General features: G+C 33.6%; 3 protein-coding genes across 4 annotated transcripts; 1 reads left to right on the forward strand and 2 right to left on the reverse strand.

The window, feature by feature from the left end:
• The first annotated feature begins 1,086 nt into the window (after positions 1–1,086).
• On the forward strand, positions 1,087–16,957 carry RECA1 (recA DNA recombination family protein). Of its 2 annotated transcripts, XM_020346696.3 has the most exons (13): positions 1,088–1,468; positions 3,402–3,493; positions 3,626–3,701; positions 10,755–10,817; positions 10,926–11,055; positions 11,164–11,249; positions 11,341–11,466; positions 11,636–11,740; positions 11,936–11,992; positions 12,899–12,961; positions 13,045–13,121; positions 13,439–13,511; positions 16,543–16,957. In XM_020346696.3, exons 1-13 carry the CDS (start codon positions 1,277–1,279, stop codon positions 16,648–16,650), a joined length of 1,248 nt encoding a protein of 415 aa, XP_020202285.2. In that variant the 5' UTR covers positions 1,088–1,276; the 3' UTR covers positions 16,651–16,957. The 2 variants fall into 2 exon arrangements, with proteins under 2 accessions (XP_029131001.2, XP_020202285.2); XM_029275168.2 differs by lacking the exon at positions 3,402–3,493 and having other exon boundaries at positions 1,087–1,468.
• A 39,479-nt stretch (positions 16,958–56,436) lies between these two features.
• On the reverse strand, positions 56,437–57,849 carry LOC145950622 (uncharacterized). Its single transcript, XM_083061854.1, has 3 exons — positions 57,323–57,849; positions 57,187–57,229; positions 56,437–56,817 (listed from the first exon to the last, which is right to left on the reverse strand). Exon 1 carries the CDS (start codon positions 57,741–57,743, stop codon positions 57,324–57,326), a length of 420 nt encoding a protein of 139 aa, XP_082917980.1. The 5' UTR covers positions 57,744–57,849; the 3' UTR covers positions 56,437–56,817; positions 57,187–57,229; position 57,323.
• A 489-nt stretch (positions 57,850–58,338) lies between these two features.
• Positions 58,339–59,616, reverse strand: LOC145950817 (uncharacterized). Its single transcript, XM_083062609.1, has 4 exons — positions 59,428–59,616; positions 59,115–59,340; positions 58,995–59,039; positions 58,339–58,667 (listed from the first exon to the last, which is right to left on the reverse strand). Exons 1-4 carry the CDS (start codon positions 59,614–59,616, stop codon positions 58,546–58,548), a joined length of 582 nt encoding a protein of 193 aa, XP_082918735.1. The 3' UTR covers positions 58,339–58,545.
• Between the last annotated feature and the right edge of the window lie 12,473 nt (positions 59,617–72,089).

Below are 72,089 nucleotides of genomic sequence, written 5' to 3' on the forward strand. Positions count from 1 at the left end.
TTGGCTTAATATCAAAGTTTGAGTTGATACACCTTGTTGTATTTAGATTCAAATTAGTCTTTTGTTTTTAACTAAGTTCAATTTAGTCTTTCATATCCTCAATAAGGTTTAATTTAACCATTTGTCATATTAAAAGGCATGCTAATATCAAATTTTGCTAGCATTAACTAAAAAGACTATTTTGAGTTATTTTATAATATACAGTAGAACATTTTAAAAAATAAGAGTAAACTAAAATTTAGAAAATAAACTACTTAAAAAAAATATAATTTAAACCAAATGAATCAATGTTTAAAAACCTTGATAGAACCGGCCGGTCAGACCGGTTGGATCGGGAACCGGTGGTCCAGCTAGTCTGAATCTTAAGTTGGATCAGTTATGCAGTCGACCCATTTCAAACCGGATTGAACCGGTCAATTTTCCGGTTTAACTGGTGAACCGGTGGGCCAAACCGGTGGGTCAAACCGGTTCAACCACTTTTTTATTATTATTTTTTTTAAATTTTTTTTAAAAACCACAAAAATAATAATGAAAAATAAATCTCTTAATGGAAGAACAAAGATTCTTATTAAATATAACGATGACCACTTGTTCTAATGTATTTGTTTATAATATATACAACTTAAATAACTTTTATAATATATTATTAATTTTAAATTATATATTTAATAATATAATATCTATGTAAATATTATATATATTATTTTGTGATATCAATTGCAAGCATATTATATATGTACATATTATTTATATTTTTAATTTGTATTAATATACTGTTTAACATGTAATTTTTTATATATTTTTTTGCAAAATAAAAATAAAAATAATTTTAAATAAAATAGAAAAATTGAAATTTAAAATAAAATATGAATTTATTAAAATTTATAAATATAAAATATATTTAATATGAATATTTTTTAATAAAAATAAATAAAAATTGTGTCATGCAGTTCAATTAATAATCTACTGGTTCAACCTTTGACTCACTGATTAGTACCTTAACCAGTTCGATGACTGGTCCGATTTTTTAAATATAAATGAATTGTTTTTCACAAACAAAGGAATCTTTTAAGGTTTTCGAAAGAATATTTTTGGTCCGAACATGAAATCTATTTTCAAAAAACCTGGTTATCTCCTGTGAACAACCAGACCCATAGACCATAGTTTGGATTTTTGTCTCAGCGGGTTTTTGTTTTCCCCTGTTATCTCTCTGTCACGCTTTGAAAAGACGTGTTTTTGTATCTTCATTAACATTTACATTTTGGTTCCTGCAATAATGGATTTGATGTTCCCTCTGAAACCCCCCAGTGTTATTCTCAAGGCACCACCCTCTTCATCTCTCTTGTTCCCTCTTCCTCTCAGGTTTCGCACCGTTTCTGCTTTCAAGCATGCCAATATTCAATGCGAGCTTGACTCCAGACACAACGGTGCTCTCTCTGGTGACTTCGACTCTCGCTTCCTTGATAGGGTATACCTTTGGTTTTTTTTTTTTTTTTTGGTTTTTGGGTTTTGTTCTTACTTCATTGACAAAGGCTTCATTTTTTCTTCTTCTTTTGAGGTGTATTGTTGCATTTGTACTCTTGTTGCTACTGTTATGTCTTTTCTAATGTTATAAGTAGTTTCCCTTTGGAGAATGGTAACTTTTTTATGACTATTTTTTGTGTGGTTTTTATTGTCTGTTCATAGTTGCCCTGAAAAAGTGGTTTTTATTTATTTATTGGACTCTTTTGTGTTGCATTGGTGAACTTCCAGTGCTTGCTTCCGTGGCTGTTGGATGTATGTGTTTGATGTTATGCTGGCACTGTGTGTGTGTTGCTTCAATTTAGGATTTTGAGGCATTGAACTAACAAAAGTCTAGGTTTTGAAGGACATTGCATAAGATATTGCCTAAGGGCGTTGTTGAGTTTGATGGGGGTGTTGATTGATTTGTGTATAGTTCTGAAAATTGCTGACGTGGCACAGATGTGTAGGTGGGTACTGAGGTAAGGGTGACAAATCAATTTATTTATCTATCATCCATCCACAAATAAATTCATCCAATCCATCTATTATGATAAAAATAAATAATGGATCGGATTCTATTCATCTATTTAATTTTATGTATGGTTAGTAATTCATCTACTACTTTTTCAAAATCTAATAGATTACAATATATATGTTTATTGGATTGAAATTTTAAAAGACTATTTGGACATAAAAAAAAAGTCTTGTAAATTTTAAAAGATTATATAAGAATATAATGACTTATAAAGAAAAAAAGAGAAATAAAATATTTTAAAAATAAAAATTATTTAATCTTTAAAACATTACATTTATGGATAGATTGGATATCCATCTATGAAAAAATTGTTAATAGATGAATTGGATGAATTGAATTTTTATGTGAATTTATAATGCATCTAAATGGATTAATGAATTTGATTTATTTGATCCATTATCATCCACTTAAAAAATTATTCAATCCATCCTTTTGCCACTCCTTGATTGGGGACAACAATCGTGAAAGTGTCGAGACAAACTGACAAAGTTTTGTTTGCATTGTGACTTTGTCTATTGAGCTAACTGAACTCCTTTTAGGAATTTGGTGGTGGAGTTAGCATTGTCGGCTTAAGAAGGCATGGTTAAAATAATGCTTGACTAGTGGAAGTCATGTCCTGCGAGTGCAAATTAGTTCTTGGTTGTCAGCTTTGAAACACTATGTGAGGTTAGGAAGGCATGACCGTATAGACTTAAGAGACCTAATAGATATGTTCACAACTGTATAACAGTATCTTTTATGACTCTCTTTGCACACCTAAGCCACTTGATAGCCATGACAACTCTAGGTAGCCAACCAATCATCATTAACCAATGTCATATCATCATGTTCTGTTAGTGAGGTTTATGAAATAATGATAGAAGGAAATTCAATTATGAATGTGTGTGCTTATCATGCTTATCAAGAATTGTTGGTTAAGAAAAGAGATACGTTACTCTAAAAAGAATGATGTATGGATTATTCTATCTGTGACTGTATGATTTTTGTGTGATTTTTATTGTTTTTACGTGTATGTGATCATATATGCTATCTACCTTTGTTTGGAATTTGGATAGTCATAATGATATAGAAAATTTCACCATATCATCTTTTATCTTCTTTCCCTGAATCTCAATACTCATGGAAGTATAATGTTTTCTTTATTGTTCCATTAGACTCATTTAGCATGCCAGCTTTTAGGATATATGGTTCTGTATTTGTTATAAAATGGTTTTGGGTCACTGTTCTGATGCAAATATAATGGCTGCACTACCCGTAAAATTAGTAGCTTCTTCTTCTACTAGGGTTTCACCCGAGTTCTACATTGATGTGATATGTTTCTAATTTATAGTCTATTCAGTCTGACAATGAAATTTTTTTCTAGCAAAAAGCACTAGAAGCAGCGATGAATGATATAAACAGTTCTTTTGGAAAGGGTAGTGTTACAAGACTGGGCAGTGCTGGTGGAGCTTTGGTGTATGCATCCTCCCATTATATGTCATCTGTCTCACAAATTTTTGAAAGACATCATTTTATATACCCTGTAACTATTTTCTGTGATTTACATCAGATGACATGATGGATTTTATATTGTCTTGAATGTTGCAGTGAAACTTTTCCTAGTGGTTGTTTGACGTTGGACTGTGCTTTAGGTGGTGGTCTTCCTAAAGGAAGAATTGTAGAGGTATTGCCTGCATACTTCATGTTGTCATTCTTTTCTTTTTGCCATTCTATAACCTATTTACATTTATGAATTGTGAAGAATGAGATATATATTTTTTGTAAGGATTAAGATTTCATTTAAATCTGGTTATGCAGTTTTGTAGCATGTAGGGTATCTTTAACAATTTTGGGTTATTTGAGGATTTTATTTAGGGTTGCTGAGTTATAGAGCTGTATTATCTATTTTGAGAGAAACAAGCACATTTCTAAAGGATCATAAATGGATTAATTGGTTGGCTTTGATCCGTTGGTTATAATCTGACTCAATTCATCTAAAATATCAAGTGCCATTCCTAGTTGTATGCCCTCTTCAGTCCACCAAAATTGGGTGCCTTATTCTATATTGTCCCCAAAACAGGATATCTGTTTTCTCCCTTTTCACGTCTTTGGATGTATATGCTAAGTTCATAACTATACGGCCTTACTCCATGAAAAATGTGTTGGCTGCCAAATCCCTCAAATGTGTCTTACTTGGCTATTCCTGGTTAAGACAGGCTACTGTTTCTACTTTCCTCATCTCTATTGCTCTTTATGTCAGCTAATCTCAGATTCTTTGAGACCATACTTTCTTCTTTATTCTTGAGTGCATTGGCATTCATGATCATATGCTTCCTGTTAGTCATTCTTCCACTCAGATTGCTCCCACACTTTTGATAGGAAAGAAAGTCAACCACAACCAGAACCAAGGTCCTTACAAGTCTATTACAGAAAGAAAAAAGCCCATTGCCTGTAATTAGAATTTCTGTTAACAGGTTGTAAGAGGTAGTTAGCAGACAGTTGGAGAAAAGTTTATAAATAATACCTTTAGAATGTGATAGGGGTTTATGTAACAGTACTAAAATGGAAAAGAAATCAGAATAAAGGAAAAGGCAAGGAATGGCAGTGATTGTATTCTTCTATCAGCAAATAGGTACCAATAGTAAAGGATGAGTACAGAATTAGAGAATATGAGGTGAGAGAGAGAAATCAGAAAAATACAGATGAGAAGAGAAAGAGACAATTCATCATTCTACACTACTCTCACTAAAGGGCAAAAGTTGTTATTATACTGCCAGCCTACTTTCCTTGCACGAAATCTCTCAGCCTAGTGTTGGTCATCTTAGTGCGTGTGCTCCTCCTGAGCAAAGCATTCTCTGGAAAGGCTGCCACGTGTCCTTCCTCAATAACTAACTTATCATTTTCTGCCTGAAGAGGAATATTCTCCTCTGGGCCCATGACAATGCTTCCCCCATTGAAAATAACCTTGTCCTCAAGGTTGAAATTGGGATATAGGTGGCTCATGTCCTCTGCATTTTCCCAAGTAGCTTCAGAAACCTCTTGTCCACTCCACTGAACCAGGACCTGAGGAATGAGTTGCTCTCCTTTAAGAATCGTACGTCTGTTGAGGACTTGTAGAGGTTGCAGCATGATACCTTCTTCATCAATAAGTAATGGAAAAGGAATAGTTGTTGCAGTGTCATCTCCCTTGAATTCCTTTAGCTGTGAAACATGAAAGATAGGATGTATTTTAGCATTGACTGGCAACAGTAACTTGTAAGCCACCGAACCAATCTTAGCAAGGATAGTAAAAGGGCCAAAGTATCTCATGCTAAGTTTTTGATTCTGTCGCAACTGAACTGAATGCTGCCGATACGGTTTCAGTTTCACCCACACTTTATCACCAATCTGAAAGTGTTTCTCAATCCTCTTCTTATCTGCTTGATGTTTCATGTACTGTTGGGCCCTAATAAGCTTGTTCAACAAAGCATCTCTGGCTAGTAAGGAATCCTTAACTGATTGGTTATCAGATGGTGACGGTTGATACCTCAATAAGCCAGGAGGGTCTCTGCCATAGACCACTTTGAAAGGAGTCATGCCAATGTTATGATGGAAGGAAGTATTGTACCAATACTCAGCCCATGGTAAAAAATTGACCCAAGTCTTAGGTGATTGTGAAGTGAAACACCTTAGATACAACTCCAAGGCTTTGTTGACAGCTTCAGTTTGCCCATCTGATTGGGGGTGATAAGCTGTACTCATGGCCAATGTGGTGCCTTGTAGTTTAAACAATTGCTGCCAAAATTTACTTGTGAAAGTCTTATCTCTATCAGAGACAATGGACTTAGGCATGCCATGAAGTCGAACCACTGTATTGCAGAACAGGTCAGCGACTTGAGTGCTTGTATAATCTGCTTTCAAAGGTTGAAAATGGGCATATTTGGATAACCTGTCCACTATGACCAGAATCACAGTAAAGCCTTTTGAAACTGGCAGGCCAGTGATAAAATCCATACTGATATCTTCCCATATCTGAGAAGGGATGGGCAAAGGTTGCAACAGCCCAGCAGGTTGCACAGCAGCATATTTGGCTTGTTGACAGATGGAACAATGTTGTACAAACCTGTGTATTTGTTCCTTCATTTTGGGCCAATAGAACTCTGCTTTCACTCTGGAAATCGTCCTTGCAATTCCAGAATGACCGCCAATGGGAGAGCAATGATATTCTTCTAGGATTTTGGATATCAAGGGAGACTGCTGTGGAATTACCAATCTGCCTTTCCAAAATAGAAGTTGATCCTTACTAGAAAGATGAGGATTCTGATTGTTACCCAGCTCACAATCCTGTAACTGCTGTTTCCAATACTCATCCGTGGCAATGTCGTGTTTGAGCTCTTGCAAAAACGTTGGCTGAGTTTCAGACCAAGCCATGTAAAAAGATCTGGACAAAGCATCCGCAGGAATGTTATCTTTCCCAGGTTTATACTCAATTTTGAAATCATAGCCAAGAAATTTGTGAAGCCATTGTTGTTGCTCAGGGGTTTGAATTGTCTGATCTGTTAGATGGCGCAAGCTACGTTGATCAGTTCTAATTGTGAATTGGTGGCCCAATAGGTAATGCCTGAATTTAGCCAATGCCTCTGTGATGGCATATAACTCCCTGGAATAAGCAGATTGCTTTTGCATCCGAGGGGATAGCTTTTTTGGAGAAAAAAGAAATAGGGTGTTTGCCTTGGCTGAGTACAGCGCCTATACCAGTCCCTGATGCATCAGTTTCTAATATAAAAGGCTGATTAAAATTAGGTAAGGCAAGCACTGGAGCTGTGGTAATGGCTTCTCTCAAGCTCTGAAAGGTCTTTGATGCAATGTCAGACCAATGAAAAGCATCTTTTTTGAGCAGGTTTGTTAACGGTTCAGCAAGAGCAGCATAATTCTTTATAAACCGTCTATAGTAACCTGTGATGCCTAAGAACCCTCTGAGCTGTTTGAGATTTGTTGGCTCTGGCCAGTTTAAAATAGCCTGCACCTTTGCTTTGTCCATAGAAACCCCTTTCGCAGAAATGGTATGGCCCAAATAATCTACTTGTTGTGTAGCAAAAGTGCACTTAGACAACTTTGCATACAAAACATGAGATTGTAGAAGCTGTAAAACCGCTTCTAAATGTTGGAGATGAGAGGACCAGTTGGGGCTATACACGAGGATATCATCAAAGAATACAAGAACACACTTTCTCAGTAATTTCTGAAACACCCGATTCATTAGTTGTTGAAATGTGGCAGGGGCATTGGTAAGCCCAAAAGGCATCACCAACCATTCATAATGGCCTTGATGCGTTCTGAAAGCAGTCTTGTGTCTGTCCTCTGGCTTCACAAGAATTTGATGATATCCGGACCTCAAATCCAACTTTGAAAAGAATTGTGCACCAAAAAGCTCATCAAGTAATTCATCCACAGTTGGCATAGGAAAATTATCCTTAACTGTGATGGTATTAAGGGCCATCAGTGCAAAATCTCCATGATCCATCTTTCTTCTTGACTAATAAGATTGGAGAGGAGAAAGGACTAGTGCTGGGTGTAATTATGCCTTCAGCGAGCATATCTGCAACCATCTTTTCAATTTGAGCTTTTTGACTGTGAGCATACCTATACGGTCTGACCTTAACAGGATTACTGCCTTCTATTAAAGGTATGGAATGATCCTGAAACCGTTGAGGTGGTAGACCTGAGGGTTTGGTGAAAACCTCCTTATAAGTATGCAACAACAAAACAAGTGCAGGTTCCAAATTTTGAGGTATTTCCTCACAGAATTCAGACTTGTTGTCAGATTCTTGTAGCTGTATAGAAAACACTTTAGCAATGGCATGAGTTTGATGGAGCCTTTTGATATGGTGAAACTGGGCTAGCTGAGGCAAGTTCTGTTTTTCACCATATAAGGTGATAAACTTACCATCTAGCAGAAATTTGAAGGCTAGAGCACTGTAATCAGCCACATGAGGGCCTAAGGTTGCCAACCATGCTGCACCTAGCACCAAGTCTGCTCCTGCTACTGGTAACAAATAGACAGGAAATTGGAGAGTGTAGCCTTGCACCTCAACTTGCAGGTCAGAAATAAAGCCTTCAGCAGACATTGAATTTCCATTTCCCACCATCACTTGGAAATTTGGGGCTGGTTCGGTTGGTAATTTCAGAAAGTGAGCAATCCGTGGCTGCAAGAAATTATCAGAACTGCCACTGTCCAATAAAATGTTTACTGGACAACCATTAATTCGACCCTGGAACTTAATGGTACCAACTCCACTATTGCCTTTTAGAGCATTGAAAGACAAATGATGATCAGTTGCATCCTGTGGTAAGCTGTCTACAGAATCAGTCTGAATCACATTGTCCTCATGGGTGCACTGCTCCTCATCAACTTGCAGGATCATGTAATGCTTGTTAGGACACCTATGGTTTGGGGAAAAACGTTCATCACAAGTATAGCAAAGGCCTTTTTCGTGCCGAATCTGCATTTCAGTGGGTGTCATTTTTTTAATAGGATTGGCCGGTTGGGCGAATGGTTTAACTGTGGGGGTAGGCAAGAGAGGGGGTTGGGAATTTTGTAGTTTAGGATATGTGTATGGGGTGGTCTGTGTGTAAGGTTTATATGGTGGTTGAGATTTTGGTTTGGGAATGTATTTTTCTTCAAAGAGTTTGGCTAAGGACACAGCCTTAAGAATGGAAAGTGGGTTTTGTGCTATAACTTCTCGTTTTAAGTCTGGTTTAAGGCCACTAATGAAGCAATCTAGGAGGGCATCAGGACTAAGGCCATAAACTCTATTAGCTAAAGACATAAATTCAGTATAGTAATTACTAACAGAATTTGATTGAGAAAGCTTAAAGAGTGTAGATCTAGGACAATCATAAGGTGAAGGACCAAACTCTAATTCCAAGGCTTTTGCAAATTGTTTCCAATTTTGAAAAGGTTGAGTTCTAGTAATCATCTGGAACCAAGGGATCACATCCTTTTCAAAATGTAGGGCAGCAATAGATAATCTATGTTCATCAGGTGTCCCATAAAATTCAAAGAATTGTTCTGCTTTAAACAGCCATTGCAAAACATTTTCACCATCAAAGCGTGGAAAATCAACCTTAACATTTCTCACATGGTATGGAGGTTTGGGCCCAGGAGGTGGATCTGAGATGTTTGTGCTTACCGTGCTAAAAGGAGGTGGAGTATGAGGTCCTTGATGAACCAGAGTAAGTCTTAGTTTCTCCAAAGCAGCTTCAATTCCATCCAAACGGGTAGCAGTTTGTTGATCTCGAGTGTCTAATAAGGCAGCAAAGTCATTGTCGCGTTGCTCTAACAGCTCTACAACTTTCTTCAAATCACGAATATCTGAGGTCACCTCTTTCATGCGAGTATTCTCAGCCATTTGCAGAAAAGTTGATGTAGCAGAATGAAAGCACCAATGTAACAGTACTAAAATGGAAAAGAAATCAGAATAAAGGAAAAGGCAAGGAATGGCAGTGATTGTATTCTTCTATCAGCAAATAGGTACCAATAGTAAAGGATGAGTACAGAATTAGAGAATATGAGGTGAGAGAGAGAAATCAGAAAAATACAGATGAGAAGAGAAAGAGACAATTCATCATTCTACACTACTCTCACTAAAGGGCAAAAGTTGTTATTATACTGCCAGCCTACTTTCCTTGCACGAAATCTCTCAGCCTAGTGTTGGTCATCTTAGTGCGTGTGCTCCTCCTGAGCAAAGCATTCTCTGGAAAGGCTGCCACGTGTCCTTCCTCAATAACTAACTTATCATTTTCTGCCTGAAGAGGAATATTCTCCTCTGGGCCCATGACAGTTTATGTGGAGTTTTATAGTATTGTTAAGGCTATTTTCCCTGTGTGAAAGGAGAGTGCTCCTTTGTACATTTCTAAAACATTATTTCATTTCATAATAAAGAAGTGGAACCATTCTTTTTACTTCTGTTCTCTCTCTCACTCTCACTCTTGCATATTATCATTACCATCAGTCTCTCTTCCTTTCTTTTTCAAAAGGATTCCTAACAACTTGTCTCCATTTCTCCCTTGCTCACTTATCAAAGGAGGCCATAACCAAAACCTGTCCAAAGTCCACCTTTAGACTCATGTCACTCATCTCCTACTCCATCAAAATTTCCTGCTCTGGCTCCTGAAATAGAACTACCTATTTTACTAGACAAAGGTATTAGGTCTTCTCAGAACTCTGATCCTCTTTATGCTTGACATTTGAATTATCATCAATTATCCCCTTCTGCCTTTGTGTCTTCTTTGTCTATACCTAAAATTACAGGTGAATCCCAGTCCATTTGGTGATAGATTATGGTGGGTGGATGAAATGTCTACTTTAGACTTGTTGTGGAGACTTTTACTTAAGTATAGGATTAAAACTGCTGCCAACATCATTTTCTCCCTCTTGGTCTGCCTGTTCCCAATTTTCGTATCTATTCCTTTCCATTTATATCTGTCTCCATCAATTTCTCTTGTGGTTTTTCTGGACATTTTTTTTCATGTCAGTATGTAGGTATGGTGGTGCTTGGGCTATATAGGAGTCTGTTCATAGTTTGTAAGCCATTTGATACAAACCACGAGAGCAAACTTATTTAAGCATTAAAAATGATGTAATTTTTCCATGCTTTATTTTGCACTATGTGATAGAATTGCTGGTTCTTCTATTTTTTCCCCCTTTAACTTATTTGTCTGTCAAGCTGACATTATCTACTATATCTATTTCCAGATATTTGGGCCAGAAAGCAGTGGGAAAACCACCCTAGCACTTCATGCTATTGCAGAAGTGCAGGTAATTCATCTATCTGGAGGTTTCCCAATCATTAATTTTTGATCATGAAGATTCACTTGATATAAACATGTTTTTGGGATCAATATGCTATTTTGTTATGATATGCAGAAGTTAGGAGGCAATGCAATGCTTGTTGATGCGGAGCATGCTTTTGATCCTGCATACTCTAAAGCATTGGGAGTGGATGTAGAAAATTTAATTGTTTGCCAACCGGATCATGGAGAGATGGCTCTTGAGAGTAATATAGTTGCCTTTAATATGATTGTGTAGGAATGGTTAAGATAATCTTGGCACTAGCAGGGTGTTGTTTGGTGTCTATAAATTGATTCAACTTTCCATATTATAGTTGCAGATCGGATGTGCAGATCTGGTGCCATAGATCTCATTTGCGTGGATTCTGTCTCGGCTCTCACTCCACGAGCTGAAATTGAAGTAAATTACTTTTCTTGATTTTATGTTCTTTTGTTTTATAAATTAAGGATTTCATTTCTTCCTAACTATATTTTTTCATATAAATGGATAGGGGGAGATTGGAATGCAACAAATGGGATTGCAAGCTCGTCTTATGAGCCAAGCTTTGCGTAAGATGTCTGGAAATGCCTCTAAAGCTGGTTGTACTCTTATATTTTTGAATCAAATAAGATATAAGGTATTTTTGCTTGATTAGTTTAACTTTCCATTTGGAAGACTGCATACATTTAATTATGATTTATGATTATTGTAATTTCCACTGCTTACTCAACCATAGGAGTTTAATGTCATATATGATTTGTTAAATATCTAGCTTTTGTTAATATGGTGTATTTTTTTGTATGTAGATTGGTGTCTATTATGGAAATCCGGAAGTGACTAGTGGTGGAATTGCATTGAAGTTCTTTGCATCACTTCGGCTAGAAGTTCGTCCTATAGGGAAGATAAAGTCTGTAAGCTCAATAACACTGTCATAACATAATCTTTTATATCATCTTAGACCTTGTTTCCTGTGGCCAGTCTACTCCAAAATATCAGTAATTTTTAATTTACATTGAAAGAATTATGTGTTATTGATATAATGTTTTGACTATAATTTCAAAATTGTTTGAATGAAGCACTACTCTACATTTTTGTTTTCCTTTTAGCCTAAAGGAGATGAAGAAATTGGCCTTAAAGTTCGTGCAAGAGTGCAAAAGAGCAAGGTAAAAACAATATTGTATATTTCAAAATTTTCCTTTTAAGAAAATTCTATTCATTTTTGTAACATAATCCGTTGAAACTTGACATTTATTAAACTGTCTGATTTTAAATGATTTGATATTTTTATATTTGTGAAAATAGAAAATGAAAACAGACAACATTCTGATTTTTCCCGATTTAAACAAACCCTATCATTTAGTCAATTCACCTGAAGTTTGGGTTCATTCATTCAACCAACACTATAGTGAGATGTTACAGTGCACCACAGTCAAGCTCAGAGAGCTCACAGCATAGAAAGAACAGTTTAAGTGGTGATTCTTAATTCAACAAGTATTTTGAAGAAAAACTATATAAATATTTAAGCTATTACAAATATTAACTTGTAGGAAACCTGAATTTTAAACTAATAGATTGTGTACTACTACTGCCAGGACAGCTTGATCATAGTTGAAGTTTCATTCTACCAAGCCCTTGCTGATGTATGTCCTGAAGAACACAATTCATAACTTTAGTGACTATAATTGTATGATTAGAGAGATATAAAACCATTCCCAGATCTCCACCTAATAAATTAAGCTTTTACGAGAGCTGTTCTTTCACATTAGTTGAATAATATGATTTAGTTGTTTGTTTGAGCTAACAGGATCATATATCCATCCATCCATATATATATAGAGAGATATAGATATAGATATAGATAGATAGATAGATATCAAGTGAGAGGAGAATATTAGGAGCTATTTAATCTGTCTTTGGTTCCAACAATGAGTTCATCATTGAAGGTGTTCTAAATTATTCTTAAGATATAGATATTATGAGTTTTTTTTTTGGCATTATAACTAATATTATGTTGTAATTTTCATTGACGTTAAATATGTTCTAGAGGTCCTTAACTTAATAAGTTGTAGGTATCAAGGCCATACAAACTAGCCGAGTTTGAAATTATATTTGGAGAGGGAATCAGTAAGCTGGTGAGTCTTGTAGCATAAAAGCTTTTACAACTGTTAGTTTAGTAAGTTTATATAATTATTTTAACTCTTCCTTCTGAATGCAGGGATGTGTTTTAGATTGTGCAGAAATGATGGATATTGTCTCAAAGAAGGGCTCTTGGTACAGCTATGGAGACCATCGGTACTTTCTCTACTCTTTGAAGCTGAGTATTTGGTTATTTTATAATGTCTTTCATTATTCTGTTTCTGTATGTATATGTCCTCCAAATTAAGTACTTGACAATGCAATTATATATATATATATATATATAATGGGAAGTTGATCAGAAAGTAACTAGTTTGCGAAACAAAAATTGATTTTGTTTTTCTCCGTTGCCTTGCCTTTATTTTGCCCCTTTACTGTCTTCCCAATTTTTTGTCCAAATGGTCAGGGGGGTTGTTGTTATATGTGAGTTTGCATGGTTTAATGTTAACCATCCAATTTGTGTCGTGAAACAGGTTGGGACAGGGAAGGGACAAAGCTGTACTATACTTAAAGGAGAACACAAATCTTTTAGGAGAAATTGAAAAGGTTGGCGGATCTGAACCTATTCTATGCTAATATTGACCGTAAAATTAGATCTGATGCTGTATATTCTTGTCCCTTAAAGTGACGAAGTGCTTGCGTGCTTGCTGCATTCATTTGGCTTTATACAGTCTAGTAGAGTTGGATTATTTAATGATCTTGCCCAGAAAACTTAAATGCTATAATTTGGGCGACCAATTTCATTTTTGTTTTTAATATTTTAGTCTCCAATGCATCTGATCACCTAGTGATGGATTGGTTATAATCTATGAAGCCTAGATACTCCCAAAATATAAAAGTATCGGTATCGTACTTGTGTTGGATACCAATACTCCTCAAATCCTTCTGGATACGTATATGAAAATTATCCGATCATTTTTTTTATTTATTTTTTAACCTTTTTTTCTCAGATACTTCTTGAATACTTATTGGATACTTCTACTAGGTATCTGAAAAGTATCCTTAAGTGTTTGGTACAGTTATTATTATTATTTATTTTTTTTCATGTTCTGTAAAGATTTGGAGTACATACTCCTTTATTCATTCTTTGAATAAAAAAAATGGATCCAAAAGGGTAAAACTTATAATCTTTGCAATTTTGATCTCCAACCCTAGCTATTAGCATCACCAGGGTGCAATCATGTTAATATCTTAACGGGAATTTGGTCCATGGCTTATCTACAGCCAGGAAGAAGTGAAGCCTACAGCCTACTAGGATGGACAATTGTTGTTTCTCTTGTTTGGAGTCATCAAAGGTCTTAGTTAAGGCCAATAACTTTAGTCATTAATGGTGTGACTTGAGATTTGAGTTTTGGAGAAATATTGCTCAAGTGTAAACAACCACTCAACAGAGTGTGTGTATATATATATAAGCATGTATATATAACACTCCCCCTCAAGCTGGAGCACATAAGTTGTATGCTCCAAGCTTGGAACAAATGAACTGAATCCGAGGCCCTCTAAGATTTGACCAGAATGTCAGCAATTTTGATTGGAATACATGTTATGCACTACATAGGAACACCATATGTATTGACTTTGATAGACTATGTGGGTAGTATTTCTTAGGCAAAGAGTTTATGGTGCAACTTCCTAAATTCTTAATTCCTAACAATTCTTTTCAGTTTGGCCTTCTTAGTTATTGCCAATTAGTTTTCCTCATGTCACTCTTGAGGACAAGGCTGAAGTCAAAAGGGAGGAGGCAATGTTAGGACCAACGAGTTTAAAGGACAACTAGACATGAGGTGTTACAACTTATTACTCAGTCATCTAGACATGAGGTATTACACCTTATTACTCTGTCGTCAGCCTAAATTTGGCAAGTATATAGAAAAACAAGGATGGTTTGCGATCACATAGAGCTAGAAATAGGATGAGGATTTGTCATATGTAAGACTCCTTTTATGGAGATACGGGTGGGTATATGGGTCAAGGTCTGCGGACCGGCGTGTTAAGCCCGTGGCCCGTGTGGTACAGGCTTTTTTTTTTTTTTTTTAAATCTGTTCAACTATATCAAATTTTAGGCTTGACTCGTGAAGTCTGTGGCCTTTGCAAGCTTAATTTGCAAAGCCTATAGGCTAGTTTGTTTAACAATAATATATTTATTTTATCTTTTTTAAGACACAGACTTTGATATTTAATTGGTATATTTGGACTTTTAAATTTTCAAGACATTAAGATCTTGATGTTTGAATGGTGTATTTGAATTTGAAATTTTTTAAGACATTAAAATTTTGATATTTTTGTTAGAATGCATAATCATTGATATGTTAAGACTATGGTCTTTTACATAAAATGTTTGATTTTATTATAAATGTATTTATATTTCTTTTTACATATATATATATATATATGTATATATTCTTTTTCATGTTTCCATAACTTAAAAAAGGAAAGGAAAAAATCCTTCAATTTGATTTTTTTTTCCCAAAGTTTTATATTTTCATTGAACTCTGGCCCGTATATCCACGGGCTTAGCAGGCCTGATATGGGCATGAAATTTTTGACGGTTTATTTAACGGATTGGAATTATCGGTCTGTTAAAAATGTGGACTTTGCGAGCCTGGCCTTAAATGAGCTAGATTGGTCCGTATACTCATTAAATAGTAATTTAAAATTAAATTAAAATAAAAGTCTCTGAAAATAAGAAGAGTAACAAAAAAGCTTTTCTTTTTACTGAACAAAAAAGTTTTCTATTCTCAGTGATTGCAATTGAATAGTCACACTCAAAGAAGGGATGAGAGAATATAAACTAATCGAGAGTGACAAAATTGAAAATCTCATTCTTAGTGTACTTTTATTTTTATAGAGTAGATCCTTCGAACCTAATACTTGTTTTTGTTTTGAGGTTTATTATGGGTTTTTTCACGTTGTGTTTTCCTTCAGCTTTGTGGCTGCTTTTTGAGGATACTGTATGTCTGTACCCTCTCCTGTTCTTTCCCTTCCTATCTAATAATAATATGTGTCTTTGTGGACTATTTGTTTCATATTATTTTGTACTTGGTTTAGATGAACTGATCATAAAGATGGGTTATCTTAGTAACTAGATTGCTGATAGTGTTAAATTTGTAAGCACTTGCATCAACACGCTTGTGATAGTGAACGAGTATCATGATTTTACGGTATAGGAGTACTAGCAATACTCACTTTCACACCTTCTTTCTAACATATTTGCCATCGTTGGTTAAACATTATTGGAAACTACAAAATTATGGGTAAAACTCAATAAATACGATGTGAAACCTATAAAGATTTGTGATTTCCAGGAAGTTTCAGTCAATAATAAATAGTGTATTAAAGAGCGTGTTGATTAAACATCATTGGAAATTATAAAATTGAGTAAGATTTGTTAAATAAGAAGTGAAACCTACAAAAAATTTGTGATTTCCAATAAATTTCAGTCAATAATAAATAATGTATTAAAAAAAAGTGTGTTGCTAGCATTTATGCCGAAATTTTTAAGTTTCACAGGTCCTGTATTCAAGATAAGGGTGATAGTATTATAGAATAATGAAAAAGAGAATGAATTAATTTGCAGGTAGTTCGGTCTTCATTGGTTGATGGAACTAGCCAAACAAACCTTGCATACATGAAGAATAGTCCAGTGCTTCATCATGATGACAACATACTTGAGGAAAGTCAATGACTAGTGACTTGTTTGGGTGACAGATTCCAACTTCCAGAAGCTGGGAAATTCTTTCTTCACAACAATTGGAAGTGGAGGTGGCTTTGATGGTTACACCAACCATTTATTGGCTCATCCATCCTGCTCCATTGGAAATTTTAAGGAAACTGGATGGCATGAGACAATACAAAAAAAGGGTAATAGTGAACTTCAAAAATGATTATGAAGGACTGGTTTTTCAACTCAAAATATTCAGTGAGTCCCAAATAATGTAATCTAGATTCGATATTCGATTCTCATTTATTGGTATTATTGTTTTCCCTCTGCATGCATTGTTAGTTTTCTACTTCTTTTGGGTTGCTGAGCCATTGAATCACTTGGTAATAGTAAATAGTAGTAGTAATTAGTGATTCTACTATGATGATCAAGCCCACATATAAACAGTAATTAGCATAATAATCTATAAAAGGAGCAAACCACTTTAATGTAACAATTTTTTAAAAAGGTTACAGTGGCTGATTATGATTCTTCCTTGAATTCAATAAGAGTAAATTACTGAGGTGTCTTGCATTCCATTTATTGTAAATATTTTTTTAAGCAAGATATATACAAGAAAATTAAATATTATTGAATTCATTTTTTGAATTAACTATACATGTATGGTTTCTTTATTAATTTGAACAGCTAATCAATGTATATATTATCTTTGATCCCTTGTACATCTGAAAATATGTAGTAGTTTAGCTTTATCCGTTGGGAATAATTGTTAGATTGAGGATATTCCTCAGTGTATACAATTCCTACCTAGATGATAGGGGTGTGCAAAAAATTCAAATTGATCCGAACCGATCCATAACTGACCCGATCTATATTGAAAAATCCGATTCATTTTGAAAAAAAATTCGAACTGAACCACTTTATAAAACTGGTTCAGTTATCCGATCCATTTTTACAAAGTGGATCGGTTCAGTTCGGTTTGGTTTTCTAAAAAAATCGATCCATATATGAGTAAAAAAGTGGATAACTGCACCGTACCAAACCGATCCAATTTCAAAAAAACCGATCCATATTTTAAAAAAACCAAACTGATCCACTTTATAAAAAATGGATCGGTTAACCGATCCACTTTTATAAAATGGTTCGGTTCGGTTTGGATCGATTTTTTAAAAAAACAGATCCATAAACACCCCTACTAGATGATATACAGGTTGTCTCTATTCATTTGGAATGATATATCCAACTTTTACGCCTCAAAAAACAAATTTTATTTTTGGGCAAATATGCAAAGTGATTTATGATTTAGTATTTACTTTTCTATTTTTTGCATTTTTTTTCTTCGATGAAATATAATTCACTCCTATTAGATTGATTTTTACAGGGAAGGTGATACTTCTGATCACGATTTTATGTCCAAGATAGTACTAATACCATTAACTTAGGGAACTCATCTATGTGTGCAATGACTTTTAATCTCCACCCAGTTTGCAAATATTGATTTTAAGAGGTAGTACAGGTTATTTTTGTTATACAAAAGAATTATTTTATTTATTATAATTTTTATGAATTAAATTTTAATATTTAAAATAAATTATCAATAAATAAAAATAATTTTGAATCATAATATAAATTATTTATCATAAACTTAAAATATATTCAAACATAATATTTATTATTATAGATTTTAGTTATATATAATAAACATTTAGCTTGTGGAATGTATATGCTAAAATATTAATTTGTTATTATTTTAGTATCTAAATATATCAATATTATCAATTTAGTTGTGCATTTTTTTTTAATTTTAATTAATGTGATTATCAATTTTTATTTTTAAGATTTATTTAATATTTTCTTAGGTTTAAGAACTAGTTAACTTCTATATATTAAAATTGAACTTTTATCTTATGGGAAGCATTTTTAAATTTTTTAAAGAGTGTTTCTAGAGACTTTTAATTTCTTATATAATTTATTTCTTTTTATCATATTTATTTGTGAATTAAATTTTAATATTCTGAAAATAAATTTAACAATAAAGCTTTTGAGGTTTTTTTAATTTCTTATCTAATTATTTTTTATCATATTTATCTATAAATTAAATTTTAATAATTTAAAAATAAATTATTAATAATTAAAAATAATTTTATGTCACAATATAAATTATTCATCATAAATTTAAAATATAATTTATTTATATATATTTCAAATATAATATTTATTTATATATATATATATATAATTTATCATAATAAATATTTAGCTTGTACATGATAAATCTAAAATGCTAGTATATAGTGCCTTTTAAATTGAGGTAATATTAGTAAAATGGTTATTTATTTTAGACTGACTATTATTTTTCATCGTGAGTTCACAACCTCTGTTATCACAATGACAAAATTACTAATTATATTCAATTTAATTTCAACTGAAGAGACTAGTCTTGAAATTATACATATAAAAATACCTTAATTAAAGATACATAGATGTGTATTTTTAATTTTTTTTATGAAATATGTAATATCCTAAATTTTCTATTAATATAATGGTTAATTATTATTTATTTTTATATTTATGGAGATTATTTTCTTATAATTATTTTAATTAATTAAATGAGTTTTATAGAATATTTTAGAGGTTTTCAATAATTATGAGTATGTTAATTAAATAATAAATATTTATGAAAATTATTTTGTATAATATTTATTAGAGAACTATGTATTCTTATGATATTTCTATAATAAGTATTTGAAGAAATTATGTGTTATAATTGTAATTATTTATATATTTTATTTTAATTATAATTGTGTTGGAAGAAATAAATATATTTGATATATATATATATATATATATTTGTTAATTATTAATATTTTAAATTTTAGCAGCCTAGAATGAGTCGTTCTCAAATTGGAACGGGGCGTTCCAAACCACCAAAAAAGTCTAAAATCCTAGTTGGGAATGAGTCGTTCCAAAAATAGCCGTTATGAGTTAAAACTCAACTCCAGAACAAGCCGTTCTGAATTTGAAAGGCCGTTCTGGCCACTTCTGACGTCTATAAATAGCACACTTTAGCACTACTAAAAGCATTTTTTTTCGCTTCTGACTTCTTTTTCTTCTACGCTCTCTGAAGACCAAGGAGAACCAAGAGAAGGAAACCAGCAAGATCCTGCTCTAGTTTCATCTCCTGCTTATCGAGGTAAGGGGGAGTAAGAAATCTCGCTTTGGGTGTGGGAATGTATGTTGGGAAATGGGATTGACCCTCAATCCTATGTTTGTTGTATGCTCATGTGTGAGGAGTTATTCCCAATTGTATCTGTTTCATCTATTTCTCTTCTTATATGTAATTAATTGTATGATTTGAGATCTCCATGGGTTCCTATGGGAAACCCTAAGGGAATGCATTGGTGGTTGTAAAAAGAGATTGTTTGAAGAGATAATTATGAGTAAATTGTATTGTTTTAAATGTTTATCGTATGATTTAGAACGTGTTTTCCGATTGTATGAAGAGATCTATGATATGCAATGATGTGAATCTCTTGTGTTACTCGATGTTATCCTCTAATGAATAGAGTTGATGAGTATGTGATGTGAGACAATTTGATACGGCATAACGACATGATAATGAGACATGATAATATTATATGATAATGAGACATGATAATATGATATGAGAATGCATAGAGTCTTGAATTACATGCATCATTTGCATAAATGTTTTAAGGGTACGATATGGAATACACCGCCAGGGAAGGGCCCCTTGTGTAAAAGCTTGGGGATTAGTCCTTGGGGATAACTCGATTTGTAAGTCTCAGTCTTGCCCATTGTGTGCATGAGATGTATCTTGCGCGACTTAGCTATCCTGACTAGACCTTGGTAGTATGTCCTTCTAGTTAGGGATGGCAAACATACCCGTACCCGCGGGTATTACCCAAACTCGTCCCGACTTTGACGGGAAATACCCGGTTTGACCGGGTACGGGTACGGATACGGGTAAAACCCAATATATTAAATCGGGTACGGGTACGGGTACCAGTATGTACTTACCCGCCCCGTACCTGTCCCCGTTCTCATTTTTAATTTAATACTCACTTTCAATTTAATTATATTAAAAAAAAATATATATTTTTATGTGTAATTATTTATTATAATATAAGATAAAAAAATAACTTAATTATAATTATAATATAATAAAAAAAATTTTAAAAATATATTTTTTTTTACAAAAAAAAAAAAAAAAATTGACGGGTACGGGTACGGGTACGGGTATACCCGATACCCGACGGGGACGGGGATGGGGATGAAAATCCATACCTGACGGGTATGGGGACGGGGACGGGGATGGATTTAACTCGCGGGGACGGGGACGGGTATCATGAAACCCGTACCCGACCCGCCCCGTTGCCATCCCTACTTCTAGTGAGAGTGCGTAGAGGGTGTGACTCGGCATGTACTTCTAGACTACTCTACGTGTGTTGCTAGTGGCAATACACCATGTGATGTGTTACTAGCGCCACATGCATGATAATATGTAGTCCATGTCCATTACATGTGCATTTTTAATGTTATAAGTTAACTTGATTTTTTTATGTCTTTGGTGAGTTGGATGTGATATTGTTGTTAATCTATTTATGCTATGTACATATACATGTCTTGTTTTTGTTTGACTATCTGGTGTGTATTCCTACACCGTGAGCCAAAGTAAGATGTTTCTCACTCCCTTTTCTTTTGTGTTATTTTTCTTTGATTGTTATATAGGTGATCATCAACATGAAGCTTAGGATGTTGGTGATGAAGCTTAGGCTTCAATGTTGGGCTTTGCTTTGATAGGACATGTGACATCGGGACGTAGATAGGATTAGATTAAGATATTGTTCTTATTAAATTATTTTGGAAACCTTAGCATTATTTCTTTGTAATTTTCGCTGATTATGTTATTTGTTTAAGTCATGGATGTGACACTCTCTATCTGAACATGTTTGATATTTTAATTATGAAAGATTATGTTCTTCAAATGTTGTTATCTATGTGTTATGGTATGCGGGGTAGAGGGTGTCACAAAATACATGCGTATTTTTAAATAAGCATTCACAACATTATAGGGAAAAAAATGATTGATGACATGAGGGATACAAGTAAAGATTCTTATTAAATATAACAATAACTATTTGTTCTAATGTATTTGTTTATATAATATACAACTTAAATAACTTTTATAGTATATTATTAATTTTATATTATATATTTAATAATATAATATATATGTAAATATTACATATATTATTTTGTGATATCAATTGCAAGCATATTATATATGTACATATTATTTATATTTTTAATTTGTATTAATATACAGTTTAATATGTAATTTTTTATATATTTTTTACAAAATAAAAATAAAAATAATTTTAAATAAGATAGAAAAATTGAAATTTAAAATAAGATATAAATTTATTAAAATTTATAAGTATAAAATATATTTAATATAAATATTTTTTAATAAAAATAAATAAAAACCGAGTCATGCGGTTCAACTAGTGACCCACCGGTTCAACCTTTAACCCACTGATCCAGTACCTTAACCGGTTCGATGACCGGTCCGGTTTTTAAAACTATGCATGCAAGACGTCAAATGCAGTGGCGACAAGGACAGAAGGGGAGTCACATCAAGTGTGAATTTCTACCGAATTTGGGATTTTATTTTCCACCAAATTGGGTTCTACTTTTGGGGATACATTAACATGATCTTAGTTCACTAACTTGAAGAGACTACAATGTGGGCAACATTAACGTGAAATGAGAGTTTTTTTGTTTTGTTTTGTTTATATATACTTCTTTTTCCTTTATTTTTTGTGTTCATGTATCCATAGTTACAATGAGGTTCATGATTATGGTAGTTAATTTGATATTATCAATTAAAATGTTGTGGATTATATTAGATCTTTTTACATATATTTTTGTTTTTGTTTTCATGTTGTATGTAAACTATTGTGGATAAACAAACATAAGAAAGGGGTAGTAGGAATGCAACAAAAGAGAAGAGGTGGGTGATGGGGGTTAACTTGATGGTGTTAAACTTTGAAAAATTGATCTGTATTTTTAATCATGACTTAATTTGATTGGAAGGACAAAGAAGTGAGACAAGAAATTGAGGATATGTGATTTTCATCCCAATGCTAGATCCAAAAGGATGAAGGAAACCCACATGATTCTATTTCTAGAAACTTGTGAATTCAATTTGGAGAATTCTATAGTAGTTAAAATTGCCAAAAGATAGTGCTCCGTTTAAAACGGTGAACCATGACTAGATTTTAGGGGTGCAAATTTGGATGATACTAGAAGATTAGTTCATGATGTGAAATTAACTTAATATAATTATTAGATTAGTTGAGCTAGTGTAAAACATAGTTGACATAGTGATCAATTATGTTTCAATCAGTTGCAAAGTCATAAATCGTGATAGACAAAGATAGATGTGTACATAGTACTACTACTACCCCCATCTTCATATATAACTTTTTCACTTTTTGTTAATTCATTTTTACAATACTTTCAGTTAGTTGTATTAATTATATTTTCTCTAAAATATTTTTTATTTAATTCACAATTCTTTTAGATAAAATTTAATAAGTATTTAAAATTAATTGGATTAAAATCTTCTCTTATTAGAATCGAAAAAAATAAATAAATACATGAATATTTTTTTTAGAAATTAATTAATTAGATAAAATAATTAAATAAAAAAATACGATTAATTTAAGAGATGTTTAGAGTTATTTTAGAAAAATAATTTAAAGTATTGACAAATTTAATATCCATAACAAAGTGTACTTTAGTTGAAAATAGAAATAGTATTATAAATAATGCATGTACACGCATTTTTAAAGAACAAAATCAACCGATTAATCAAACATTTATAATTTATTTTACTTTTATCTTCATTGCTTTTATCGTCTTTATTTTTCCTTGATTGCCTCTTATATTTACACAAGTTGAATTTTATTCAACCTTCTAAGTATTCTTTAGAGTAACTTCGCGACCCATGTCGAGAAATAGTCCTTTCCTCGACATTAAATGACTGATTTTTTAGAAATTGTTGTGAGGAATTAGTTGAACATTCAATTAAACATTTTCAATGCAACAACAATTAATATTTTGAAATCAAATCTGTTAAGTTCTTTAAAGTTAATTTGGGTTATGCTTTTGTCGTCCTAACTTGATTTAGTGTTTTACATTTTTTTTTAATTTTAAATTTAGATATCTTTTAACAATTGCGTATCAATATTTTTTATTTAACAAATAATATTTTGTATAACATGATATTATGGTATTTATAACATTATTTATTTTAAAATGAATGCTTTATATAATATATCTTAATTTAACTTGTATACTTATTTTATTTTATGATTCATCTATACATAATGATAATATTATTCTGTTAAATGTTGGATTGACTTGATATTGTCCAATATATTTTATATCTTGATTGAATTGAATTCTAGTTTAATTAAGTGACCTAATCCAAATTTTGTGTCCATTAAGAGCATCTGCAATGGGAGTTGTTTATAAGCAACCCCTATGCCACATCACTGTTAAATCAACTCTGGCTCACTTTATGGGTTGCTTAAATTTTAGCAGAGTTGCTTGTAGAAGCAACTCTACTAAAATTTAAGCAACCCATAAAGTGAGCCAGAGCTGATTTGGCAGTGATGTGACACAGGAGTTACTTATAAACAACTCTCATTGGAGATGCTCTAAGGTCAAAGATAAAGTTTTCCTAACTTGTCCTTAATTTGTTCACCCTTAAGCACTATCATCTATAGTTGGACAAGAAACACAGTTAAACAACGAAATTTAACCATTTAGACAAAACCTAAAATGCATAAGTTACTAATTTCATCCAGGCAAAATTTTCATCACTAGTTCAATCGAGTGTTATTTAGGCAAGGCCTACTCTGGTTCAGTCAAATTACATTTTAATAAGATCTCCTTAGGTCCACTCTAATGGTACATTGTAGGTACCTCACTATTTTTCCAATTTTGAAGCTAATATATATTTGTTATTGTTTACCGTAGAAGGTAAATAGTGGTGAATAACATGGCTAACCAACCTAATTTGTGATTTGTACAAGTATAAAATAGTTAAAAGATCACCAAACATGAGAGATCACATTTAAATATCGCAAGTATGCTAAATGTTAAAAAAACATGACATGACAAAGAGTATGTTTAGATACAAATTTAGAATAACTTTTAAAAATTTCTCTACAAAAAATAAGAATTTTTTTAAAGAGTTTTAGATACAAGCTTAGATATTTCAATATTCTCCCAAACAAGTTCAATGTAGGAAACCAATCAAGGATTATTTGTATGTCAAGCGTTGGGCTTTGGAGGAACACAAACTAAGTTACATGGTGACTATCCTAGGGAGAAATATTGGAATCTCATTCCACCTTTCTCAAGCAATACACCATTTATTTTCAGTGGACTCCAAAACAACATTCCTATCCACAAGTGAGTTCAAACCTCCCTTTTAGGGTTAACTATAAGACAATCGATACTTGCATTGGGGAGTAGCCATGGAACACTATTCTACATTTCATGCCTAATTATTTGACTTTCCTTTGGACTCGAGGAAGGAAGCCTAATGATGAGTAAATAAAGTAACTATGGGTAAATAAACCTCTAATAACTAATCAACTACACTATAAGAAAATTGTCAAACAGTGACACACATCTTATAGTAACACTATATATATCTTTAAAAGTTACTTTTACTCGCATAATATATACAATATATGTTAGTATATTATTAAAAAGTGTGAGTATAGACTATAGTGACACATAAAATATGTTGTTAAATCTCATTCAAAATCAACATTAAAATTGTGTGTAACTATATATCAAATAGATATATACTTACATATATTATATCTATAGTGACACTTTTTATATGTTACTATATATAACATTTTTTATAGTGATAATTCCTTTACACACCAGGGTAGATGCATTGGGCACCATCAAAGCTAGCCAACTAATAAGACATCAAGAAGATGCACTCAAAACTAGCTCCAAATTATCTCTAATTGAATTTACTTGAAAATAGGCGTGGTGCACCCTAGTTGCATAGATTCTAATTTAATAGTCGAAACTATTAGGAAATATTTTGGCAGTTAACTAGACCACTATATAGGAAGCTATAACGTGAATGGGTTGATAGAAAAATGCTTTGTTGAGGGGCTTTAGAACTTAGATTTCACAACCTTCTAAAGCAAAGATAGCAAGTCTACATATAGAATACATTGATTGATTCACAACCAAGCGTGCGGGAGGAAACTAAAATGAATATCATAAGCTCTGGTCAATTTTTCTCATTGTCCAGAATAAAAATCACTTTCACTCGATGTCTTATTGTGAGACAAATAATTTAAATTTTCAAATTCAAATCTTTGGAGATGCTAGTTAGATTTTAAAAGATTTTAATTATTTTAAATTATTCTTTAGAATTAAAATATATTATATTTATTTTAGATATTTATTTCTTTTTTTAAGATTAAGATATTATGTCAATAAATAGACTTTTAATATGAGAAGAATTATTCGACTTGTGTAGAGGAAGTCACTGCCTTAAATAAGAGAGAAGGTCACAAGGAGAAGGGTTTCTAAGTTTCGTCAGAAATTTGTGAGAGAAGGGTTTCCTGGTTTTACCCATAAAACTTGAATGGCAGATGCTTATAAGTTTCACCTATAAAACTTGTGTGGAGAGATTTTCAAGTTTCATCTACAAAACTTGAAGGGAGGATTTTCAAAAACACATATGTAATACATTTCGAGATAATAAAATTATCTGTGGACGTAGGAATGAATAATCAAACGACATTAAATAAATTTTTGTATAATTTTTCTATTTCTTTATGGTGTTCTCTCATCTTTATGCATAAAAAGAAGTTCTTAGTAAAGGTGCCAAAGCTCATAGTTTGTACAATCTGGTGACCTGTCACTTGAGTATTGAAAATTGACATACGATGATTTCAATACCCAAGAAATGAAGACAAAAAATACTACGGAGCAAAAAGTATAATTGAAACTGATTGTGACAAGCATCCATGATAACAAGCATCCATGGTAACAAGAAGATCAAGTTTGAAAATTTTAATTGGGGGAGAAATTGTTGAAAAAATAATTCAAATTTCCAACTTTAAATCTATGAGATACTACTTAAATTTTAAAAGATATTAATTCTTTTAGAATATTATTTAAATTTAAAATATATTATATTTATTTTAGATATTTATTTTTTCTTTTAAGATTAGACTATTAGGTCAATAAATAAAGAGTTTTGAGATGAAAAGAATTACCCGATCCATAGAGAAGGTCACCACCTTAAATGAGAGAGAAATATATGAAAGAGAATTTTTAAGTTTCACTAGATAACTTGAAAAAGAGGAATTTTCATGTTTCACTCGTAAAATTTGTGAGGAGAAATTTTCAAATTTCAATGACAAAACTTAAAAGCATAATTTTTAAGAACATACATATATATTATATTTTGAGATATTGAAATTCTTTGTTGATATAAGTACGAAAAATTGAATCTTATTAAATAAAATTTTGTGTGATATTTTTTTTATTATTTTATAATATTTATTTGTTTGTGTTCTTTCTTCTTACGTGTAAAACAAGAATTTGTTTTCCTAATACTTCCGTACCACTGCACTTTACTAGAGATTAGGTATATTGGGAAGGTGTTCCCATGATCATTTCTAATACGACAACTGTAGCTAATATAATGAATATCAAGCAGCAAGTTGGCAGGCTTTTTGACCTGACTAAATTTAAAAAAAATAAAAATACACGAAATAAAAAAAAAAAACTAATTACTGAAATAGGTGATTTTGAACACGTAGGCGTACAGGTGATACTGAAAACGCTTGGGTGGGTGTTTTTCAGAAAAAGCTTCTCCCCAAGCGCCTTCTATTACTGATGTGGTAGGCGTTTTCAAGATACCCCTCCCCAGGTGCCAACTAGGTACGAGCTCGTTGTTTGTGTAATAATTAATTAGATAAGTTTACTCTCTGATTCAATAAATAAAAGTCTCCATTTCATTGTTTTACATGTTTGAAAAAATTTCAGTCCTTGCTTCTCACTTCAGGTTATCTACTAAAATTATTTTTTTTTGTTAGTTTTGTTCCTTAATATTTTTTAGATGACTCTATTGTATTATAGGAGGCTCACACACATATTATAGACAAATTCTTAAGATTAATGTCATCACACATCTCATGAAAATTTAATCTAACGATTTTTTTTTTTTTAGTTTTTGAGGTTATCCGTACGTGTGTTTGACATAAAAATAACACTTTATAATCTTTTTGCAGTATACTCTTTATATTAAAAAATGGGTAAATGTAACTTAGCAAAGTTAAAAAGAAGAGGGAAAGAAAAAAAAAAGTGGGATAGAGATTAATTTTTTATTTATAGAAACGTTAAAAAAAAAGAGATTAATTTGTAGAGAGATTAATATAATAAACTATATAATCAAGAAAAAAGAGGGGAAAATTGAGTAAAAAATGAGTTGTACGTATCAGTATAATAATAAGGTTAAATTATAATATCTATCTATTAAATTATAATATATTTATTTAAATTATATGTAGATATTTATTTAAGTGTTTATTTATTATTTGTTATGGATTTCATGGGAGCATTTATCGAAACGAATATTTTTGTCATCCATATTTGTATTTTTTATATTATTTTTTTATTTTTGTATTTTGTCAATAAATATCACTTTACTTGCATGATAACATGTGATAAGTTAATGTTAAATTTTTAACATTAGGAGGCTAATGGCTTCATCCCTCCGTTGCCTGTGGGTGGCTCCCTCGAACGAGTCTTAGCAGAACAATTTAACCATGCTATCAATAGAGTATGTTAACGCTAAAATCATAACAATAATAAAAATATAGGGTTCACGTGAGGATGTATAAATGGAATTTTTAAGATCACAAATGCAAAAATAAATTATGGAGAAAATTTTTAAAGACATTACATTTATCCTGATTTGAATTGACATAAAACTTCTTTTTACATAACTGAAACCGGTGTAGAGAGAGTTTTTTCACAAAAGTTATTTTGTGAAACCGATGAAAAAAAAAATTTATTCTATACATCGATTAATTTAGAACTAAAAAGGTTGTTTTAAATTATAAAAATAACACTGCATTACTTTAATTGTTATAAAAATATCATGTAAAATATTTTTTTTTAATAAGTGAATACTATGAAAAGTGCTACAGGGAGAGGCTCTGGGAGGGGGTATCTTGAAAACGCTTACCCCACAAACTCTTTCTTTTCAAACTTTCCACAAATAGAAAGAGTCCAGGGGAGAGGCTCTTTCTAAACAGACCACGTTACATGGAAGGCGCCCAGGGGAAGGCGTTTTCAGGCAAATGGTGCCACATCAGCAAAACGCCCAGGGGGGAGGCGCTTTCAGTTATAATGTGATACATGCCACATCAGCAATAGAAGGCGCCTGTGGGAGGCTTTTTCTGAAAAACGCCCACCCCTGACGTTTTCAATGCCACGTGTACATTGACTTGTCCAAAATCACCTATTTCAGTAAATAATTTTTTTTTTTTAATTTATTTCGTGTATTTTTAACTTTTTTTTTTAATTTACTAAGGTCAAAAAGCCAAGTTGACAAGGCTATGGTTGACTTTATAGAGAATTTTTCAGGAAATTAATTAGCATATGTACCCTATAATTTCTTAAGGGTGGGATATGCTACTAATGTCATACGAAACATGCACTCACAATTAAGTGAGAATTTAATGGTCAAGAATTGTGGATTTGAATTATCTATCTAAAGCTACTCAATTTAAACAATTCATTATTGAAAAGAAAATAAAAGCTAACAGAGGTAGAGGTCCTCATCAATTGTCAATGGTAGATTATAACGATGCATCAACTATGCGTGGTACCCGAAATTCGATTCTAACGATGCATCAACTATGTGGTACCCGAAATACAATAATTATATCTATATATATGTTACGAAATTAAATAGAAACGTCGTTTAAAAAATTGAGCATAAAGGATGCCATATCATAAACTCATATCAAACCCAAATTTTAAATAAAAGAAAACATAAAACCATTACTTAAATATTTGGCTCTCCAAGGGTCATACTATCCAAGTTGAAAATTAAAACTAGAATTAAAGACCTAAAAACATGTTTGAAATTAATGACCAATGGCTTGATGTCACATATACTGGACAAACTGCTCAAATAAAAAAAATTATAAAATGAGGCCTATGCTTCTTCTATAATATTGTCATCCACGTCCATTTAGATTTGGAAGTGCATTCAGACAAAAAGAATAAACAGACAATGGACACTTTACATCATGCTCTAAGTATAAAATGAAAGGTGGGCAACTACACACACATAACATTCACATCAATTTACATAAACACATGCATATATACACAAACAAATATTAATGCAATGCAATACTCTTCTAGGTCCAATTCTTGTATGCATTTGGTACCATTCAAAACATTTTTTATAAAAGTAATTTAAAGGAGTGTATTGGATTAGGATTTTAAAGGATTTTTTCAGTTGAAAAAAGTTATGTGAATTTTAAAATTTTTTGTAGGATTTTCATAACTTTTAAGACTTTGTAGGATTTCGCAAATTAGGATTTAAATAGATTCTGCAAAACTTTTAAGTCAGGATTTTGATGGATTCTGCGAAACTTTGTGAACTTTGCAGAATTTTGTAAATTTTTAACATACGATAAGAGTTCAAGATTTTTTTCATATTCAAATTTAAAAAGAGTCAAAGACAAAAATAATAATAATAAAATAACAATGTTTGGATAAATAATAATAATAATTCTCCGTAATAGCATGTCCTTCTAAATAGTATTCATCCACATATTCATAATTATACTAATCCTCCAAGTATTATCATATTTTCGCTCTTGCTCCTGAATTTGAATAATAAGCTAAAAATTATGGTTTTTATTAATTGATAATGTTGAAGATGGAGGTTCATCCACCACTCCAATTGGAAATTCATCAGAATGACATTTTTTATGAAGAAAGTTATGTAGTATTGCACATGCTATAAGTTATTCTAAACAACATTTCAAATTGTTTATATAATTTGTGATTTAAAATATTTTATTTATAAATTTATAAATGATTAAAAAAATAGTGGGGGAGCTACCTTACTCTCTTTTAACTAAATATGTCCTTACATTTTATATTGGTATTTGAGTGAAAGTTTTTCTTCCATACACTTTTATTCATTTAAAATATCTTAGAAACTTACAAACATCAACTAAGAGAAAAAAAAAATATATATCTGAATTTTTTTACAGGTACAAAATACTTTTTTAATTTTTTAATTACTTTCAATTATTCACTCGTGAAGAAATATTTTTAGCATTAAATTCTAAGATACTACAATTTCTTATGTTAATTTTCTTTATTAAAATATAAAAAATCCTAATTTCACAATATAAAAATTAGAAAAAATAAAATTCATAGTAATAAAAGAAATAAAATAATTATTGAGTCATAAAAAGAGGAAGGATAACAGTAACAAATTCAAGGGAGGGGAAGAGATCGCAATTTTTGTGCTAAGAGAGTTCTTCTTCCAACTAAGATCCATTCTACTCACAAAAATCCTAACTCAAATTCATCTTTATATATATATATATATATATATATATATATATATATATTCCATTAATTACACGATCTTGAATTATAGAGATCATGATATCAATTTTAGCTTTCACCTTTCTCTTTTCTTGACGTGTGCTATAAAAAATTACTACTTAAAAATTGAAATTTTAAGCGTTTTCTATGTTATATATTTGAGGAACAAACTCAATTAAATAGAGCAAAATAGAGCAAGTCAATTAAAGAGAACAAAGAGAGAAATAAAGCAAGTCAATGACACTATCATTTACGTACTGAAGTTTTACCGAATAGGGGAATGGAATTGGAACAATAGTACAATATTATATATGAGCAGTAGGGCAATATTATTAGTAGAGAAAAAAAAATAGAGAAGACATGAGCGTAAAAAAAAGATGAAAAATTCACTTGGAAATTCTTGAAGCACTTGAAAAGTCACTTCGAATAATCTTCCAAAATTTGATGGATTTGGATGGGATTGCTTTATGAATTTGGTTTTTATAGATACCACTAAAAAGTCTTTCAAAATCTCTCTAATATAACAATCCTTTAAAATCCTTATATTTTTTAATACCAATGGATTGTTTTTAAGTTATAAAAAGTCTCAAATAAATACCAATGAATTTTAATGGACTCTTTAAAAAATCTTAAAAAATCCAGATTGAATACCACTGGATTATTTTTAAGTGACATAAAATCCTGATTAAATACCAACGAACTTTCTTACTAAAAAAAGTCTTTTAAAATCCTATGAAATCTTAAACCAATACACCCTCCTAAGAGTACATGTAGTCAACTAATCACAACATCATATGTGGTATTCAACATTAACACTCTCAACTATGATGATATGTGTGGTGGCTCATCGAGGATACTAAACTTTACAAGGACACTCCTGTTAGGATTAGCTAACAGCACACCAATTGACACCTCCAAGGCTAGGATTCAAAAATCCTTAATGGACTTCTCAATTAGGCTAATATATGCACTCTACAACATATCGTTTCACACCATTATGCATAAATTCACACAAATACACATGAACTCACAAGATACAATATATGATGGATACTACCTCTCATAGGTCAGGTCCTCATTCACTTTATTTCATAACATTGATCATGGTATGTCATATCACTAATCATTTTAGTTACATTTACATTTGACATAGAAAACCACTTAGCAATATATGCTTCATAGAGGTGACAAGCATTGAAAACATTATCACTATGTAAGGGGATTCCTGCTTAGGCCAAATAAACCCACACTTAGAACCAAAAGGTCAAAGAAAAGGTTGTTCTTTAGGGCTGTCTCACTTAGCACTAACCTTCTCTCACTTAGTATCAAGAGAACAAGTAGAAAGGATTGTTTTCTAGAGCTCTCATGCTCAACACTAACCTTTTCTTGTTTAGCATTGAGAGAGCAAAGAGCAAAGGTTACTCTTTGGAGCTCCCACCGTCAATGCCACCTTTTTTTTTGCTTAGCATTGAGAAAACAAAGAACAAAGGTAACTTTGTGGAACTCTCACACTCAAATACCATGTATCTCACACTTAATGCCAAATCATGGTAACACAACTTGACTCTCTAGAAGTCTTATGCTAAACATGAAGACTCCCACACTTAGCATGAAGCATCATGACAAAATTCACAATTCATGAATTTTGTATATTGGGAATTTTGCAAGGCTCCCCAAAAACCACTCAACAAACAATACAACATTAAGGATCTAATATTAATTTCCTAGCATGTTCCTAATTAGTCTTTACACATTGAACATTTATAAAAAAGAAAATCCCCATATTTTCATGTACTTTCCCAAAAGTACCTAATTTTTAAAATACTCAAGAGAAACCATATACAGTAGCTATTAGATTAAAAAACGATAAATGAATCCTCAAAAGTTTAAGTTTTAATGTCAACAAGGTAAGACATTTTCAAAAAAGAAAACTTAAGATCATATGCTTAAGATGATATTATTAGTTTTAGTCATAGACACTCATAAACTTTAAAATGCATTATAAGCTCTCAAACTGAACATTTCATCTATCTAAGACGAATGCTTTAAATATGATATTTAATAAGTTTGATTTTTCTATCATTTGCTTCATGATATTTCTTAACAAATTGAATGAATAAAAGTTTCTTTGGTACTCGCAATGCTTAAAGGAACAAAAACATGTTTTTTGTTAGAATAAGGACAAGTAGATATCTTAAAGTTTGTAAAAAGACATTCTTGACTAACACACACATCAATTCCTCCCTTTTACTACCATAAAGGTGATAAGTAGTCTCCTTAATTAGATAAGAATTGACCATTTAGTGAAACACATTTAATGCACACATTTATTAGACCAATGGACAACTAGCTCCAGATGGAAGCAAGATGAAGAAAAACGATGAGTACTACTTAAGGATTTGCAATGGTCCTCTTCAAAGATCATTAGTATAAATGAGCTTGAACCTCACGGGGAAAAGAAGAATCAACAATTAAGATTTATTCATTCTTTTTATTCTCTATAAATCTTTGTACTCAAAAGTTTTGTTACATCTTATGTGTAAGAGAAATTTTTTTGTTATCTTTACCTGCCTTAAATTATGTGTTTTCACTTGAAACTTGGAGAGATTTTATTGTTTAAAGAATACTTAGTGTTGAAGCATAGGAAAGTTTTGTTGTTTAAAGAATACTTGGGTATTTTACTTGAAGAGGCAAGTTAAAGAACACTCAGGTTAAGCTAAAAGTGACTTATGAAAGAATACTTATATCTTTGTAAAAAGCATTGGAACTTGATAAGTTGATCAACAAGTAGATGTAGTCTCAACTGTTAAAACAAACTAGTATAAAAACACCTAGTGCTTTTTTCTTTACTTTGTCTGTACTCTTTTGGGATTACATAACTAATTTATGGTTTCAAAAAGTGTTGAGTCTTTGATAGAAACTATTCATCCCCTCTCCTTTCTAGTGTTTTTCTTTTCTCCACAATAGCCAAAACCACTCACAAACAATAAACATACCAAAAAGTGCTTTTGGGTATTTACAACTTATCCAACCAAGTTAAAAACATATTTATAAAATTCTTACCAGGTTTATGGCTAACTCTACTACTCATAATTTATATTAATACTCATGAGAGAAACAACTCACTCACTTCTAACCACGAAAGATACATTTCCATAACAAAAGTGTGACCAATGATTCAATTCCTCAATCATCTTGCTCTTTTGTTTGCACTTCTAATTGTTGATCGAGATCAAGATGAAGCTCTTATGTTTTGATAACTACAAATGTATTTGTATAAGTCTTTTGATGATTAAGAGCGCAACTTGTAATTTGTCTTGTGTGTTTTGCTTTGTGCATGTTTTTTTTTGTACTTAGGTGCTAAATCATTGCTTAGACTATTATTCTTCATATAAGTTAATAGTTGATGATTTAGAATAGTAATTGTGAGGCTTAAAATTGATTTGGAAAAAACCTGAAGTGAAAATTGAAGTATTGGGTTTTAACTCAAAACAATCAATTATGTTTAGTTTTAATCAATTATTTGCCTTGTTTTTAAGTAATCTAAGAATTGCAAAATAATCAATTATCTAACTACATAATTGATTATTTCATAATGGGTTCTAGAATAATTGACTATTTCTTAAAATAATCGATTAAACTGTTCTTTGTGGATTTCTATATTTACAAAGAACAAAGTAATCAATTATTCCTCAAAATAATCGAGTATTCCACAAAATAATATATTATTTTAGAAAGATAACTCTATATAACGTTTTCATTTTTACAACTTAGTGAGAACTAAACTTTTACGAATTCTAAACAACTAGGTGACCTCTAAGCTAAGTTTTATTGATAAGAGAGATGTGTACCCCTTTTGGGTTGTGAGCACCTCTATTTGTTTTAAACATTAGGTGATATCTTTCCTTGTTCTTTCTATATTTCTTGAATAGGTTTCTCAAGATTGAAAGGTTTCTTGTAGTGAACTTCTACAAAGGTTGCTTCTTGGGGTTCAAGAAGTGGATTCTTTAATTTTTTTTGAAGTGAATTACATGTTGTTCCGGCCAAGGGATGGACTAGGGTTTTTTCCTAGATCAAGCCTCCGAGCCAGAGCATTCAAAAGTGTAATCTGCCTTTTCAACTCTAGGGTTTTTCCTTTTATAGTTTCTTGTTTATGGGCTTTATGGGCCCCGAGAATGTTGTGATTTCTTTAACCGTTCTGATCTAGAAATATTTGGTGAGGGACAGTGGGACCTTATCCTTGCTATCGGATAACTCCTACATGCGAAGGTGGGGTCGGCCCCCGACCGACTAGGTTCACATTGAGTATTTAATCGGATAACGGCCGAGTAGGTTCTTTTAGGCAAGTAAGGTCGGTCTTTGACCGACGTAGCTTACACAGATGAGCCAAGTCAGATATTTACCGAGTGACTCTGAGAGAGTGGGTCAACTAGGGTTATAGTCGGTTGGCGACACGAAGAGGGATAAGGTCAGAATCTGACTGGGACGGTACACTTGCCTTCCAGCCCTAAGCCTGTGAGGCGTAAGGGCTTAACTGTCCTAAGCTCGAACCCAGGTCGGACTCCGACCAAGCTTTATCAAAATATGAGGTGGGATCGGAACCAAGCTTTATCAAAATATGAGGTGGGATCGGAAATATCCCGACCTCATGGTACACTTGCCTTCCAGCCCTAAGCTTGTGAGGCGTAAGGGCTTAACTGTCCTAAGCTCGAACCCAGGTCGGATTCCGACCAAGCTTTATCAAAATATGAGGTGGGATCGGAAATATCCCGACCTCACGGTACACTTGCCTTCCAACCCTAAGCCTGTGAGGCGTAAGGGCTTAACTGTCCTGAGCTTGAACCCAGGTCGGTCGCCGACCGAGCTTTATTGTAACCGAGTGATACTCCTTCGGAGATTACAAGTGTGGGTTTTAGGTATCTGCGGATAGTGATGCAAGTACGACCTCACGTCTCCCCTACCCAGCTATACCGAACGTCATGTCCTTTCGTATGGAAACGCAGGGGACATGCATTTAATTTGCGACCGTTTTTTACAGAGAATTGAATGATGGTTATGCCACATGGCAGAAACGTTTGCTTGAGTAGATGGGTGGGCCCCCTCGTGGTCAGAAGCTGCATCGTTCCACTCAAAGCCCTAGCTTTAATGCTGCATTTCACTCGAGACGCAGCGTTTTGAGGTGGCTTTTCACATACGCCCCTTGTTGCCTATAAATATAGGCCTATTTGGGGGTCCAAAAGGTTTGGTTTTCCCTCTTCTTCCTTTGGCGTTTTCTCTCAGCGGTGTGCCCTTGCTCATTGGTATACTCCGGTGGTTCACGGCGGTCTTCAGCTTTCCGGTGGCTTTTGTTGAGTGAGAAAGGGTTATTGTGTGTTTTTAGGTACGCCTATCTAACCCATTTGGCCTTTTTTGTTCACAGAGAACCTTTAGTTGTCCTTTAAGTTTGAATTTATTCTCACCATGGCGGCCGTAAATTATGGAGGGGCATATAAGTGGGTTAGGGATGATGTGCTTCGTTGTGCGTCTTCAATGAATTCTTGGGCGGAAATGGATAGTTTTTGTATGGAGCATGTGGTGTGTAGTGGGGGTGATGGTATGCTTGTTTGTGAGCCATGCGTAGATAGGGAGCCTGTGTGTATCGGGGGGGACTCTACTAGAAACTTCACCTTTTTCTATGCGACACTTATTTCTAAACTTAAGGTCAGGTGGCCACTTAGCGAGTGCCAAAAGGGGGTGCTGAGTGCACTGAATGTGGCACCCACTCAACTGCATCCCAACAGTTGGGCGTTTGTTCGAGCTTATTGTTGGTCCCTACGGTTAGAATCTAGAAGGGGGGGTTGAATAGATTCTATGTTATTTTTCCTTTTCTTGTTTGCTTTCTAAATCTTTACCAAACAAATCTTGATTTAAATCAAACCTTTAAACATAAAAAGTAATTCAGAGTTATATATGCACAGCTTATCCAACAAGATTTGAATAACACAATTAATACAAGATATGTAAAGATTGAATTTATCAATTACCAAGAATCTTTAAAGTTCAGTTTCTGCAGATAATGTTTTTCTTCATACAACATTAATCAAGAAACTTATACAGAATGTAAAGAGTGTAAGAGTTAAGAAAATCATGCACCAAGATATATACTGGTTCAGCCATCCAAAGGCCTACATCCAGTTTCAGATTTAGATACACCTCTAAATCCAGTCAAATCCACTATTGATATTCTTTACATGCACCCTGCACAAGCAATATCCAATCAATGAATTTAACAAGCAAATCTTGACACCCACAAGATTAACAAACCATTTCTTGACTCCACAAGAAACATATAACCCAAGAATATTGATCCCACAATATCCTACTTGAGAAAAACCTATCTCAAGATTTCTCTTTACACAACTCTTCCAGAGATTCTCTAATCTCAAGAGTTAAAACCATTCAAACAATAACAAAAGATCAGAAACGAGTACACCTGTTCGTGTAGATATGATCTTCAACAACGTAAACCAGTTTAGAATGAATTTTCTATATGAACTTCATCTTCTTGAATTGATCTTGCACACTTCTTTTTCCAAAAGTTGATTTTCAGCAGATACGTTCTTTCTTTCTTTTTCAGAAAATCTTTTTCTCTTTTGCAGTAATGTGTATTCTAAAAAAGTCTCTCTTTTTCGTGTAAGTATCTCTCTTTTTTCGTGTGTAAAATTTTTTTCTTCCATTTAAAAGCTTCAGTTTTAATCTTATTTAAAGACAATTTTCATGTGCAAGGAAACAGTTATTTCAGTTATATTCATAACGGAGATAATCTATTACCTGTGATGGTAATCTATTACCACGAGTTAGAATAACTGAACTAATTATTTCAGCTCCTGTTTTAATCTATTACCTAACATGGTAACCGATTAACACGATGCCAAAATAACACAAAACTCACATTTGGAACAGAGGTAATCGATTACTTTAAAGAGGTAATCGATTAACACGATCCTTTTTCCTCTTGAAATCATCAGAATCAGTTTGGTAATCTATTATTCCAGTATCAATCAGTTTTTCAACATGAGTCAGGTAATCTATTACCAGTTCAGGTAATCTATTCCTTAACTCAGAAAATTTCTGATGTTTTCAAGTTTTCATTTAAAGTCTCAAACACTCAGTAAATTAATACTTCATGTTCTCAACAATGAATGAAATAAGAAAAATGAGTATTATGATATTTTCACCTTCATGTTAATTACTAATTTTTAACACATAACAAACAAACACATACAAGCCTAATCTTTTAAACAATCAATACATTATCCTTTTGACATAGGCTTAAAATAAAAAGCAACATGAGCAAAACATCAAAACTAAAACTTCTAGGGAACATCTTCCAGATGTAGATTCTTCAATCTTCAACAATCTCCCCCTTTTTGGTTTTGATGAGCCAAACTCTTCATGTTGACTTTCACGATCATCATGTTGTTTTGTTTCACTTGTTTGTTTGAAATTTGAACTTGAATTTGAACCTGCATATGTCTAGAACAAAAACTTCCATACAAAGCATTATGCAGTTCTATTTCCATTTCTTTCTTATACAATACATAAACAACCATATAAACATTTAATCAGTTTCTCATGAATTTCTCCCCCTGTTTGGCTTAACCAAACCAAAAAAAACAGAGTAAACAGAGAAATAACATGATACTTATGCAACAAAAACAACAAGCACTTAATAAGACTTTCATCATATAAGCATTAAAAATGTTCAGAAGCATACAAATACTACAACTATTACAAACTTTAAGTCTGAAATATAAATCAAAGTATTTATGCAGAACAAATTAAAATGCAGTGCCTAAAATGTAATGCATAACTAAAGTTCTTCAGGGTAGGGTATGCACATACATCAAGTTTAAACCTATAAGTGCTTAGCAATTTCATATTCACACAATCATACTTTAATTATGAGATTTAGGATAGATTGGACTCACTAATGATACCAAGATTGGTTCTTAGCTTGAAAAATCTTTCCTTTGGTAGAGGCTTTGTAAAGATGTCAGCAAGTTGATCTTCTGACATTATGAATTTGATGTCACAGTCTCCTTTCTCTACATGATCTCTGATAAAGTGATGTCTAACTTCAATGTGCTTAGTTCTTGAGTGTAGAATAGGATTCCTTGAAATGTTAATTGCACTTGTGTTGTCACACTTCAGTGGTATGTGATCAATCTTCAAACCAAAGTCTTGAAGTTGATGTTTAAACCAAATTGACTGAGCACAGCAGCTTCCAGCAGCTATATACTCAGCTTCAGCAGTTGAGAGTGCTACACAAGCTTGTTTCTTGCTCTGCCACGATATGAGACATTCTCCAAACGTGTGGCACGTTCCACTTGTACTTTTCCTATCCAATTTACAACCAGCAAAATCGGAGTCAGAGTAACCAGTTAAAGATGGAGAAGTACCTTTAGGATACCACAATCCAACATTGATTGTGCCTTTCAAATACTTCAGTATTTTCTTTACAGCCTTCAGATGTGATTCCTTTGGTTTTGATTGGAATCTAGCACATACACATACACTGTACATGATGTCAGGTCTGCTAGCTGTTAGATACAGAAGAGATCCAATGATCCCTCTATACATTGATTCTTCAACATCTTTTCCTGCAATATCACTATCTAGATAACAATTAGTAGACATAGGAGTATTTGATATCTTACAATTCTCCATATCAAATTTCTTTAACAGTTCTTTGCTATATTTAGTTTGATGTAGAAAAATTCCATTTTCCATTTGTTTGACTTGTAGTCCTAGGAAGAAGCTTAATTCTCCCATCATAGACATATCAAACTCCTTCTGCATATTGGAAACAAATTCTCCACAAAGAGATTGGTTAGTTGATCCAAATATTATATCATCAACATAAATCTGAATCAGTAGAATATCTTTTGATTTTCTCTTTATGAAAAGAGTTTTATCAACATTACCTCTTTGAAAGTCATGAGTTAGTAGAAACTTACTCAGCCTTTCATACCATTTCCTTGGAGCTTGTTTCAGTCCATACAAAGCTTTCTTGAGCTTGTAAACATGCTTAGGTAATTTGCAGTCAACAAAACCAGGTGGTTGAGCTACATAAACTTCTTCATCAATTAAACCATTTAAAAATGCACTTTTCACATCCATTTGATATAGTTTGAAATCAAACACACAAGCAAATGCAAGTAAAAGCCTAACAGCTTCTAATCTAGCAACTGGAGCATATGTTTCACCAAAGTCTATACCTTCTTGTTGATTGTATCCTTTGGCTACTAATCTAGCTTTATTTTTAACTATAACACCTTCTTCATTTAGTTTGTTTCTGAAAACCCATTTTGTACCAATGACATTCATATTCTTATTGAAAGGAACTAAAATCCAAACATCATTTCTTTTGAATTGATTCAGTTCATCATGCATGGCCATTATCCAGAATTCATCTTTTAATGCATGTTCCACACATAATGGTTCAATTTGAGAAACAAATGCCATATCATCACTTAGAAGATTAAAAGAGTGTCTAGTAGAAACTCCCTTATTTATATCTCCAAGAATGTTATCCAGAGATAGATCTTTGGGTTTCCTCCATTCTTTGGGTAGTGATGTGTCTTCAGATGGTGTTTTCTGCTGTTGTTCCAGTTTTTCTTCTTCTTGTGTAATACTGTCACCTATCTCATCTTCATCATTAATAGATTTTCCTTTTTCAAGGATGTTAGTTTCATCAAAAGTAACATGTATAGATTCTTCAACAGATAAGGTACTTTTGTTAAAGACTCTATATGCTTTGCTAATTGCAGAATATCCAATAAAAACTCCTTCATCAGCCTTAGCATCAAATTTTCCAAGAGTGTCTTTTCCATTATTCAGAACAAAACACTTACAGCCAAACACTTTAAAATGTGAAATGTCAGGCTTTCTTCCTTTGTAAAGCTCATATGGTGTTTTCTTTAAAATAGGTCTAATCAAGATTCTATTTAGAACATAGCATGCAGTGCTTACTGCATCAGCCCAAAAGTATTTTGGTAAACCATTTTCATTTAACATGGCTCTTGCTAGCTCTATTAGAGATCTATTTTTCCTCTCTACAACTCCATTTTGTTGAGGAGTTCTAGGGACAGAAAAATTGTGATTAATACCATTTTCTTCACAAAAAGTTTGAAAAGATTCATTTTGAAATTCACCACCATGATCACTTCGCAAAGATTTAATTTTCAAGTCCTTTTCATTCTGAATTCTTTTTGAAATGATTCTAAAGGCTTTAAAAGCATTGTCTTTATGGGATATAAATGCAACCCATGTGAATCTGGAGTAGTCATCAATGAGAACTAAAGCATAAGTGTTTCCACCTAGACTTTTGGTTCTTGATGGTCCAAAGAGATCCATGTGCAAAAGTTCCAGCGGTCTAGAGGTTGACATAACTTTCTTTGATTTAAAAGAAGCTCTAGTCTGCTTTCCCTTTTGACATGCATCACAAAGTCCTTGTTTAGAGAACTTGATCTTTGAAAGACCACTAACAAGATCTTTAGATGCAAGTCTATTTAACTGATCTGCATTTATATGTGCAATGCGTCTATGCCATAACCATGTTACATTATCATGTGATGTGAGACAAGAATTGGATGATGAATGCTCTAAGTCTAAGATGTATATGTTATTGACTCTTTTTCCTATAAGCAGGACTTCATTTGATTCCTTATCACAAACCATACAGCATTGATTATTAAAAGAGATATTGTAATTTTTGTCACAAAGCTGGCTAATACTAAGCAGGTTATATTTGAGACCTTCTACATACAGGACATTTTCAATGAGAGTATTGGAATTGTTACCAACACTGCCTGAGCCTAGTATTCTGCCTTTGTTGTTATCTCCATATGTTACAGATCCTCCTTCTTTTTCCTGTAATGAGATAAATTTGCTTTTATCTCCTGTCATGTGTCTTGAGCAGCCGCTGTCTAAGTACCACGTTGATTGCTTTGCTCTCAAGCACACCTGCAACACAAGTTATTCAATTTGATTTTGGTACCCAATGGATCTTGGGTCCTGGAGAATCAGTGAGTACATAATCTAATTTCTTAATCCATTTATATTTTCCACTAGGAATGCCAAATTTCCTTATCATGCATCTGTAGTAGTTATGACCAGATTTCATACAATAGTTACATGAGTGGGAATTAATGGATTTCATAACATTAACATTCTGTTTTTCTTTATCCTTTGCTTTTAATGCAGCATACAATGTTTCACAGTTCTCACATGGTGACTTTAGTTTAGAGATATCTGAAAGTAGTTTCCTGTTATCATTCTCTAAATCAGAAATTTTATCTCTCATGTGTGTCATTTTCTTTTTGTAAACATTATTTGATTTTTCTAATTTCTTTGCTTCAGCATACAGTTCAGCAAATGCATTTTGCAATTCATCATACGAGTCAATAGATGAGTCAGAATCATATACCTCATAATCTGAATTATGTTTGGTCATGAGACAGAGATTTGCTTCCTGATCCTCATCACTATCACTTGAAGTTGTTGAGGCATTCTCTTCCCATGCTATGTATGCTTTCTTTTTCTTTGATCTGAACTTTTGTTTCGTCTCCTCATTCTTTTTCAGGCTTGGACAGTCAGCTCTCATGTGTCCAGCTTTTCCACATTCAAAACATTTGAACTTTGGAGATGAGTTTTCATTCTTCTTGAAGGATTTCTTCTGACTGGAGAATCTCTTATTGTTGTTCTTCCTTCTCATGAATTTTCTAAAATTCTTCACCATTAGATTTAATTCTTCTTGTTCAGAACTTTCATTGCTGCTATCCTCTTCATCACTTGAGGATTCTTTTACCTTTAAGGCCAGACCTTTTGCCTTTTTATCTTTTTGTTCTTCATCAGCAATCCTTGACAGATCCATCTCATATTCTCTTAGCTTTCCAAATAACTCAGCACTTGTCATCTGAGCTAAGTTCTTTGACTCTGTAATTGCTGTGACAGTTGGTTGCCATCTTCTGTTTAGTGACTTCAGGATTTTGACATTTACTTCTTCTTCCACGAAGTCTTTCCCTAATCCTTTTAGGTGATTTATTATGTGAATGAACCTCTTTTGCATATCCATGACAGTTTCACCTTGATTCATTCTGAAGGTTTCATATTCCTGAATGAGTGTGTTCTTTCTAGCTCTTCTCACTTCTGGAGTTCCTTCATGTGTTACTTGGATTAAATCCCAAGCTTCCTTTGCTGTAGAACAAGCTGAAATTCTAAAAAATTCATCAGAATTTAGTGCAGAATGTATGATATTTAAAGCTTTTGCATCATTCTCTGCTCTTCTAATTTCACTTTGATCCCAGCTATCATATGGTTTCTCAATTTCTTTTCCTCCCTCTATCTTAGTGGGTATTTTGTAATCTGTGATTACAGCCTGCCAAATATTTCTATGAACAGATTCCATGAAAATTTTCATTCTAACTTTCCAAAAGGGATAGTTATCTCCACAAAACAATGGGGGTCTGTTTATAGAAGCACCTTCAGCAAACGGTAATTGATTATCAGCCATCTAACCTTTCTAAAGATCTAGTCTTGAATGTTTTACAAGATACAGCTCTGGTACCAATTGTTGGTCCCTACGGTTAGAATCTAGAAGGGGGGGTTGAATAGATTCTATGTTATTTTTCCTTTTCTTGTTTGCTTTCTAAATCTTTACCAAACAAATCTTGATTTAAATCAAACCTTTAAACATAAAAAGTAATTAAGAGTTATATATGCACAGCTTATCCAACAAGATTTGAATAACACAATTAATACAAGATATGTAAAGATTGAATTTATCAATTACCAAGAATCTTTAAAGTTCAGTTTCTGCAGATAATGTTTTTCTTCATACAACATTAATAAAGAAACTTATACAGAATGTAAAGAGTGTAAGAGTTAAGAAAATCATGCACCAAGATATATACTGGTTCAGCCATCCAAAGGCCTACATCCAGTTTCAGATTTAGATACACCTCTAAATCCAGTCAAATCCACTATTGATATTCTTTACATGCACCCTGCACAAGCAATATCCAATCAATGAATTTAACAAGCAAATCTTGACACCCACAAGATTAACAAACCATTTCTTGACTCCACAAGAAACATATAACCCAAGAATATTGATCCCACAATATCCTACTTGAGAAAAACCTATCTCAAGATTTCTCTTTACACAACTCTTCCAGAGATTCTCTAATCTCAAGAGTTAAAACCATTCAAACAATAACAAAAGATCAGAAACGAGTACACCTGTTCGTGTAGATATGATCTTCAACAACGTAAACCAGTTTAGAATGAATTTTCTATATGAACTTCATCTTCTTGAATTGATCTTGCACACTTCTTTTTCCAAAAGTTGATTTTCAGCAGATACGTTCTTTCTTTCTTTTTCAGAAAATCTTTTTCTCTTTTGCAGTAATGTGTATTCTAAAAAAGTCTCTCTTTTTCGTGTAAGTATCTCTCTTTTTTCGTGTGTAAAAATTTTTTCTTCCATTTAAAAGCTTCAGTTTTAATCTTATTTAAAGACAATTTTCATGTGCAAGGAAACAGTTATTTCAGTTATATTCATAACGGAGATAATCTATTACCTGTGATGGTAATCTATTACCACGAGTTAGAATAACTGAACTAATTATTTCAGCTCCTGTTTTAATCTATTACCTAACATGGTAACCGATTAACACGATGCCAAAATAACACAAAACTCACATTTGGAACAGAGGTAATCGATTACTTTAAAGAGGTAATCGATTAACACGATCCTTTTTCCTCTTGAAATCATCAGAATCAGTTTGGTAATCTATTATTCCAGTATCAATCAGTTTTTCAACATGAGTCAGGTAATCTATTACCAGTTCAGGTAATCTATTCCTTAACTCAGAAAATTTCTGATGTTTTCAAGTTTTCATTTAAAGTCTCAAACACTCAGTAAATTAATACTTCATGTTCTCAACAATGAATGAAATAAGAAAAATGAGTATTATGATATTTTCACCTTCATGTTAATTACTAATTTTTAACACATAACAAACAAACACATACAAGCCTAATCTTTTAAACAATCAATACATTATCCTTTTGACATAGGCTTAAAATAAAAAGCAACATGAGCAAAACATCAAAACTAAAACTTCTAGGGAACATCTTCCAGATGTAGATTCTTCAATCTTCAACACTTTTAAAATTTTATGTATTGGACTCGGCGTAATTTTGACTGCGGAAAAATTTTTCTATTTCTTTGAAAGTCGCACCAATAAGCGTAGTTGTTGGGTGTCTGTCCATGGGGTGTCAGGTCGGGGAATTTTGACCCTTTTCCAATCGTCCTACAAGGACTTCAAAAAATCATATTTCCGAGTTCGTTGTACTCCTGGCAACGAGGACTTACTTAAAGGGTATCCATTGTACTGGAACGAGAAAAAAAACTCCTTCGATGGGCTAAGTCCCGAGAAGGTTCCTGAGAGGGATCAAGATGATGTTAGAAAACTTGAGGAACTGAAAACAGTTTTCAACACCACCAAACTCCTAGATTTAGAAAATAGGCCCAATGAATTGAAAATATATATAGGTAATCGGTCTCTCGCCGATCACCCCTTACGCCTTTCGTTTATTTGTAATTTGTATGTTTTGTTACAACATAATGTTTGTTCGATTGTTTCGTAGAAAAAATGGCAAGCATGAGCAATCAGGAGTTGGCCAAGCTATGGAAGCAGCAGAAAGCTTCCCAGGTCGCTGGTGTGGACAAGTCGGCCACCGAGAAGGTTGGTGAGACCGAGAGGCCAGTGGCGCTAGTGCAAGGTATCGACGATTCTTCGCACAAATGCCGCCGAGAGACCGAGAAGTCCATCTCGGTAGTGAATTTGGAAACACTCATAGGCACCGAGATGGAAAAAGGCGATACGGAGGTCCAATCGGTTGAGAGGACTCTGAGTGCGTGTCTCGGCGATAACTGGGACCTGGTGGATCGCGGCGCCGAGCGTGGTAATTTGGCGTCTTTCTGGGACGAGAAGTTCAATCACTCCTCCCACATTCGTCAAACCGATCTGCTTGACGGGGACAAGGGAGATTTCGAGAAGATGAGTGCCTTCTCGATTGCTAAAGGGGTTGAGTCTCTGACAAATCGCCTCTCAGCCTTGTCCCTTATAAACGAGGATAAAAATTCGCAGGATGGTAAGGGAGATCAAGCTGCAAGGGAAGAAAATCAATGCCCTTAAGGAGAATGTGAAGAAAGGAAAAGCCGATCTGTAGTGGGTGACCTCTGAGCGCGACAAGTTGCTCGAGGGTCAGCGCGCCTTTGATGAGGAAAGGAAAGTTTTGGCGGCCGAGAAGTTGGCCATAGAGAAGGATCTCGAAGAGACTCGCCTAGCGTGAGATAAAAATGTTGATGCCGCCCTTCTCTTCGAGAATGAACTGTCCTCGGTGAAAGCGGAGGTTGCAAGGTTGCAGGCCGACCTCCATGCTGCCCGGATGGACTTACTGAAGAAATTTGTGCAGGGTTTTGACGCTGCCACGACTCAAGTGAAGTTTCTGCATGCCAATCTCGACCTCGGAGGCCTCGGCTATTTTAAAGAGATTGTCAATGGGGAGTTGGTGGATCCCCCCGAGGATGATTGATAAAGTGATGATCATTTGTAGTTTGTTTTCTTTGTTATCGCCGTACTTTTTGTATGAACTTATTCATATCTTCAATTTCCTAGGTTTTCTAATTTGTATCTTGTCGAACTTGATGTTTCAAAGGTGTGATGTTTCTTTTTGCTTTGTTTTAAGTCTTCCTTATGAACCCTAACACATTATTATTTATTTTTTGAGCAATGAGCAAAATATTCTAAGTTAAAATGTGAAATATCGAACTATGGTCTCGTCCAAATATCGGCCACATATAACCAACGAGAAAAAAGTATAAGTTAGACATTGAGGTTTTAAAACCAAAAGCAATTCTATCGTTGAGAAAATAGTTCTAAACTTGGGTTTGTACACCAGAGGTAATCGCCGGAACTCTGATCTCGACGATGAGTAGAAAATTTTTCGAGTTAAAACATGGAATTACGATAAACAAACCGCCCAAATGCCGATTCAAACTCTTGGTGGAAAATCTTCTAAGTTAAAATGAAACTTGACCAAGTGATCGTCCAAACGCCGACTCAAATGATGAATGGAAAAATTGTCTAAGTTAAAATGAAACTTTACCAAGTGATCGCCCAAACGCTGACTCAAATAATGAGTGGAAAATTTTCTAAGTTAAAATGAAACTTCACCAAGTGATTGCCCAAACGCTGACTCAAATGATGAATGGAAAATTGTCTAAGTTAAAATGAAACTTCACCAAGTGATCGCCCAACCGCCGACTCAAATGATGAATGGAAAATTGTCTAAGTTAAAAATGAAACTTTACCAAGTCATCGCCCAAATGCCGACTCAAATAATGAGTGGAAAATTTACAGTTTAGAAATGAAATTTTTGACAAACTGATCGGCCAAATACCGACTCAAGATAAAAGTGGAATTTTTTCTGAGACAATTTTTGACAACCAATCGGCTAAATGCTGACTTAAATTAAAAGTGGAGAATTTTTCTAAGTTAAGCAGTGAATGTGAAATTTTCCAAGGCAACTCGCCCAAATTCCAACTCTAATCTTGAACGCAAAATTTTCTAAGTCACAGTGAACGTTTTCCAAACCAAGTCCCCCCAATTCCGACTTGAAAGATAAGTTCAAGTTATTCTAAGTTAAAGAATGGAACCTAACCAAGTAATCGCCCGAATGCCGACTTAATGAGGAAATCAATTATATGAGGAAATGACCAAGTTAAAGATTCTATTTAGAATACAAGGGGTCGTTCAAATGCCGATTGCATGAGCTTAATGGGAATGGGGCGACCTTCTTGATTTATACTCGCCCAGTCGGATTTTTACCGATCAATCACGAGTTTTGTCTTCGAGTTATTTATACTTGCCTAGTCGGATTTTTACCGATCAATCACGAGTTTTGTCTTCGAGTTATTTATACTCGCCCAGTCAGATTTTTACCGATCAATCATGAGTTTGTCTTCGAGTTATTTATACTCGCCTAGTCGGATTTTTACCGATCAATCACGAGTTTGTCTTCGAGTTATTTATACTCACTCAGTCGAATTTTTACCGATCAATCACGAGTTTTGTCCTCGAGTTATTTATACTCGCCAAGTCGGATTTTTACCGATCAATCACAAGTTTGTCTTCGAGTTATTTATACTCGCCCAGTCGGATTTTTACCGATCAATCACGAGTTTGGAGCCTTTAAAATAACACATGTTAGAAATCATAGAAGAAAAGTAGGGGATGACATTTATTAAGATTCAGAAATTATTGGTTTGTGGTGCCTCATAAAAACCTTCTCAGCAAAAAACCCCTCTCATTTTTACGGGGAAAAAATATTGAGGTAGGAAAAGAGTGCACCTGATACAAATGAAAAGACTAACTATAATAGAAACGTAAGTTTGCAGCGTTCCAAGTTCTCGGTATCTTCCCTCCATCTAGGGTCCTCAGTCAGTAAGCTCCTTTGCCGACAACATCATCAATTTTGTAAGGGCCGACCCATTTAGGTGATAGTTTGTTTCTCATCTGAGTCAGCTGAGCGCGCTTCAAAATGAGGTCTCCTACCACAAAGTCTCTTGGGACGACTTTTGTATTATACTTGAAAGCTGCCCTTTGTTGCGCTGCTACTTGATTTATCCTTGCTCTCTCTCTTGTTTCCGTGATCAAATCCAAATCAACTCGCCTTCCCTGTTCGGATTCCTCCTCAGAGAAGCATGTGGTACGTACCGAGGGTTCGGAGATTTCAATCGGTATCATCGCATCTGTCCCATACACTAGATTGAAAGGGGTGTCCTGGGTCGATGAATGAACAGTCGTGTGATATGACCATAACACTCGGGGAAGCTCCTTCACCCATGAAGCGCCTGAGTCTTGGACACGCTTTTTCAGTCCCGAGAGTATAACCTTGTTGGCCAACTCCGCTTGGCCGTTAGACTGGGGGTGTTCGATGGAAGTAAATGTCATTCGGATACCGATCTCTCGACAGAAATCACAGACTCTCCCACTCGCAAATTGTGTCCCGTTATCTGATACGAGCACTTGAGGAATGCCATATCTGCATATCACATTCTTGCATAGAAATGTCCTTACCTTCTCTGCCGAAATAGTTGCTACTGGCTCCGCCTCGATCCATTTGCTGAAGTAGTCTATAGCCACTATCAAGAATTTCAATTGTCTTACTACAATCAGAAATGGACCGAGAATATCAATACCCCATTTGTTGAACGGCCAGGGAGACAGGATTGAATGAAGTCGTTCAGCTGGGGAATGGTGCAAGGTTGCGTGTCTTTGGCATCCATCACACTTTTGGACCCAATTCACGCATTCATTTCTCAAAGTCGGCCAAAAGTACCCTGCCCGCGTAACTTTGTATACTAGAGCTCGTCCTCCGATATGACTTCCACACATGCCGCCATGCACTTCATCCATCACTCTTTGCGCTTGTGATGTGGTCAAACATCTCAAAAGGGGATTGCTGAAACCCCTTCGATATAACCTTTCATTGATGACTACAAACTGGGGTGACTCCCTTTGTATCAATGACGCCTCTCTTTTGTCCTCTGGAAACTCTCCCCTTGTTAGGTATGCAATATACGGTCCCATCCACGAATCGAGCTCTTCTTGGATGAAAAGAACACTCCCTTGTGGAGCATTAATACTTGGCTGAGCTAAGGTTTCTTGGATAACCGACCGAGTGGCCCCTGGTTTCTTTGTGCTTGCTAACTTAGAGAGGAGATCGGCTCGCGAATTTTGTTCTCGCGGCACATGGTTAAGTGTGAACTCTCGGAAATTTTTCGATAAGAGCTTAACCTTTTCCAGCTACTTAGCCAATTGGGGATCCTTTTCTTGGAAGGTTCCAGCTACTTGCCCTATGATCAACTGGGAGTCACTCCGAGCTGATAAACTCGTCGCCCCCATCTCCTTCGCCAAAATCATTCTTGCTAACAACGCCTCGTACTCGGCTTGGTTGTTGCTTGCCCAGAATTCAAACCGTAGTGACTGTTCTAGTAATATTCCCCTCGGACCTTCGAAGATGATTCCAGCTCCGCTTCCTCCTAGATTCGAAGCACCATCCACCGATAGAATCCATTGGGTTTCTCCGACTCTACCCTCCTCAACAGGAGGGGTCAATTCCATCAGAAAGTCGGCTAAGGCTTGAGCCTTGATTGCTCCCCTCGGCTCATACTTGATGGAGAACTATGATAGCTCGACCGACCACTTCATCATTCGGCCTGCCAGGTCGGGTTTCTGTAGGACTTGCCGAATTGGATGGTCGGTTCGGATTACCACCTCGTAGCTCTGGAAATAGTGTCTCAACTTCCTCCCGGTAACTAGTATCGCAAGGGCCAGCTTTTCAATTTTCTGGTACCTCGTCTCTACTCCTTATAAGACCCTACTCACGAAGTAAATAGGAACTTGAGAAGCTTCCTGCTCTTGTACAAGAACCGAACTGACGCTCGGTCAGACGCCGATATGTAAACCAACAAGGGGAGGTTTGGTCGTGGTTTTGTCAGAATCGGCGGCGATGCCTGTGACCTCTTGAGTTCCAAGAAAGCTTCTTCACACTCGGTCATCCAAGTGAAACGATCGTTCTTCTTCAGACATTGGAAAAGCGGCAACACCTTATCAGCTGCCCTTGATAGAAAACGAGACAGAGAGGCCATCCTTCTCGTCAGTTGTTGAACCTCCTTCACCATAGATGGGCTCCTCATATTGATGATGGTCGAGCACTTGTCGGGGTTTGCTTCGATGCCACGATGAGTTAGTAGAAAACTAAGGAATTTTCCTGCTTGGACCCCGAACGAGCACTTTTCAGGATTCAACTTCAGTTGGTACTTACCGATAGTATCAAACAGTTCCTGCAAGTCGTCGAAATGCCGATCTGCGCGACTTCACCACCATGTCGTCCACATAAGCTTCCACATTCCGACCCAGCTGATTCACTAAGACTTTGTCCATCAATCGTTGATAAGTCACCCCCGCATTCTTTAGGCCGAACGGCATAACCCTGTAACAAAAGTTGGCTTGATCTGCTATGAAGGCTGTCTTGTCTTCATCTGTCGAATGCATGCGGATCTGGTTGTACCCCGAGTATGCGTCCATGAAACTCAGTAACTCGTACCCCGACACTCCATCGACCAAATAGTCTATGTTGGGCAGCGGATATGAGTCCCTTTGGGCAAGCCTTATTAAGATCGGTGAAGTCCGTACACATCCTCCACTTCCCGTTACTCTTACGAACCATCACCACATTCGCCAACCATGTCGGATACTGGATTTCTCATACATGTCCCGCCAGTACTAATTTCTTCGTTTCTTCCGCAATGGCCCTTCGTTTCTCCTCTCCAAACATCCTCCTCTTCTGGATTACTGCTTTTGCATTAGGGTCTATAGCTAGTCTATGACACAGAAAATCAGGGTCAATGCCAGGCATGTCGCTGGAGTGCCATGCAAATGCCGACTCGTTTTCCTTTAGAACGTTGATCAACCTTTCTTCATTTTCCAGGGTTAAAGAGGTACCAATCTTCACCGTTCTTCCTTCCATCACCGCTACTTCCTTGACATCTTCCACATGGGCTGGTCGGTGATCGAACTGACCCATCCTAGGGTCCAGTTCAATGGAATGAATGTGTTTTTCAGCTGGTGTGGTGTATAAACGCCTTCTTGCCTTCAAACTATCCGCGTAACACCTTCGAGTGACCTCTTGGTCCACCTTGAGGACTCCGACCTCTCCATTCGGTAACGGATACTTCACTTTCAGATGCGCTGTTGATACAACGGCCCCCAGTTTGTTCAACGTAGGCTTGCCGATGAGTATGTTGTAGGACGACTGAGCATTCACCACTAAGTACCAAATGGTCACCATTTTCATCTGTGAGCCCTGACCAAAGGTTGTTTCTAGGTCAGCATACCCCTTAGCCATAACCTGATCTCCTGCAAAACCTACCAGGGTTCCCGCGTAAGGTACCAGTCGGTCGTTGGGGATCTTCATTCCCACGAAAGCTTCCCAAAAGAGGATGTCGGCCAAGCTTCCCTGGTCGACTAGAACGCGCTTCACATTATAGCCCATCACTATCGTCGAAATGACGATAGGATCATCCTCGTGAGGAGCTACCCCTTCGTAGTCAGCGTCCGAGAAGGAAATCGTGGGTTGGGGTGGTCGGCGGATTTCTGACACGGACAGGACAGAGCGCGTGTACCTTTTCTGAGCAGCCGAGGTGACTCCTCCTCCCGCAAATCCTCCTGCCACTGTGTTGAAATCCTCGTGAATTGCTTGCTGATGGACCTCCGATGACTTTGTTGGGGTGTCCTTGGGGGTAGTCCACTCTCTATGCCTATCCCTCCTTGGGTCGTCCTGTGCACGCCTGTGTGGCCTATCCAATGAGCCTTGTTCCTGTTTTCTTGCGAAAAACTTTTTCAGGCGTCCCTCCTTGATCAAACGTTCGATCTGTCTTCCAAGGACGAAACAATTTTCCGTGGAATTCCCATGAGTCCTATGAAACTCACACCAGTCGGTCTTGAAGGGACCCAGCTGGCACTCTGTCGCTGCTGGAAACTCAAATAGTGACGCACTGTTGACATCATGAAGTATCTGCCTCCTAGGGACGTTGAGTGGAGTAAACTTTTCTTCCTCGTTGGTTCGTGTCCACTCGCCCCTTACCCGACCACCATGATCTGCCTGTCGGTAGTTTCCCTCCTTCATGTTGTAAAGATCACGTCGCTTACTCCAATCCGAGCACGGTCGGAGGTGCTTATTGCCCTCCTTGTTGCTGCCTCCCGCTTCTCGGCTTTCCGCTACTCTTTTGTTAATTTGTCCTACCTCCGTCTTGATGTGACTCAGGGCGAAAGCTCTCACTTCCGACATCGTTTGAAAATTTGCTCTCTCGAGCGCGATGTCGAAAGCTCCAGACCTTAGACCCTTCTAGAATGCAATGATAGTCATCCTTTCATCCAACGACGCTATCCTCAAGGCGACCTCGTTGAACCTTTGCAGAAAGTCCTTCAGCGACTCCTCGCGTTACTGTTTGAGGTCGAACAAGTCCGACGTGATCAGTGGTTTCTTCTTGTTAGTGGTAAACTGTGCCATGAAAAGCCGACTAAAGACATTGAAGTCAGTGATTGATCGGTCAGGGAAACCACTAAACCAATCGAGTGTTGCCTTTTTGAGCGTGCCCATGAACAGTTTACAGCGGACTTCCATACTCCCTTCACAAATTAACATTTGAGCTCGGAAATCCGTCAAGTGCTGACTGGGATCCTGCGTTCCATCAAAAGGCTCGACTTGGGGTACCCGATGATCCCTGGGGATGGTCTCGGCCTCTATGGCTTCCGAGAAAGGTCGAAAATCCCTAGGGACTTCCATCATGACATCTTCCTCCACCGTCCTGGCGCTGGCCGTTATCATGGCCTGCATCTCATCTGCTCGTCTCCTGATCTCCTCGTTTTCCCGTTGGATGGCCTCCTCTCTCTCCCTGGATCGCGCATTCTCCTCCCTTAAGCCATTGATCATGGCCATCATCTCCTCCATGGTAGGGTGTTGTGAGTCATTGTTCGATGTGTCGCCTCTCGCCATGGTAAAGTGCAGGTTCTGCTATATGACTTGGGGCGTGGGAAAAGTTTCACCGTAGCCCCACAGTGGGCGCCAAAATGTTCCGGCCAAGGGATGGACTAGGGTTTTTTCCTAGATCAAGCCTCCGAGCCAGAGCATTCAAAAGTGTAATCTGCCTTCTCAACTCTAGGGTTTTTCCTTTTATAGTTTCTTGTTTACGGGCTTTATGGGCCCCGAGAATGTAGGGATTTCTTTAACCGTTCTGATCTGGAAATATTTGGTGAGGGACAATGGGACCTTATCCTTGCTATCGGATAACTCCTACATGCGAAGGTGGGGTCGGCCCTCGACCGACTAGGTTCACATTGAGTATTTAATCGGATAACGGCCGAGTAGGTTCTTTTAGGCAAGTAAGGCCGGTCTCTGACCGACGTAGCTTACACAGATGAGCGAAGTCGGATATTTATCGAGTGACTCTGAGAGAGTGGGTCAGCCAGGGTTATAGTCGGTTGGTGACACGAAGAGCGATAAGGTCGGAATCCGACCGGGACGGTACACTTGCCTTCCAGCCCTAAGCATGTGAGGCGTAAGGGCTTAACTGTCCTAACCTCGAACCCAGGTCGGACTCCGACCAAGCTTTATCAAAATATGAGGTGGGATCGGAAATATCCCGACCTCACAGTACACTTGCCTTCCAGCCCTAAGCCTGTGAGGCGTAAGGGCTTAATTGTCCTAAGCTCGAACCCAGGTCGGATTCCGACAATGCTTTATCAAAATATGAGGTGGGATCGGAAATATCCCGACCTCACGGTACACGTGTGATTTGTGATTGTAAACCTTCTAGAATTAAAAATTAGTGTGAATACTTAATTGAGTTGATTAGAGATTGGATGTAGGTTATAATGGTGATAGCTAAAGTAGTATAAATCTTTGTGCAAGCTTCTCTTACCCTTACTTGAATTTTACTTGCTTGTTTAATATGAATGAATATTGATTAATCATCAAAAGCATAACATGTATGGTGTGTTTGGATGAGGAATTTATATAGGGTAGTTCATTTATTTGAAGAATTTCAAATTCCTTGAGGTGAAATGCTTTGTTTGGATGAGGAATTTACAAAGAATTTGAAATTCAAGCATTTGTGAAATTCCTTAAAATAGTAGAATTTCAAATTCTCCCAAAAATGGGAGAATTTGAAATTCCTCATATTTGTTTTTCTTATTTTACCTATATATTTTATCTTATCTCTTCATTCTTTTAATTATTGGATATTCAAAAATATTTTTAAAATTGTTAAACATTATCTAATATTAAATTTTAAAATTATTAAATATTATCTAATATTAATTTTTAAAATTATTAACTATTTAAAAATAGATTAATATTTATTTTTATAAAATTTAATTTAAAAATCTTAAAATATAAATATATTTTTAAAATCAATTTTTATTATGATGGAATAAAATTATCATATTCAACCTAACAATTTAAAATTTAAGAAATTTGAATTGACTCATCCAAACAAAATATTTCAAGAATGATAGGAATTGAAATCAAAGTAATTCAAATACCAAGAATTTAAAATTCCTTGAATTTGTAAAATTCCTCATCCAAACACACTAGTAGGGTATTTTGATTCAGATTGGCATTAGTAAATTTTCAATACATTCATCCCATCATGGTTAAAATCAATTGGTTCAGTTAAAAATACTTAGAAAAGTTGAAATATTTTTTTATAAATCTAATTCACCCCTTCTTTGATTAACAATTTTTCCTAACACTAATGACACATCTTCAAAGAGTAAGAAAATAAAGTAAGTAAGGGAAAGACCAGGTCTTAAGAACCCTAATAAATTTAGTAATGAGTTAGACTCCTACAGCCCAAGGCCCAACACTTTTCCTCTAAAACTAACTCTACATAAGTACATTTTTTATTTTCTTTCTTAAAACCGTTTTTTTTATTCCACAAGCCCAATAATTCCTAAACTTGTCACTTTTAATTAAAATCATTAAAATATAATATTTAATAATTACTAATATGTATATTTATTTAATTTTGAAAGAAAAACCAAGGTGTTACAAACTAACCATATGATTGACATCTTAACAAATGAGATTGTGAAAGGAATATCATATTCCTATCCTATCGAACACTAATGTTGTGTTTGGATAAGTCATTTCTAAAATTCAAGGAATTTCAATTACTAAGTATTTGAATTACTCTCAATTGAATTCCTTTCCTTTTTCAAATATTTTGTTTGGATAGAACATTTTTCAATATCTTGTATTTCAATTATCTTGTTTGGATAGAGTATTTCAATTTCTACTTAGCAAAATTTCATTTTTAAATATTTATTAAAAAATTAAAGTTTTAATAATAAATTTTATTAAAATATATTTAATAATTGAAATTAATTTTAATATTAGAAAATTTTAATTAATTCAAAAATAGTACTAGACGTTATATTTGATCAATTTTTTCTTTATAAATTTAAAAAATATTTTAAATTCACAATATATTTAAAAGCTTCAAAATACCATTAACATCCGTAAAACAATTAATGCACGTTAATTCTTGATATGAAATGATTCCATTTTAAACTAAGAAAAAAATAATAAGAATCTTAAACTTTGAGTATAGGTGGTTCAAAACCACAATATCCCATACGAATTTAAACTAAACAATAATAAAATTCCAAATGTACTTTATATTCATATTAAAAAAACAAAAATAAAAGATAGTTTGTTGAAGATATCAAGGTTACAACTTCATGACCAAAGATTTTCACCTCCTCATAGAAGCAAAGCCTACAAAAAAAACCAAGATACAATCTTGTTACCATGCTATATCAAGATCACAACTTCAAAACAACCAAGATGAAGAGAGGGAAAAAGGAAGGTAGAATCCAAGAAAAACAGGACTAAACGTTCATCTTCATTCTTCAAATATTGAAAATCATTTTGTCTTTGTAACCAGATTGAGACAGCTTCTAGGGACAAAGGATACCAAAAAAAAATTAAACAAATAATAGTTAGGAGAGTAAGAATCGAAAGATATAACATATACTAGAATCATATATATATATATGGATCATTTTTAGCATATATAATCAAATTATATATTATCCATGAACAACAATTATGCAAGCTAATTATAAATTTTATAAAGCAACTGACCTATAACATCTAAGTATTCATGGAATACATAAAAGCTCCAAACCTAAAACATACAAAGTACATGAAAAAATTAGAAAGTTAACTTGCAAAACCAATCAAATTAATTAAAATTAAGAAGTTATGAAAAAAAAATTACATCAAGAAATATGTGTTAAAACATAAGCCGCCTTTTTCTCAATTGGAAGAGCTTTCACAATAGCTAACTGTTTAGGAGTGTCAGATAACCATTTAACAGCTTTGGCCCATTGATGTTGATTGAGGTTTGGTATCAAAGCTGCTTCAGCTAACACTTCCTGAATAAAAGCATCTTCATCAATCGCAATATCAAATGCTTGAACAAGTCGCTTTAAAGATTCAGCCACTTCTTTCAACGAATTAGCTATTCCATCTTTTTCTCCCATCTTTCTCCTCTGAGATTGTGTGCTAGTAGAAGCTGAAGATTGACCCCTTCTTTGTGTAGTAGAGCCAGGTTCATCTAAATATATGGTATCACTAACATCCTCTAAACCTAACTCCCCTTCATTTATTTCTCTACTCATGACCTCATCAGCATCCATAGCAGTCTCAGCTCCATGTCCAGTGGCTCTATCTTTAGCACACAAGTCCACTATATCATCCCAGTTTGCAATCACCTTGAATCGGAATTGTCTTGCTTCTTTATGGGCCTTGAAAACAAAAGAAATAAGTCAATAATAGAAAAACTAATACTTACATTGCTTTAAATAATGATAATAAAAAATTACTTACATTGACATACTCATTCCAAGCATTTTCATTGTCAACTGTAATCATGTGTTTTGTGCCATCCCAATCAAATCCACTTTGACTAAGGATGTCACTAACAACTCCATACCATGATCTCCAAAGTTTTATACGATTTTTTACATTCTCCCAAGTGACTTGGATTTTGAAGTTGGTAGATAACACTACAGCTGCAGCATTGTATGCTACCCTTTTCCAAGCTCCATCACTCTTGTTGCCCAAACTTCTTTGATCTCGTAATACATCAGCCAATACACGTTCCATCTCCAAATTCCATGAGAAATAACTTCTTGTTTCTTCATTATTTCTTTCTGTCATCTTTCGCTTTCCCTTCAAGTTCTCTTTGGATGACTCCATTGAAGTTAATATCACCTATTAACCTACATATAAAAAATGTCACATACAACCCACAAAATTAACTTGATCAATCTAATTCATAATTCTAGATCATGTAAATATTTTTTTGTAAACAAATGAAAGCTATCAAAAAACAATATTCCAAGCAAAGTTTTCTTCAATCAAGTACAAAAAAGTCTATCAAGTACATAAAAGTCTTTATTCAATAGAAAATTACATAAAAAAAAGAAAAAACTCTCCCTAAGCAATGTTTCTTCTAACTTGGTAGTTAGCAAACATATTCATCGCTAATGTATCTCGAAATCTTGTCCACTCCTCAGTAACTTGAATAGTTGCAACCTCGTCTGTGACATTATTTTGAACTCTTTCTCTTCGTTGGCTGGTTAGCTCCTCATCAACAATAGATAAGAGCTCCAAGTCTTGAACCTCTAAAAGTTGATCAATTTGTTGTTCATCTCTTATAAAATTGTGTAACACAAAACAAGCATTAATAATTCTTATTTGTGTCTTTATATCAAAAAATGAAGGAGTTCTTAATATACTCCATCTTTTTTTCAATATTCCAAAAGACCTTTCTATTGCATTTCGTGCACTTGAATGATGAAGATTAAATAACTCCTTGAAATTTTGAGGGGTGTTTCCAATCCACTCATTTAGATGATATCTAGTCCCTCGATATGGTGCTAAGAATCCTGGACCATTAGTATATCCCGCATCCACAAGAAAGTACTTACCTACAATTTTTAAAAATGAAAATTACAACTTAGAACTAGATAAAATTAAATAAAATACTATGTACATGATATTACCAGCTGGAATTTCAAGTTTATTTTGACGACGTAAAGCATCTCGTAATACTCGAGAATCTCCTGCTGACCCTTCCCACCCAGGTAACACATAAATAAACCTTAAATCTGGACCACAGGCTGCTAACACATTTGTAGAGACATCACCCTTTCTATTACGATATTTAGGTCTATCTTCAAGAGAAACTGTTACCAGAATATGTGTCCCATCAAGTGCTCCAACACATTTCTACAAACAACACAAGTGTATTTATATATTTAGTTTTTCAAAAAGGTTTATTGTAAGTTTGACTAGCCTTACAATTGATAAACTTACCTCAAACCATCTCCATTTATTTTCACCCGGACCTTCTAGATAGGTATGAAACTTCAAATAATCCTGACTCGCTTTCATTATAGCTCTTAAGACATTATTAAATTGTCGGCTTATTGTTTCTTTAGATCTACAATAACTAAAGTGCACTACTCTGTACTTCAGGTTGTGAGCAAGGATATGTAAAAACATTGCTACCACTTCAGTTATTGGAACATTTCTTGTTCTTACTAACCCCCCTCTTTCTTGCAAAATTCTACAAAGCTTGAAAAATGCACTCTTACTGAGCCTTAACTGTTCAATGCAATCTTTTTCTGCCCCTCTATAAAGACGATTAAGGAAACTACGCCGCTCCAATTCCCAATTATGAGCTGGTTCCTTACCAAAATAATTATTGTGATACCATGCTACTACACCCATAATCATATAAACCACGCAAGCAACAACAAATATGATTATCTCCTTAAACTCTTCTCTTTTACGTTTTCTCGAAGTAATTCCGGTATTAACTATGCTAACATCCATTACTTCTCAATCTACACCCTGTGAAACTAATATAGGAGAGAAAAAAAATAAAATAATTAAAATGAAATATAAAATAATTTCAAATATATAACAATGTCATTGGTAATCCTACTATCATGGACCAGAGGAAAAGAGGTGTTGTGACTCCTATCAAGGACCAAGGAACATGTTGTAAAATATTTTTGTGCAATAAAAAGATAAAAAGAAAATAGAGAAAATGAATAATATGACTAAAAGAGATAAATAATAATTATCTACGAATAAGAACCTGCAAGCAACATATGACAATAAAAAATTTAAGGACAAGAATTAAAAACAAAACCTTTTACAAATAGAAAACTTATATATAAATAAGATGTCTTCTTTTATTCAAAAATATACTGTAGAAGCAAGTTCATCCAAATTGAAAATAAAACCAAGAAGCCAATACTAAGTAAGATTGAATTGATCAAATATCCATAAAAACTTCCAAATCGCTAAATCCTAGTACATAACTTCTTCAATTGGCTTTTCAGAGTCATGATGTCAAGCCAAAAAGAAATTGAACTGTGCATTCAAGCTTTACACATGAAATACATGCTTCACAAAGGTTCATTTGGACTCTGAGAGGCCCCTTACGACTACAAAATGTGTCTTCCATCAACAACTTGGCTTCTTATTTATATTTCAACATGTATCTTCATTTGAACTCTAAATCAGCACTCAAAACTCTTGAAAAGTAACCACCAAGAATATTTCTTCAATTTTTTCTTGTTGATTGGTATCTGAGATTTATCTTTCAGCTTCAAAAGAGCAATGCAGGTAGTAACACTACACCAGCATAGCAGAGTTATTTATTGACAATGAACAACCTCATATGTACACTCTTTGCATATTCTTATAAAAGATATTACCTAACTTTTCAAAAAAACTGTTTGCATTCTGCAATTTTAAGTAATAAAGTATTTTAGGGAAGGAATAAAGGGATTTTGAGTAAAAATTTTAAGAAAAAAAGATTTGATTGATTTTTATTATTATAGAATTATTTATTTATATTTTATGTAAATATGTAATAGTTTCACGCCTACTAGAATCCACATTGCAGCAACCATGACTACAACTGCAATTTAAAACCAATTCAGTGTTAGAATTGATTCGGTGTTAAAATTGTGCAAGGACAACACAATCACCCAACACAATTTTTTACCATTGATTACCACTTCGGAAGGACCCTGCTTCAGCTAGTGGCAATGCTAGATACCCATCAAATTCGTGTTCAACATAATTGGATTCTCAACTGTTGATTAAATGGGAGGATATTGACAACTATACTTGGAGTCATTGTCATATGTCCAAGACAATGTCTGTCTATAACCCGGTGCAATGGTTTGTTTATTGCAATACCACTGTTGAGTCTCATTTGAGACATGACATACCCTCATCCAAAAAAATGTGGGTGGAAAATACTATGATGAATTCCCCTCTTCACTGTATCTTTTTTCTGAATATTCTTGTTTTTCTTTCCTATGGTCATGTACTTATTTCGGTATTAATGAATCTTTCTCGGGAAGGCCAGGCTCACTCGAACCTCATTTGTACCATATTCTGATGTTGTTCTTTTGCATTACCCTCTTGAAAATAAAAAACATTTTCTCCTGTTCCAAAGGAGAGATTGGTTTGAAAGCAAACAATGAAAAAAAACACTAGTTTAATCTTGCAGCAGTTGCAAAGCCAAGTGTTTAGACAAATAGTGGAGTCATTGTAATTCACATGTGAGACTGACCAGTGCACAGTATTCAAGATCTAGATACAGTTGATTGTTTCATGGACTAATTAAAGAAGAACCAAGGAACACGTAATTAAAGATGAAATCCTCACAGGCTCATCTGAAAGTTGTTCAAGCATTTGGAGGGCAAAGCCTCCGAAATCAGAGTTTGTAGCCAATTACATGAATAAAGCATGGGAATAAAGCATGAACAATAACCAATTACATGAATCAAACATGAAATTGAAAACAAAACTCTTGATCGAAAATGAATTCAATAGAAAATCAAATGAAACCCTAGATTTAACAGAAAAGAAAGATGAACCTGAGGTTGAGAAAGAGTGTGAGGATTGCAAATGAGAACAAGGATAGTGAATGAGAGAACGAGAATCGTGACCAGTGAGAACCGTGAGTGCGAGAACCGCGAGTGTGAGAACCAGGATTACGAGAGGGGTTTGCGACTTGCGTGTGCAGCGGATACGAAAGGTGGAATTTCAATATCTCTACTTTTTGGTGGAATTTTAAATTCCACAATTTTAGTGAATTAGAATACTCTGCACAAATGACACAATTTTAAATTCTTTTAAAATTTCTTATCCAAACAACATATTTAATATTAAGGTAATTTAATTTCTTTAAAAAATGAATTACCTCACTAAAATGACTTATCCAAACAAACTGTAAGAGCTGTCAAGTAGAGGAATTTGAAGGCATAATACAAAGACATTAGTTGGAGGGAAATTCAAGAAGAGATACATCATTTCAACTTCAAATAATTTTAATAGAAAAGATGTAAGGGACATATGTTAGCACCTAGAAAAAATTCAATACTTACTACTAGTAAGGAAAAATAGCTGAAAAGTGAAATGAACAAAAATAATTGATACATCATATGTTAGAGTATCAATTTCAATTATCCAAGCATCAATTGCAATGTCAATCTTAAGCACAAGTTAAAGTGGTGATTGTCTAGGGCCTTATTTTTGGAAGGACACCAAACATATATTATTTATCCTATATAGTACAAATGAAAAAATTTACATAATTAAATGCATAAAAAATCCATAGTATAGAAAATAAATTAGCTACGAATAATTAATCAATTGATAGATGATGTTTTCACTTTTCAATAGAAATCTATTCATAATTTTAAGAAAATAAATCAGTAATGTGAAATGTAAAGTGAAAAACGTAATATATTATTGACTCTTTTGTTTTCTTTCTTCTCTCTTTACATGAATTTCCATAAGTATTAGCATAAAGTCATAAATATCAATGGTCTTAAACTTTCTCTTTCTCTTTTTAACTTTTGATTCTCTTTCTATTCTCTAGATCGTGACCTCTCCTATTTAATTGAAATTTCAAAATTAAATCATCAACCTTCACTTTTTAGTCGCTCTAAATCACTTTGTGACGTGTCACCATTATTGATCATTTTTTTTTCAATTATATAGTGGCCTATAAGAGTTTTTCCAACCACAACGTGTTGATGTCGAAAAGAATGTTTTGTCGTTGAAAACTATTATCTACGCTACTTCCAATAATAAGATAAACTTCACGAAATAAAAAAAAAATTAAAAAAAAGGAAAAGAAAATTGAAAAGATAAAAGGCAAATAATCATTTTCATTTCGTACTGAGATGAAACTTTTGGGTCTAAATTCCAACGTGTAATGTTCACACGTGATTAATAAATCCGAAAGCAGCCTTTTGTTGATTTCCTATCGATCTTTGAATATCTTTTTTATATTATACACTTTCCGGTACATTATTTGTGCAATTTGATAAAAAAAAAAAATTATGAAAAACAATTTTCATAGTATAAATTTTATTCTTCACTATTTAACATAAAAATATCTTTTATTTGATTCTTCACCATTTAACATAAAACTATATTTTATTATCGGTTAGATTCTCTTCCCTTTTGGGATACATGACTATAAATTTATTCAACACTTATTTCATATTTTTCAAAATTACTAAGTTATTTTTTATTTTCAAAAGTTTATTTTACACAGGTTTGTTTTTCTCCCTCATATATTAATCTCGCTTACTTTCTATCTTTTCATCTTATATTTACTATTTTAATTTCTTGAATTCAAATTACTTATTTTAACTCGTTTATTTGAATTATTATTCATATTTTACAATTTTAAATATTTTAAATTAATATTTATTAAATCTTAAAAAATAGTTGATATTATTATTATTATTTGTCTTTTACTTATGAAATAAATAACTGATTTATTAATGTTCAACCCATGCATTCTAGTTGCCTAATTTTTACGAGCTTTTGTCCTATTAATGCATAAATATATTAACAAAAGTTACATTTTTTGTCCAAGTATGTAACATAGGTGTTCGGAAGCTTAATTAGAAAAAGAATAAAATAGGAGACATTTTAAAGAAATGTGCCCTAAAACGCTTGCTAAATAATGAGTATGACCATATGAAAGAACACACTCATACTAAGGAATAGAGATGAAAATAGGTTAGAAATATGTTAGGAGTTTACATAAGGTCTAACCTAATTTTTTTTTTTTCAAAAGGACATGCATATTAAAAAGTTTAGATTTAAATTTTTTAAAATTTATTTTTTTAGATAAATAAGCTAAGGTTTAGGCTTTTAAAAAAAATATTATTAGGCATAGTATGTCAACCTATTTATATAAATATTTATATATTTATATATAATATAAATTAGGGGAAAAAATATTCACCTAAAGTATAAAAATTTATTCTTCAAAAGACAAGTCTTCTTTGTATTGGAATTTAGAGTATTTATCTAAAAATAGTTTTTGAACTTCCTAGTTTGTAAAACAAATTATGTAGTAACGTAATAATAGATGTAGTAAGATAAATAAATAAGTAAAGAGATAATGGAGGGAGCTAGAGAGAGGGAGATCGAACACAAGATTTATATTAGTTCATCCTAATTAGGTTATATCCAGTCCCTACACAAACTTGTAAGATTTTCACTATCATAGCCACCTATTGTTCAATAAACTCAGTTACCTGTTGATACAAATCACTACTACACAATCACATGGTGATACAAACCATTACTACATAACCATTTGTTGTTAGTAGCAAACACTTAGTCAGCTACTAAGTTCCTTCACTCAACCACCTCTTGAGAAAACAATCCCACACCACCTGATATGAGATTACACAACACATGTTGTGGTTCCTTTCTACTTTCCTACACCTCTGCACACTCAAATATAGGTAGGAATAATGTTTATAGAAATGATTTTTTTGTTTTAGCCAAGTTCTAAGATCATAGTCAACTCTCCTATGATGGAGCTTCCACTAAGAAGGTTTCACACTTCTTTTTTCTATTACAAGATTGGTACAAAAGTGATGAAGTGGAAATCTTTGAATGAATCATAGTATGAAGCAAGCCTTGAAACTTTGTTAGCTTGTGTAGTTGTTCTTTCTCTTTGATCTTGCTTACTTCAAAACATGACCTTTGTCTTCCCTTTATAGCCAATGAAATTATATATATTGAGACTTTCTTATTATTTAAGTAGAATTGGCATCATTGTACTTTACTTTATCTAGTCCTATTAGGTTTTTTTTTTTTTTTACAGATGAGGTACCTTCTGAGTGAGACACCACTTCAGGTCTTTTGAACAATCTTCAATACAAATCATCTCAGAAGTTATGTTTTAGTTGAAGCCTTCTAATAATACACAAACCAAATTGTTGGTCTTCTGAACCAGATTTTCAAGACATTTCTCCTAAGAATAAATGTTAACTTGAATCTTTTTAAATCATAGACGCATGGTGCTCATCTTCTTGTTCAAGGAACTATGAACTCTATAGCCTTTTAATCAGATTTAAATATTTCTAAAACACTTGAACAAATTTATTAGCACACACATGAAAACTTTTCTTATTCTCAAATTTGAAACTAAGAGTTTGTCATTATTAAAACTATATTTAGGCAAGATTCAACATCACTCACCCTAAACTTTTATTGCTTTCACAAATAGACACCCTAAGCTTTAATTTTATCTTAATCAATCCTTAAACTTTAGCATATTTGTAAATAGACACCATAAACTATAATTTAATTCCAATTAATCCTTAAACTTTCCTTCTTTTTCAAATAAGCAACTTCAACTTAGGTCATTACATTTAACGGTTTACTACTAGCAGTGGAAATATAGTATAACTACCTAGGGTTAGCATACAAACAGTCTATGAATAAACATATATGATATATGTATAATAATATAGATAAAACAACTTAGATTTTAAAAATGTTCCCCCCATGAAACTACATCAAGTCCTATACATACATACATACGTACATATATATATATATATATATATATATATATATATATATATATGTGTGTGTGTGTGTGTGTGTGTGTATATATATATATAGTGATCCAAAAGACTGAAATATATATAAGTCTAAGCTGCCACTCAAGCAGCATACTACACCAGCTACATCATAGTAGCTAAAAAAAAGTCAATGCCACCATCGTTCTATATGGCCTCAAAAGAACTCCTCATGCCTATCCCTCCTCAGATCCCATGCCAAGTATGATTATTCCAGTCCAACCATATGAAAACAACAAGACTAAGCTAGTATTCAAAATAATCAACGATAATCAGTAGAGAAGTAAATCCTATTATACCGTCAACACAATCAACTCAACATTATTAATATACTCTTCAACTTAAACAACACAATCATACAACTAAATCGCAACTCAACATAGCATGTTAACAACATAGATATAAACACATCACATGCACAACACTACAACATGGCATATGCATCATACAACTCAACAACTCAATTAAATACGTACAAAAATCAACTGCATTTACACAACATCAACTACATGTGTTGCCATTCATTTCAACTATGGAGATCTCATACAATACAGGTGGACAATCTAAGTGGCTTGACCCTACTGAACCAAAAACCTAATATTTCCAATCCAGCTAGATCAATAACCAATTTGGATAATAATCTATAACAACATGATTTCTTGGATTTCGTCACTTAAACTAAGAAGTCTAGTATTCTTGTCAAGGTGGAACAACCTAGGTATGAGTTTACAATGACATTAGCTTGCATAACTAAGTCATTTATGGAATTATCCCACTAAGTACCCTCCAAATATTATGTCCTTCCAGTACTTGGTTAAAGATTTTGGTCCTCGATCTTGTACCTTACTCCACTTTGATTGTTTCATACACATATACCTCGACCTTGCCCACCTACTACATCACTAAGTTCTTAGAGGAGACTCAACTATTCACTTTAAGGATTAACTTCCCAAGAAGGATTTTCAACAAACTAAGCTCTTGGAACACCACAATACAATATCCTCAATATTTCAACATACAACTCAACTCAACTCAATTTTCAACCATTAAATCATTTATATACATTATCTTATATTAATTTTTAAAGATTCAACATAATACACTAGCATACAACATATAGCACAATTTAATCATCATACAACATGCCATGGATTCAACTAACATATTCATTAAGGTTGGAAAATGAATGGATCGGATAATTTTTTAGGCAGATCATAATGGACCGGATAAAAATAATCCATCATTAATCCATTTAGATTCATTAAAAATTCACATAAAAATCCAATCCATCCAAACCATTTAAAGAAAAAAATCCATCAAATCCATTTATTAACAACTTTTTCATGAATGGATATCTGATCCATCCATAAAAGTAATGTTTTAAAATTAAATAATTTTTATTTTTGAAATATTTTATCTCTCTCTCTCTCTTCTTTATAAGTCATTACATTCTTATATATAGTCTTTTAAAATTCATAAGACATTTTTTTGTCAAAATAATATTTTAAAATCTTAATCTAATAAATATATCATATTATAATCCAATGGATTGAAAAAGTAGTGGATAGATAACTAATCATCCATAAAGTTAAATGGATAGATTGAATCCAATTCATTATTTATTTTTATTGTAATGGATGGATTGAATGGATGATGGATAAATGGATTCATTTTTCACCCTACTATTATTTTCACAACTTAATCATTCAAACAAAAAGTGTTCACAACCACACCAAGTGCCATACACCTTGTTCTTGGCACCATTGAGACAAAGAGATTTTTGCCTCACCAATGCCCGATGCCATTTAGCTATGTCTGATGCAAATAAGGTAGGAACCCCTAGACTCTCACGCCTAGTGTGGAAAAGTCCACGTTCAATCCCATTTCAAGTAGAAAGCTTCAATTTGACTCACGTCCAACATCACTCAATCGGTGCTTCATCAACTAGGGGTGCTCTAAGGGAAAACACGATCATGCATGTTGGTAATCACGGTTGTGCTTCATAGCACAAGAGTGCATCAGACAAGGATAATAATGCATGGCTTTAACATTCAGGTTTGCTCCAACTTGTCCCTTAATCGCATTGATTTCATCTTTTTCAGTATTTTTCCTATATTTTACAAACTTAATAAGAGAGTGAAGTTTAGTCAAAGACTTAATAGTAAAACAGGAAAAAATGATGGTGAATAACATTTTATTATGCAACATTTTGAGGGTTTAATAACTATGTCAAGGGTCACACATATTAAAACTCTATAAACAGAAACTAGGGTGTAAGTGTTTGAGAACTTCATTTTTACTTCTTTTGGGCAATACTCCCATATTTTTTTAGAGCTCTAAGAGAGAGAGAGAGAGAGATTGAGAGAAAGGATGAAAGGTTGAATCCAAACCCCAAATGGTTTAATAATGATGAACACTCATAATCAAATTATAAGAATGATAGACAACCATTATGATATCTATCAAAGTTGTTAAACCAATACAAAATTATGAAGAGTTTAAAAATAGTAAAATAGATAAACCAATGCCTTTCAAGGAATATATGAAAATGATATAAATGAAGTTCATTTGAATGAAAAAAAGATTACAAATCTTTGATATGTACTACACAAAATCACATCTTAGTACACTATTAAACTACATCAAAATGGAGATGAATAAGCTTCTACAAAAAAATGATGACTTGAACAAATTCCAAGTCTTCAACTCAATGAGACCCTCTTTTGAAGGAATATCATAATGATGTAACTAAGACATCACTTGTATATTATAATGAAGACTATATTTTAAAGAAGATAAATGTTGTATTTAGAAACCACTTTACTATCCAAGACATGATCAATCTCTTAACCTAGAGATCATCAAACTAGTTGGTACCACCAACTTTTGTACATAATTGAAGAATATGGTCTCATCTACTACGTGAAGAATGAAGATGCAATCTTTAAGAAAGTCTTTAAGTGAAACAATTAGAACAACTTTTGAAGCCAAAGATAAATCACTTATCATACAAACAACACATCAAAATGATTGTATGTTTTTAAGAAAACCTTTGTAAAATGGTAAGATGAAGTCAAACAGAGGAAAAATAAAAGGTAAAACTTTATGAAGATTTCAGAAAGGATGATTAGAATAACCTTTGATCCAAAGATCAACCACTAAACAAGAACTCTAGCAATCTTAAAGTGACCAAATGATTCTCTACTATGAAGAATATGCTCACAAAACAATACCATCATATGCAAGATAAAGAAAACAATAATTAGAGTACACCCTGCTGAGAAAGGTCAACCCTAAGTAACAAAATGAAGCCAACCGAGTGATGAAGAAAAGCCTTAGAAAAACTCATCATAATAGACTATTAGAACAAGACTTCAGAATAATTGGGATAAATATAAACATTTTGATATTATCTGATTAGAGTGAAGGTAGCATAATCATGAAGAACATTTGTATCAAAATGAAGCATATCACAATCTAAATATTAGATTGAGAAGATTAAAGTATCCAACCAAGAAGGTGGATATAAATATAGAATCTACTCAAAACGAACAACTCATATGCAAGACATTAAGGGTTCATGAAAGGAGTAAGATTGATATCTCCTAAATAGAGAATCCTATAAGTTCATCTTTTCCATATGTGTCACATTAAGGTCATATCAAAAGAGTGAAGTTGTTAGAATTAGGATAATTTCTAGCCTTTATTACAATTCTTGAGAATTCTTCTAGAGAAGCTTCAGAAAGATAACTATAACCAAATGAGAACTCATTCATTAGAGACAAGACTCTCATTACAACAAGGATCTTTAAAGGATCAAGTTTATCTCTAAGAAGAATTTACCAAAACTTTTGGTATCTGAATGGAGCTTGCATACTTGACATCAAAATGTACTCTTTGATTGACAAATCATAAGTACTTATATTTCACCCTATCAAAATGGTGAGATGGAGAAATCATATAAGCTTGGGTTAAGGACCATGAACACATTACAACATCTACACATGTTGTATATCCTAACGTGTATGTCTTCAACATGTCCTCAACAAGAAGGAAGAAATGTTACACTCACACATGTTGAATCCACTATAGTGATGATGACAATGACAATGAAGAATCCTCATTAGTGGAATGTGATCATTAGAAGATGATTTCCTTCAAGCAGAATCTGAATGCAAATCCTTACCTTCCTGAAGATCATTAGAATGTTACTTTAGAATTGATCATCATAATGGAAGATTAAAAGGATGTCTTTGAGAGAAAAAGTATAGCCACTTTTGTAACTTAAACATTGAGAGTTCATGTAAGAACATATAAGTGAGAGATTTAATTTACTTAGTGTATAGCCCTTTTAAGTGCAAGAGAGAGAGATAGAAAGAGAGAGATTATTGTAATATGTGCAAACAATCATATATGTTTTCTTCTTTTGTGTTGTGTCCTAACTTAGATTTTTTATAGATGTTGTGTGGAAATGCATAATAAGTGCATTTAGGCTTAAATGCCCAACAAAAGTTGTGAGCTATATAAAGGTAACCACTGCGAGTGGTTGACGTGTGTTCATTATAACCATATAATTAACTAATACCCAGAATTATTGGTAATAAAAAAACGGAACTTCTTGCAGTGTACAAAATAAACTTTGTAGCGGAATACAAACATTTTTTGCCACCCCACATAGAAAAGTAGATAAACGGGAATTAATTCTAATTCCCACATGATGAAAAAAAGTAAAATGTCTCGAGAAGAAAATGTTCCTATTTGACCACTATACATTGCTAACATTAGGAAATAGAATAATTTGGATTCTATCCAATTGGATTGGTTGGAGTTTGTTCATAGTGAAAATATCTCTGATGTATTGAGAACCAGACGTAGCCTTGATGTGGGGTGACCTAGTATAAAAATTTCATGTATTCTTTCTCTTTTCCTTTACATGCTCCATTATTTTATATTCCAAATAGATTATTTTGAACCTTATAGAGTTAAGCAAACAATATTTCAAAATAGAAAAAAAAAAAAAACCTTTCATAAAGTACATGAAACATTTAGCAATGCTTCAAGTTTAATAACTATATTAAGTATTTTCAAATAGCTTTTGAATGTCCATTTTGAATTAAGAACAACTCTTTATTTTGAGTTCAAAATGATATCTATTTTGAGTTCAAGAAATAACTTTTTGGACCATTTGTGAAATAACAGATTTTATACATGAAAGATAGGGAATTTAAAAAAAGCCTTTGAACAAAATTAAACCCCTTTCTTGTGTTATTTTATTCACTTCAAAAGGAACTACTTGTAATGGATTTTCCCCTTTTCCCTCCTTTTCTAATGTCTTTCATTGTAATTTTGTGCTTTATATCTACAATGTCTAGCTAAATTACAAGGTAGGATTGTGATGTGGGTTGAACCTTTGATCTTGATAGTGCATTTTAGGAAGCAACTTTATATGCATTTATTTGGCCTTTTTAACTTTTGTATGTGTCTTATATTCATGTTTTGACTTAGATTTATGTTAGTAGTATCATTTGATGATTGTGGTAAATTTTACTCAATTTTTGGATTTTTACCCACTTGAACACTCTGTCTTGTGCAGGCTATATCTCAAACTCCCGAATTCATATTAGAAAAATACGAAAAAGATTTGTCTTCATAGAATTTTCATAGAGCACGATTGCGTTCTTCGTTCTTTAATTTAAATTAAATATTAAATGTTGGAATTCATATTATATTTTTTTTTATACAGTAATAATAATCAGAACTTGAATCGATGTTTTATCTGATCCCCAATTTTATTTTAATTTGAACTTTTTCTATATAGATTGGATTATCTTGTACAAAGATTTTATCAATCAAAATAATACGATAGTCGATTAATAGTACGTGACCAACATTTTTTAATTAATGAAACCACAAAATAATCAAGGTTAAAAACTTGTATGATCAAACTAGTTCTCTAAGCTTCCAATTAAGTTAATTAATTTAATCAACCTATATGTTCTTCATGTTTTGCCTTGTATAAGTTACTATATGGCCAATTTAGAA

The sequence above is a fragment of the Cajanus cajan genome, chromosome 8 (genome assembly GCF_000230855.2).
Source record: "Cajanus cajan strain Asha chromosome 8, NIPB_CcT2T_4, whole genome shotgun sequence".
NCBI lineage: Eukaryota > Viridiplantae > Streptophyta > Magnoliopsida > Fabales > Fabaceae > Cajanus > Cajanus cajan.

Excerpts from the sequence above, each read along its gene's own strand:
- RECA1 (XM_020346696.3), top strand. The coding sequence starts at position 1,277 with ATGGATTTGATGTTCCCTCTGAAACCCCCCAGTGTTATTCTCAAGGCA. Across the intron at positions 1,469-3,401 it reads ACTCTCGCTTCCTTGATAGG|CAAAAAGCACTAGAAGCAGC; the intron begins GTATACCTTTGG and ends ATTTTTTTCTAG. Across the intron at positions 12,962-13,044 it reads GAGAGGGAATCAGTAAGCTG|GGATGTGTTTTAGATTGTGC; the intron begins GTGAGTCTTGTA and ends TTCTGAATGCAG.
- LOC145950622 (XM_083061854.1), bottom strand. The coding sequence starts at position 57,743 with ATGGATGCTGATGAGGTCATGAGTAGAGAAATAAATGAAGGGGAGTTA.
- LOC145950817 (XM_083062609.1), bottom strand. The coding sequence starts at position 59,616 with ATGTTTTTACATATCCTTGCTCACAACCTGAAGTACAGAGTAGTGCAC. Across the intron at positions 59,341-59,427 it reads ATAAATGGAGATGGTTTGAG|AAATGTGTTGGAGCACTTGA; the intron begins GTAAGTTTATCA and ends TGTTGTTTGTAG. Across the intron at positions 59,040-59,114 it reads TAAACTTGAAATTCCAGCTG|GTAAGTACTTTCTTGTGGAT; the intron begins GTAATATCATGT and ends TAAAAATTGTAG.